Source organism: Loxodonta africana, chromosome 12 (assembly GCF_030014295.1).
Source record: "Loxodonta africana isolate mLoxAfr1 chromosome 12, mLoxAfr1.hap2, whole genome shotgun sequence".
Taxonomy (NCBI): Eukaryota; Metazoa; Chordata; class Mammalia; order Proboscidea; family Elephantidae; genus Loxodonta; species Loxodonta africana.
The window spans coordinates 62,243,769-62,315,857 of NC_087353.1; positions in this window are offsets into that span (position 1 = coordinate 62,243,769).

The window sequence follows — 72,089 nt, forward strand, 5'->3', positions numbered from 1 at the left end:
ATATTTCAGAATCTTAGTCAAAACCTCCCCCACACTCTGTGTTCCAAACATTCTGAAGGTTTTTCAGTTCCCGCAAAATTCTGATTTATTGGTTGGATGGCTGGCTGGGTGAATGGATAGCTGGCTGGCTGGCTGGCTGGGGGAATGGATGGATGAATGGATGAAGGTTAGATGGTTGGGTGGGTAGATGAGATGGATGAATGGAAGGGTAGATGCATGAATGGATGAATGGAAGGGTAGATCGATTAATGAATAAACTCCTCTTCCCTTTTCTAAGAGGTCTTTAGCTTTAATCCCTAAAGGATACCATATTAGTCTTAACTCATTCATCTCCCTTCTATATGTCAGACCTTCCAGTGTGTCTGAATCATATTTATTAACCCGTGTGGAGGTGGTTATGCCCTTTGGTGAAGTTCAGCTATACTCGGAGTTCTAATCCGGCATCTTGGGTTAGTCTCTGGGGTGCCTTGAGGTCCTAGTGGTGGGCATCATCTCCCTGATTCATGTCACACCTAATTATCTCCCTCTGAAAACAAGGCATAGAGCCCCTAGCTTTTTCCATTCCTTTACCTCCGTTTCCTCAGGAGTGACTACTCACACTGACCTCTTAACAGGCGAGATGGCTCTAGCTTTTGGCTCACATGTAGGGTCAAATGAGTTTTAAGAGAAATCATTCAATAGTTTTTGAATTTCTAACACAAGACTTTTCCGCAGCTTCCCTTTGAGGGTGATGTTTGGGATTAGTTTTTCCCAAACCTTGCATTAAAAAAAAATTTGCAATAATAAAAATGCCTTACACACACACACACACACAAAGTTAATAATGTTTGAGGCTGTATAATAGATACAATGGGTTCATTATTCTATTCCATTTGCATGGAATCATGGAATTTATTCTTTTATCTGATTGATTTCTATATATTAAAATGAGCAACAGATGTGAAACGCATGATACCTAAAATCTATGTGTGTGTTTATGTCTATTACTGAAAGGAAGATATAATAGCTCAATTTTTTTTCAATACAGAAATATTACCCAAAACACGATTATTTTCATTTCTACATGCCCTACCCCAGTCCATGACCACAGATCCATATTTTTATAGAATGACATTAATATTGCACAGGTCATTTTGTGTTCTGCTTTGTTCATTTTACAGTTGATCAAAAACATTTTCCATATTTCACACAGTTTCCATAATGATAATTTTTAATACCTGCATAATACCCTATCATGTTGATAGGACATCATTTAGTCCATCATTCCCCTATGGGTGGACGTTTTTATTATTTCTATTTTTTGCTGCTGTTGTTGTCACTGGAGATAATGCTGCAAAGACTAACAAAAGATGTTGAATATAGAAAGTCTGATTAAAATTTCTCATCAATTTTTTTTTTTTTTTTCATTCTTCAGAGAGTACCTGATTACCTCAGGGCTCACTGTGTACATACTTTCTGTTTTCACTTTCCTTTTTCATAGTTTGTATGCTTCTTGGTCATGTTTCTTAATTTTCTGTAAACTCCCCTCTTCTCTAGCTTTAACCTAAAGAAAAGTTATTACTAATAACATGGATTTGGAATCAAATCGACCTGAATTCAAATGCTCCATCTACCACTTACTAGTTGTGAGAACACAGAGAAGGGATTGAAGCTTTCTAGCCTTCAATTTTCCTACATGCAAAATGAAAATAAAAACCACAACATAGGTTTAATGTATAGAAAATGTTAAGGAAATAGTTATTGTCATTCTTAATATCTTACTATTTTTATTACTATTTTGTTTGAATAGCCTTAAAAAGTTGGGCTCAGAGAATGTTAGGACCAGATCTGAAAACTGTAATGGTAAATTTTTGTTTTGTTTTGTTTATTGGCTTGCTTGTTTTCTTTGCACTTTCTATTTAAGTAACCACAGAAAGCACTGTGCTGGCAATAGACCCATTTTTTTTTTTTTTTTAGGGTACCTACACTTAATTAGGAAACCCTGGTGGTGTAGTGGTTAAGTGCTACAGCTGCTAACCAAAGGGTGGGCAGTTCGAATCCTCCAGGTGCTTCTAGGAAACTCTGTGGGGCAGTTCTACTCTGTCCTATAGGGTCACTATGAGTCGGAATCGACTTGACGGCACTGGGTTTGGTTTTTTTTTTTTTTTACACTTAATTAATGAGGGCATTGGTGGTTCAGTGGTAGAATTCTTGCCTTCTACATGGGAGATCCAGGTTTGATTCCCAACCAGTGCACCTCATACACGGCCAGCACTTGACTGTCAGTGGAGGCTTGCACATTGCTATGATGCTGAACAGGTTTCAGTAGTTTCCAGATTAAGACAGACTAGGAAGAAAGGCCTGGTGATCTACTTCTGAAAATCAGCCAGTGAAAAAACCCCATTTTTTATCACAATGGTCCAATCCTGTTGTACACGAGGTTGCCTTGAGTCAGGGGCCAACTCAATGGCTGCTAACTACAACAAAAACATCACCTAACTAACCATAATAACCTTTCCCTGAGATTTCTTCCCCTGTTAATGTATAAGTTTCATTCAATAGCTTTTTTAATGAATGGCTGTGGTTTACGCCCACCAAATGGGTATTTCACATTTTTCATAACCATGGTGATTCATTGAGATGGTGCTGAAGTTTTCGCTATTGTAGATAATGCTGTGATCGATAACCTTGAGTGTAAAACATTCCCTTCAAATCAAGATTATTTCCTGAGGATAAATTCCTCCATTTGGAATTACTACATCAGACAACATAAACACTTTAAACTTGATCCATCTTGAAATTGTATTTTCCAAAATGTACCAATTTTTTTCTACAAACTAAACCTTCTTAGGTTCAATAACATGACGCTAGATGATATAAAACTGCAGAGAAACTAACTCTGCTATTCAATAATACAAGAGTCATTTTCTGAGAAATACATGTGAATATGTTCACTTTTACATTTTATGATATCAGACTATGTTTGTATATCAAGTAAACAAATAAATATTGCTTTAGTAGTAAGAATATTATAGCTTATAAATGGCAATGCATAAGCAAACACTTGGAGATTAACCTGGCAAATAATATTAAGACAGAAAAAAAAAAATCAAAAAGGACATTTGCTTTCCTAAGAACTCCACAAACTGGGCTAAAATACAATAAATCTGGATCAGCTTCAGTACAATTTTTGTCTTTCTTTATTTCACAAATGTAAGCTAAACATTGAATTGCTTAAAATGATATTCTTTGTTTAATCTTTTTGGTTCATGAAAATGTTTGCTCGTTGCTGTAGTTATTAAGAAATATTGCTCTTCCTTTACTCTTAGTTATAAAGTTGGTCTAGACTAGCATATCGAAGTGTTGCATTGTCTAAGCTTACCACCACCCCCCCAAGCACACACTCACACGCATATACATGCAAATACATGCATGGGCACACACACTCACACATCCACACACTCACATGCATGCACACACATACACACAGGCACACACACACATATGCACACCAGATGTGCACATGCATACTCATATGTGCACACACAGAGTCACATATGCATATGCACATTCACACATGCCTACATAAATACAGACATGCACATGCATGCTCACAAGTGCAGACAGAATGACACATACGCACTCACACATACACACACATGCTTACACAGACACATGTGCACATGCCCATTCACACACATGCATGCATAAATACACACATGTGCACACCGACACGCACATGCACAGACGCACTTACATACGTACATAGGACACACACGTGCACACACAAGAGCATACACACACACACTTTACCCTGCCCAGGCAGATCTCTCCTATTCTATCACAGGTTCGCCTTTGCTAATGAATAGTTAATGGACTTTGGCATCACTGAGGCACGGGAATAGAGATGGCCGTTGGATCAAGGGATGGCCTGTTATGCTGAAAGCGTGCATATGGGCTCCTCAAATCCAGCCCCCTGGCCATCTCCTAGTTTCCCCATAGTTTCCTGGAGCATATACTGTTTAGAAATATAGCTCCATTTTAAAATCGCAGATCTGCTCCTTTCTCTGGCTGCATCCTCTCCTCTTGGAATTGATAGCATGTTGACTCTGAGTCATAATGGTAACTTCCTCATGAACATCTGATGTTGTGAAATTAACAAAGATGAGAACTCCCCAACAGTTGAAGCCAAGAAATGAATTATAAAAATGTACTACAGTCACAATACCAGAGAGAATCCAGTTATGAATTAGTAACAGATGGGAAAATACTATTCACTTCCAGTTTTACATAAACGTCTATAATGCTTGTTCTGATCGTAAGTTTTTATTTCTTCCAATGGTTCATTATGGTTCTAGCAAGATTCAGCATTTTAAAAAAATAATAAAAAGCTGAAGCTGGGTAGATGTTATTTCTCTCTCTTCCCTCTCTGCTTGTTAAGTAAAAAAGTAAACAGTAATTCAGGTGAAAGATATACACTTATCATTTCATTGCTCACCTTTTTTTTTCTTTTTGGCAAAACCAATCATCAAATATACCTCTAAATCATTTGCTGTTGTTGGGTGCCGCTGAGTTGATTTCGACTCACAGCAACCCCACATGACAGAGCAGAACTGCCCCATAGGATATTCTAGGCTGCAATCTTTACAGTAGGTCACCAAGGCTCTCTCCTTGGTAGCCACTGAGTGGGTTCGAAATGCCAAATTTTCAGTTAGCAGCTGAGCAATTAACCGTCTGTGCCACCAGCACTCCTTCCTAAACCATTTAGTCAAGGATATTTGCTATTTTTTTAGATTAGCATCTATGCTATGAGAGGGAAATGTTAGTTAATGGATTTCTATTCTCCATTTCCTCTCCATACCACTACTGTCCTCTCTATAACTTTAGAAAGTGAAAAGTCTTTAGTGTTTACAACAAACTTTTGATCTAAAGACTGTCTCCAATAACACTGTGCCTTGATACTTGTATCAGGCACAAACAGAAGCCTTCTTAGAGTTCCCTAGACAGTCAAAACCGCTACCCACCTTCATCTGGGTCATTGGCTTCCATATTTGCCTGTGCCCTCGTCAAACTTCCTGAGTTGGCTGGGGTCAAGGTTGAAACCCTGGGCCAACATGGCCCTCATTTTCAATATGCCGAGTCCTGTCCACATCCAGTCACCCCTCCACTCTGATCTTGGATGAAATGCCACATCACAGGGTATGGGGTCCAACTTCTTGGGTGACGCCCATGGGCAGATGATGCAAACTTGAAATGCGGGAGAGTCAGTTCCCTATGGGGTAACTTTATCAAAGGGAAGCAGGTAATGGGAGGAGCTGATCAGAAAAAGCATCCCTCCTTTCTCCTTTATGGAGACTACTCCCAGATGTAGTTCCTACTTGCAACGCTTCCTGAGAAAAATCCATGCTACAGACTCAGCATGCATGCTGAGCAGGCCATAAGTGTCTCTTTGCAGCTTATGATGGAGTGGTGGCCACCAAGGAAATACAATGCATGGCACTGCTCATATCTTTCCTGGCCTCACTGTCATCTTGCCCTCACTCTCGCTGTCCTGGACTTTCAAGTCCTAAATAAAATACCAGCACTTTAACCTTTGCCTCAAGCTCTGCTTTCCAGATATGCCCCATCTACCTTGCACAGCATAATTACTAGTACTGTTCCTTTTTACTCTTAAAAGTTATAGTGTCACAGCAATTTCACTCCTAGTTATATCCCAAGAGACTTTAAAGCAACGACGCAAACAGACACATGTACACCAGTGTTCATTGCAACACTATCCACAATATCCCGAAGGTAGAAACAACCCAAGTCTCCATCAACAGACGAATGGCTAAGCAAATGTGCTTTCTCACTCATAAGGACAAATGACATATTATGACATGGATGATCCTGAAAAACATTATTCTGAGTGAAGTAAGTCAACGGCAAAAGAACAAATATTGTATGATCCTACTAATATAAAATATCTAGAACAGGCAAATATAGAGAGGCCAAAGCCTATTAGTGGTTACCAGGGGGAAGAGGGAGAGGAGAGGGGTGAGACATTGTTTAGGAAGCATGGATTTTCTGTTTATGGTGATGAAAAACTTGGCAAATGAGTCCTGGTGATGGTTGTAGAACATGATTAGTGTAATTGCTCACTGAATTGTACGTGTAAACAATGTAGGATTGGAAAATGTTGTGTTAGATATGCTTTTTACAACAATAAAAGAAGTTATAGGGTCAGCCTCTCTTTAGAAGATTTAAGCTAAGAAAACTTTGGAAAAAATGGAATATCAGGAAAGATGAAAACATTTAATTGGTTTTTCCTTTTTCTGAGGGGAGAGGGACTGGGCTTGAAATGACTTGTAATTCCCACTCGGATTTGAGAAAACATACACTATTCAAATAAAAAAAAAATGCCCCCAAATTCCTCTTTCAGATACGTATTTCTTATAAGCAACACTCTGCTTAATTCACAGACCAAGAAAGAAGATTAAGGCTCTTTCTCCTGCAGGACATTTTGTATTTGCCTGGCCACATGCGCTCTTCTTTAGCTTAAGGCCAACTTCACTTCTTTCTAGCTGTCCTCTAAGAGTTTGACAGACATCTGCTTTCCAAGTAGGTGTTCTCCAACCCGGTGAACTCCTACGGATCCTTCAAGTGCTAACTCAAATGTAACCTCTTCTATGATGTCTTCCTGGATTTCCCAAACACCGGGCACTCCCTCCTCTGTGCTCCTGAAGTATCTGATATGTTCTTTCTTATAACACCTTTCTCACTTTGCTGCCATTTTCAGTGTGGCTTTCTGTCTCTCCAATTAAACTGACATGCATTTTAGAGATCAAGGTGAGCGTGTGGGATCCGAGATCTAGATGTAACCTGTGTGAAATAAATGGTGGATCTTGTTTGCATGGCAGGACTCTTGGAACAGTGTCTAAAGACAATTCCCAGTTCACAAATTATGTTCCACTCACATTTTTTTTTCCTTCTAACTAAGCTGCTTACTCCCCATAGCCAATCTTCCTTCCTAAAGGCAACGCTTTATTTGTGAAAGTGCCTTTTTGAAAAAGGGAAATCGGCATTATTTTAGAGAGACTTTTCTAAAGAACCAGAGCAAGTCTCTTTGAATCTTTTATTTGGTATTAACTAGATATTTTATCATAAGTGAGCAGGGAGTTTCTGGTTGACTAGTCTTTATTGCTTTCTTGAATGCATTTCAACCCTTTCCATAGTTCAAGTCCATATAATCCCCAGTCCTTTTTTCCTGCACATTTTAACTCCTTCTCTATGTTCCTCATAACTCCTCATGTTAATGTCTCTCGAAATTCACCAGGAAGTAGTCAGCTTGAATCGGGGTATGCTTTGAACTCATGGTGAACTTTGCCTTTTAAGCAGGGCAGTGAGGACAGGAGGACCGGTCCTTTAAGCAGCACAGAGTTTCTGTGGAGGGTGATGAAAAAAACTGGAAAAGGCTGGTGGTGATGATTGCACGGCGTGGCGAATGCACTGAATGTCACCAAATTAAAAACCAAACCCACTGCCGCCAAGTCGATTCCGGCCCGCAGCGACCCTCTAGGACAGAGTAGAACTGCCCCGTAGAGTTTCCAAAGAGTGCCTGGCGGATTTGAACCGCCAGCCTCTTGGTTAGCAGCCATGGCACTTAACCACTATGCCACCAGGGTTTCTGTCACCAAATTAAGCACTTAAAAATGATCCAAATGTTCAGTTACATATATTCAATGCAATAAGAATTTTTTTTAATTAAAAAGATAATAATAATATGAGTACTTCAGTTTGCTTTACTGTTACCCAAAAATATTTGTTCCAAGGAATTTTATTTGTTTTGGTTCTAAGTGATGTCAGGGAGCCCTGTCTTGCAGCGGTGATTTCTGTTTTAGGTTTATGTTCAAAGGAATCTTCATCTCTGGTCCTGGCATAATTAAGTAACTGGTCTTTTTTTTTTTTTTCCCCTTCATTTTTAAAAATTTTATTTTGTTGTTGTTGTTGAGAATATATACAGCAAAACATATACCAATCCAACCATTTCTACCTGTACGATTCAGTGACACTGATTACATTCTTCAAGCAGAGCAACCATTCTCGCCCTCCTTTTCTGAGTTGTTCCTCCTCCATTATCATTAACATAAACTCACAACCCCTAAGGTTCCTGTCTAATCTTTCAAATTGCTGTTGTCAGTTTGATCCCATATAGATAGTTCTTAAAAGAGCATAGTGCTCAAGGCTGATAGTTTTTACTAAAAAAAAAAAAAAATAGTTAAGGTAAACTACTGTTTGGTTTAAAGAAGACTTCAGGGGATATTTTTTGTTTAAGGTTTAAAGATTACCTCAGGGCCATAGTTTCAGGGCTTCAGTCAGCCCCCATGGCTTCAGAAAGTCTGGAATCCATGAGAATTTCAAATTCTGTTCTGCATTTTTACCCCTTTTGATCAGGATTCTTCTATAAAATCTTTGATCAAAATGTTTAGTAATGGTAGCCAGCTACCATCCAGTTCTTCTGGTCTCATGGCAAAAGAGGCTGTTATTCATGGAGGCAATTAATCACACATTCCATATCCTCCTCCCATTCCTGACTCTCCTTCTTCTTCTGCTCCTCCAGGTGAATAGAGACCAACTGTCAAGACTTGGATGGCTGCCTGCAAGCTTTTTTTTTTTAAGACCCTAGGCACTATACAATGAACTAGGAGGTAGAACAGAAGCACTAAACATGTTATTAGGCCAATTAATTGGGCTGCCCCATGAAACCATGACCCTGAACCTCCAAATCAAGGAACCAGACCCTATGAGGTTTTTGATTGTACATAAGCAGACTCAGCAGCTAGTCTTTTTGACCTCCCCCTGAAGGATGCAGTAAATTTTCACCATGGTCTCCTAGCTGATCTTCTCACCTCCTTTCTCAGTCCCCTTTCTTCTGGTTGTTCATATCAGGTGCACATTTCTTCTCCAGCCTTATCTCCTGTTATACATTCTATGCTTTAACCATGGAGAACTTTGTCAAAACTGTCTCTGTGTGTTTCCATATGCTATTCTTTCTGATTGCGATGACTTTTCTCCCCTCTGTACCAGGCAAGCTCACCCATCAATATTCAGAGGGCAGCCCCACTTTACTGTTGAAGGTGGAGAAGAAACAGTAACAGAAGGTGGGTGGACATGAGCTGGAGTAGAGGAGGTAGGAAGGCAGGTGAGAAGACAAGAAACTGAGTTAAAGATGAGAGAGGTGGGCAGGACAGATCCATCTGTAGAGTTTCTGAGGTCTGAGTCAAAATCTATGTCTGCTTGGTGACACAAATAACTTTCTTTAGATCTACAAAGCAGTGGACCAGAAATTGTCATTTTCTGTGTGTTTGATCTGTGCCCAGCACAATGTTAGGTAATTCAACTACATTACTTCACTTAAACACCAAATAACCAAACAAAGGATGCATTATTATCTACATTTCTTAGAAAAGGATGCCAGCACTCAGAGATAGCATTACAGAATCAAATCCAGAGTTCAGTATCAGTGTGTCTAACTATAAAGACAGCTTTCAGGTCTACTGGGTGATCTCTTCTTTTGGGGCCAGGGCTCTGGGCCTCTCATCTGATCGTATCTGGTCTCATGGGGACACTGCCCCAGTGAAGTCAGCTTCCACCCATGAGAGAAAGAACCAAGAACAAACTAAGCCCATCTTTCCATTCGAGGCACCAACAGGTGATTCATTGTGATCTACCAGTTCTATAATGTCAAGTCCAGACTCAGCCCCTAATGAGTTTCCCTCATTACCAAGGAAGGCAGGGAAGTAGTTACAAACCACTGTCAACCTAGGAGTTCTCTAAGCCCTTCTACACGTATCAGTCATTTGTTTTGCCCTACAATGGGCAGTAAAGTCCATTGGCATGCATAGGGAGAAGATGCCCACCTCCCTAAAAAACACAAAAACCAAACGTGTTGCCATCGAGTTGAATCCGACTCATAGTGACTCTATAGGACAGAGTAGTACTGCTCCATAGGGTTTCCAAGGAGTGGCTGGTGGATTCGAACTGCTGACATTTTGGTTAGCAACCGAGCTCTTAACCACTGTGCCACCAGGGCTTTTTCCACCTCCCTAGTGGGCCATAATTGTTGGCTAACCTTGTCGAGCCTCTTCTGTCATCATTATTGGTCTCCTTAAGGGCCCCACTGGAGCCTAAGACTCATTGTGAGAATCAGCCAAGTCAGAGGGTTCCACTGGGGACCATTGGAGTTTTATGGAAACTTTTCCATCTGCTGAATAACCTTGTGAAAAGAGTTTAGTTATCAACTTCCTGACTCATCCTTCCACTGTGCCAGCCAATCCTTGGGGTTGGAGTTTCTGTTCCCTGACGTCAACCGTATCCTGAGACTCTTGCACCATTGTTCACAAAAGGATTCATTTAATGATGGATTAAACTGACCTGGAATTTCTGACTGGCTTTCTTATTTCCTTCTTGATTAAATATGCCCAAGTCTGAAGCTGCTGCCCCAACTCTGCCTCTTATGCAGCTTCTCCCCACTCATATATGCTCAGGCTTAGATGACACCCTATACTTGCTTTCTTTTAGAGGCTGAGAAAGAGATACATGGTTCTAAGGTCTAGCCCTTAAAACCCTCATCATCCATTAAGCTCCTCTCATTTACTCCGTGAATTACTATGGTTTAAGGACTAAAAAAACCCAGTGCCCTCGAGTCGATTCCAACTCATAGTGACCCTATAGGATGGAGTATAACTGCCAGACACCATGCTTTAAAAATAGAATGATAAAGATGTAGATTTAAAGACTTTTCCAGACTTTGTGATGTTCTACAGGAGAGGCCACAGGGGAAACTCCAAGTATGAATCTTCACTCACCTATGGATGTCTTTAGAACCTGTGAGTGAAAGGACATTGGACCATAAAACCACCGTTTTCAAATCAGAAGAGTCGGACTTGTGAGAAAGCTCGGTTTATGAGGAGTGGCTGCAAGAAACCAAGGGAGTAACTGAAGTGGGACAAAGATCATGCTGAATTTGGCAGGATTGTGGTGACATGAAACAGCAACACGAATCAAAGCAAATATCCAAAATGTAGTATAATTCCTGTACTAATAGACACCACGCCACATGCTGTACATATGTTATACCATGTATTTCTTACAATCGCTCCATAAATGGATTATACCCATTTTACAGATGCCAAAACTGAATCTCATACAGTTTTATGTGTCTTTGATTTTTTTAACCCTAAGCGTGAGGCTTGACTTTTTTACTTGCTAGATACAGAGGTTGGTTTGAGACTAGAGTTCAAATTTCTTGAGACAACTTTGAGTGGTGGTTTGCTATTGAGACTATTGGTTATTTTTATATAAACCCACTGAGCATCAAGAGCCTAAAGTAAATAGGAACAGGAGCTTATGGATCTGAAACTGAATCCTGGCTCTGCCACTTTCAATGTGGTTCTCCTTGTCTAGAAAATGAGTCCTATGGTATGTAGTTTCTAGGGTTTTATGGGAAATTAAGTGAGCAAATATTTGTGAACCCCATGCCTGTCTGTTAGTTTGTTGTACTGTGGTAGCTTTCATGTTGCTGTGATGCTAGAAGCTATGCCACTGGTATTTCAAATACCAGCAGAGTCACTCATGGGGGACAGTTTTTGGCAGAGCTTCCAGACTAAGACAGACTAGGAAGAAAGGCCTGGCAATCTACTTCTGAAAATTAGCCAACAAAAACCCTGTGGACGTAGAAGCCCCAGACTTCTTACTCTGGAGGTATCACCAGGAGTGATTTGGTCATGGGAGAAGGATATCATGTTTGGTAAAGTGGGGGTCCAACATGAGTGAGGATGAGATGAATTGACGTGGGGTTGACACGACTCAGAATCAACTTGATGGCAACTAGCAACAATAGAAACAATAGGTATATATAACAGATATAACCCTCAGTGAGATGGACTAACACAGTGGTAGCAACTATGGACTCAAACATAGCAATGATTGTGAAGATGGTGCAGGACTGGGCAACAGTTTGTTCTGTTATACGTGAGGTCACCATGAGTAGTCAGAGCTGACTCAACAGCAACCAACAACAACAAAAATATTTGTAAAACAGGTGCTCCATAAATACTGGAATCCCCTCCTCACAGTTTAATGTAAATGTCCATGGCCCTTCATTAAGCAAACAGTCTTTCATCGCCCTCTGACTCCCACAGCGGTCTACTCACCCCTGTGTTAGGAAGCCTGGCAATTTCTATCTTGCCTTATGCACAGAACTACACTTAGTGTCACGAACATAGTAGGAACTCCATCACTGAATAAGTGAGCTTCTGCAAACCGGCCCCATCAACTCCTTCTCTAAAAACAGGATTCTCTTTCTCCTGGAGTCCCTAGGTGGAGCAAATGTTAAGCACTAAGCTGCTAACTGAAAAGTTGGAGGTTTGAATCCACCCAGAGGCACCTCAAAAGAAAAGCCTGGCTACTTCCAAAAAATCAGCCATCGAAAACCCTATTCTGACACACTTGGGGCTGCCATGAGTGGAGTCAACTCAGCTGCAACCAGCTGAGTTTTTTATTACCTTTCTCCCTTCTGTGTGCCTCCCAGGCCACATTGATTATTCCTGGCTGTGACTGCAGTGGTTTCTGAGCTGGTACTTAGAGTACAGGCATTAAAGATTTTAACAGCACCTTCCTGTTACTCACACGAAGCCTTAGCAGCCCCTAGTGCTTCCTGGGTTTCCCGGCCAGCCTCTCTGCACTTGCTCAAGTCTCCTCCGGCCATCTGGCTCTCAGACTGGGCATTTGATCTTGGCCCCTTCTCCTTCCTCTCTTTTCTAGGGAGCGTCCAAAACCCTCATGTTTGCTGCTTAATGTTTTCCTCAGAGCAGGTCAGGGTTTTAAAGATGCAGCTCAGGATGGGAGGCTTTTCAAGTTGCAACAATCTGATGACCTCATCTCCCTCCATCTACCCTTCCCACCTCTGCACTATTCCACGGCAACCTGGGGACTTCGCCAGGGTCTGTTTCTACTGCTTTTTCCTTAGGCAAAATCCAGGAAGCATAATGCAGTTTATAATAGTGGGTTCCAAAATATGTATAGTGGTTGTTTATTTCTGAGTACAATATTGTGTATATAATATTTTTGTAGCATTATATATATATACTTATATATTATATATGTATATGTAGTCCCCCACCTCTCATCCGTCTGTCCTTCTGTGGTGGCCTGCATGTTGCTATGATGCTGGATGCTATGCCACTGCTATTTCAAATACCAGAAGAGTCATCTTTGGTGGACAGGTTTCACTGGAGCTTCCAGGCTAAGACAGACTAGGAAGAAGGACTTGGCAGTCTACTTCTGAAAAAAATGGCCAGTGAAAACCTTATGAATAGCAGCAGAACACTGTCTGATATAGAGCTGGGAGATGAGACCCCCAGGTTGGAAGGCACTCAAAATAGAACAGAGAAAGAGCTGCCTTTCAAGTAGAGTCAACATTAATGATGTGGATGGAGTCAAGCTTTCAGGACCTTCATTGTTGAAGTGGCATGACTGAAAATGAGAAAAAACAGCTGCAAACATTCATTAATAATCAGAATGTGGAATTTATGAAATATGAATCAGGGAAAATTGGAAGTCATCGAAAATGAAATGGAATGTATGAAGACTGATATCCTAGGCATTAGTGATCTGAAATGGCGTGGTATTGGCCATTCTAAATTGGACAATCATATGATCTACTATGCCAGAAATGACAAATTGAAGAGGAATTTATCCTCAAAAAGAACATTTCAAAATTTATCCTCAGGTTCAAAGCTGTCAATGATAGGATAATATCCATACTCCTACAAGGAAGACCAGTTACTATGAATATTATTCAAATTTATGCACCAACCACTAATGCCAAAGATGAAGAAATCGAAGATTTTTACCAACTTCTGCCATCTGAAATTGACCGAATATGCAATCAAGATGCATTGATAAGGCAGGATGAGAAGGCAGAAAAGGATAGAAGCTGGTTGAATGGACACAGGAAACTGGGTAGAAAGAGGGAATGTGCTGTCACATTATAGGGATTGCAACTAGGGTCACATAAAAATATGTGTATACATTTTTGTATGAGAAATTAACTCGAGCTATAAACTTTCACCTAAAGCACAATAATAAAAAATTTTTAAAAGATGCATTGGTAATTACTGGGTGATTGGAATGCAAAAGTTGTAAATAAAGAAGAAAAAGGATCAGGAGCTGGAAAATATGTCCCTGGTAACTGAAACATCGACCGGAGACCACATCACAGAATTTTGCAAGATCAATGACATCTTCACTGAAAAAACCTTTTTTCAACAACATAGACAGTGACTATACACACGGACCTCACCAGATGGAATGCACAAGAATCAAATCAACTACATCTGTGGAAAGAGACAATAGCAAAGCTCAATATCATCAGTCAGAACAAGGCCGGCGACTAACTGAGGAACAGATCATCAACTGTTCATATGCAAGTTCAAGTTGAAGCTGGAGAAAATTAAAACAAGACCAAAAACAAGACCACCAGAGCCAAAATAGGACCTTAAATATATCCCACCTGAATTTAGAGACCATCTCAAGAATAGGTTTGATACATTGAACACTAATGATGAAGACCAGACAAGTTGTGAAATGACATCAAGGACATCGTACATGAAGACAGCAAGAGGTCATTAAAAAGACGGGAAAGAAATAAAAGACCAAAATGGATGTCAAAAGAGACTCTGAAACTTTCTCTTGAATATAAAGTAGCTAAAGTGAACTGAAGTGAACTGAAGAAATGATGAAGTAAAAAAGCTGAACAGAATATTTCAAAGAGCCGCTCGAGAAGAAAAAGTGAAGTATTATAATGAAATGTGTAAAGATCTGGAGTTAGAAAACCAAAAGGGAAGATGACGCTCCGCAAGCATATCTCAAGCTGAAAGAACTGAGGAAAAAACTCAAGCCTCCAGTTGTAATATTGAAGGATTCTACTGGGAAAATATTGAATGATGCAAGAAGCATCAAAAGAAAATGGAAGGAATACACAGAGGTACTGTACCAAAAAGAATTGGTCAACATTCGATCATTTCAGAAGTTAGCATATGATCAAGAACTGATGTTACTGAAGGAAAAAGTCCAAGCTGCACTGAAGGCATTGTCAAAAAACAAGGCTCCAGGAACCAACAGAATACCAACTAAGATGTTTCAACAAACCTATGCAGCGCTGGAGGTGCTCACTAGTAGTATTCCAAGAAATTTGGAAAACAGCTAACTGGTCATCTGACTGAAAGAGATCCATATTCGTGCCCATCCCAAAGAAAGGTGACCCAAAAGAATATGTAAGTTATCGAACAATATCATTAATATCACACACAAGTAAAATTATGCTGAAGATGATTCAAAAATGGTTGCAGCAGTACATCGACAGGGAACTATGACAAATTCAAGTCCGATTCAGAAGAGGATGTGAAACAAGGAATATCATTGCTGATGTCATATGGATCTTGGCTGAAAGCAGAAAATATCAGAAAGATGTTTATCTGTGTTTTATTGACTGTGCAAAGGCATTCGACTGTGTGGGTAATAACAAATTATGGCTAATATTGTGAAGAATAGGAATTCCAGAACACTTAATTGTGCTCATGAGGAACCTAAGTGTAGACCAAGAAGTAGGCGTTTGAACACAATAAGGGGGTACTGCATGGCTTAAAGTCAGGAAAGGTGTGTGTCAGGGTTGTATCCTTTCACCATACTTATTCATCTGTATGCTGAACAAATAATCCAAGAAGGTGGACTATATGAAGAATAACTCGGCAACAGCATTGGAGGGAGACTCATTAACAACCTGCGAGATGCAGATGACACAGCCTTACTTACTAAAAGTGAAGAGAACTTGAAGCACTTACTGATGAAGATCAAAGACTTTAGTATGGATTATGCCTCAACATAAAGAAAACAAAAATCCTCACACCTGGACCAGTAAGCAACACCAAGATAAATGGAGAAAAGATTGAGGTTGTTAAGGATTTCATTTTACTTGGATCCACAATAAATGCCCATGGAAGCAACAATAAAGAAATCAGACGATATATTGCATTGGGCAAACCTGCTGTAAAAAAGGCCTCTTTAAAGCATTAAAAAGCAAAGATATCAGTCTGAGGACTAAGGTATGCCTGACCCAAGCCATGGTATTTTCAATCACTTTATATGCATGCAAAGGCTGGAGAATGAATAAGGAAAACTGAAAAAGAATTGATGCCTTTGAATTATGGTGTTGGCGAAGAATATTGAACACACCATGGATTGCCAGAAGAATGAACAAATCTGTCTCTGAAGAGGTACAGCCAGAATCCTCCTTAGAAGAGAGAATGGCAAGACTTCATCTCACATACTCTGGATGTGTTATTAGGAGGAATCTGTCCCTGGAGGGGGACATCATGCTTGGTAAAGTAGAAGGTCATTGAAAAATAGAAACCCTCAACAAGATGGACTAACACAGTGGCTGCAACAATAGGCTCAAGCATAACAACGATTGTGAGGATGGTGCGGGACCGGACAGTGTTTCATTCTGTTGTACGTAGTGTCGCTCTGAGTTGGAAGTAACACCAGGACACCTAACAACAACAGTGTAGTGCCTGGAGTTTTTATTTTTCAACCCTAAGTGTAAGGTTTGACTTTTTAGTTGTTAGATACAGAGATTGGCTTGAGATATATATAGAGAGAGAGATAGACAGACAAACAGGTAGGTAGGTAGACGGACAGACAACAGATAGATAATTAACCATTAACCAATTAATTAACCATTTGCATTCCTCAGAGACTCTCTTTCTCTATCCCTCTCTAATTAAGAGCTTGGCTGCTAACTGAAAAGGCAGCAGTTCAAATCCAACAGCCACTCCTTGGAAACCCTATGGGGCTGTTCTACTCTGTCCTATAGGGTCACTATGAGTCAGAACCGACTTGACAGCACCTAACAACAACAACCATGTATATTAATATCTATCTATCTCTCTCTATCTACCTGTATTTGTAAAATATTAAAAATATTTTAGTATATAAAAATATTGTCCCTGGGGTGTGTACAAATGGTTAATTAAGCGCTAAATTACTATCTGAACGTTTGTCCCACCCAGAGGTTCCTCAGGAGACCTGATGGTCTACTTTCGTAAAGATTACAGCCAAGAAAACCCTATGAAGTAGTTCTGCTCTGCACACATGGGGTCACCATCAGTTGGAATCAACTTGATGGCAACTAACAACAACAATATATAACATATGTATCCATATGTTATACATATATGTTATACATATAACATATATGTTATACATATATATGTTATACATATAACATATGTATCCATATATGTCACTTACTCAATTTCCAGTCCTGTTCTGAGTGTTTTTCAAATATCAGCTCATTTAATCCTCAAAACAATTGTGTAAAATAAGCAGTATTGTTGACTCCATTTTCCAGGTGAGAAACTGAGGCACAGAGAACACACATCAATTGGCCAAGCTAACAGCAGCTTCTAAGGAGCAGGGTTGGGGTTCACGCCAGGTAGTTTGGACCCAGTCTGTGCACACAAACAGTACGCTATGCCTACACTGAATGGGATACCTATGCAAATGAGCCAACACAGCAGTAAGGGTTTAATAAATAGTTTGCATTAAATGGACCACCGCTCTAACAAAGCACCTTTGTAAGAGTAACTGATGTTTATAAAGTTGAAAGACAATGTGAAAACAGTGACAGCAAAAAAATAAACAAGCAAATAAGTAAACACATCAAGAGCATGCTGTAGAATCAATGTCAGCATGATTGACATTTTGGGCCAGGTAATTCCTTATGGTGGGGGCTGTCCTGTGCATTGCAGGATGTTTAGCAGCATCCCTGAGCTCTACTCACTGGATACCAGTAGCAGCCCCTCCCCCTCTCAAGCTGTGACAATCAAAAGTGTCTCCAGACGTGGTCAAGTGTCTCCCCGCGGTGCAACATCACCCCAGCATGAGAATTCCTGCTGCCAGTCTCAGGAAGAAGCAGAAGGCAAGAGCACTATGCAGATCGTATCACCTGCTCTGTAGGACCTACCGTGCCATGTGCCTTACATACGGTGCCCCATATTTAATTCTCACTAGATGCAAAAAAAAAAAAATTTTTTTTTTTTAGATGCAGCAAGCAGCACAAATGGTTAATGTGCTTGGTTAATAACCAAAAGGTTGGAAGTTGGAGTTCACCCAAAGGCACCTCGGAAGAAAGGCCTGGGAATCTACTCCCAAAATATTAAGCCATTGAAAACCCTGTGGAGCACAGTTCTCCTCTAACACACACAGGGTTGTCATGAGTTGGAACTGACTTGACAGCAACTTGTTAGATGCAGCAAAGAGACCGAGACTCAGGCATGGGCAGCATCTTCGTGTGGGCCACCCAGCTAACAGACAGTGGAGCCAGGATTAGGATACCTTGTGTTTCCTTCACTCTTCTGGACACTGGAGAAGCCAGTAATAGAAGGTCAAGGGATCCACCAAAGAAAAGAAGGAGGTAAGGGTCAGAATGAGACAAGGACCTCCTTGGTTAAGGCAGCAAAGGGGAAGAGGTACATTATTTTGGGGGGGGTTATTATTATTATTATTATGAGTAGTAATATACAAAGGAGTCCTAGTGGCACAGTGGTTAAGCACTCTGCTGCTATTCAAAAGATTGGTGGTTCTAATCCACATACTGCTTCCCAGGAGAAAGATGTGGCAATCAGCTTCCATAATTACAGCCATGCTTTCAGGGGATATCTAGGTCAATTGGCATATCAAAATGTATTAAAAAAAAAAAAAAACCTTCTGCTTCCCACTTTGGTGAGTGGCATCTGGAGTCTTATATGCTAGCAAGTGGCCATCTAAGATGCATCAATTGGTCTCAACCCACCTGGAGCAAGGGAGAATGAAGAACACCAAAGACACAAGGTAAATATGAGCCCAAGAGACAGAAAGGGCCACATAAACCAGAGACTACATCAATGTCAGACTGGAAGAACTAGGTGGTGCCTGGCTACCACCAATGGTAGTAGAATGACAGGGAACACAACAGCGAATCTCTGATGAAGCAGAATAGTAGGATGCAGACCTCAAATTCTCATAAAAAGACCAGACTTAATGGTCTGACTGAGACTGGAGGGACCCCAGAGGTCATGGCCCTGGACCCTCTGTGAGTCCAAGACTGGAACCATTCCCGAAGCTAACTCTTCAGACAGGGATTGGACTGGACTATAAGACAGAAAATGATACTGGTGAGGAGTTAGCTTCTTGGCTCAAGTAGACACGTGAGACTATGTGGGCAGCTCCTGTCTGGAGGCGAGATGAGAAGGCAGAGTGGGACAGGAGCTCGTTGAATGGACATGGGTAAGACAGGATAGAGGAGAGGAGTGTGCTCTCTCATTAGGGGGAGAGCAGCTAGGAGTACATAACAAGGTGTGTGTAAGTTTTTGTATGAGAGACTGACTTGATTTGTAAACTTTCACTTAAAGCACAATTAAATTAAAAAAGATTACAGCCATGGAAACCCTGTGGGGCAGTTCTACTCTGTCCTATGGGGTCATTATGAGTAAGAAGCGACTGGACAGCAATGGGTTAGGCTTGGTTGTGATAATACGCACACAAAAGCTGGATAATGAAAAAGGAAGACTAAAGAACTGATGCGTTTGAATTATAGTATTGGCAAAGCATATTAAACATACCATGGACTACCAGAAGAATGAACAGATCTGTCTTGGAGGAAGTACAGCCAGAATGCTCCTTAGAATCAAGAATGGTGAGACTTTAGCTCCCTTACTTTGGATATGTTATCAAGAGGGACCAATCCCTGGAGAAGGATATCATGCTTGGTAAAGTAGAGGGTCAGTGAAAAAGAGGAAGACCCTCAAAGAGATGGATTGACACAGTGGCTGCAACAATGGGCTCAAGCATAACAATGATTGTGAGGATGGTGCAGGAATGGGCAGTGTTTCCTTCTCTTATACATAAGGTTACCATGAATCAGAGCCAACTCGACAGCACCTAACAGTAGTGATAGTGTATTTTTAAACAATCACGAAGTCACTGGGTGTAGCTGTTACATCAAGAAAGGCAGCTCCCTGCGGATTTTGAGCCTCTACAAGATCAAACCTTTCCATGCCCATTCAGCCAGGTGTGCCTGGGTTCTGCCAGTATTGCCAAGCATGACAGCTAAATCTGCATCCCCCTCCTGGCCCTCATTGCTGATTTTATGGAACCAACCACAGTGACAAATGGCCCTGCATTTGGACAGCTTTGCCAGCTCTGGTCACAGCTGAAGCTTTTTGTCACCATTGACGTATGTGCACTCTGAGAGCTACAGTGCAATTGGCCATCTGTCCAGGAGTCCGGCGCCATCCCTAGCATGAAAATTAGCAATCGCAAGAGCTAGCTTGCCTCCAAAAGGCACCTGGAGCCACAGGCTCACAGACACAGCCCCACAACTGCCAAACAAGTCTGGGAAGGTCTGCAATTCAGCAGCAGGTAAAGGAGGGAAGGTTCCTCCAGGCAGGTTCTTCATCAATCTTGCAAAATTGATGGGGCTCACAGTCATCAGGTCCCTACGTGGCCCAAATGATTTGCGCTAGACTACTGATGGAGCGATGCCACGGAAGAAAGGCCTGGCAATCTGCTATCATAAAGATTACAGCCAAGAAAGCCCTACGGAACACAGTACTACTCTGCACGCATGGAGTCACCATGAGTCAGAACCAACTGGACAACAACAGGCTTCTTTTTTTGTTGTTGTTGTTGTTGAGTATAAATGTGGCAGTGGGGAAGGAGTTTTATGCATTCAGTCAAATTTGAGTTTGTGTCTTCAGTCTTCTTGCCTCTACCACCTACAAGATGTTTGACCGTGAATGCATTGGTTTTCCTAGAGCCTCAGTTTATCAGCTGGAAAACAGCCACTGGCATGGAAATTGGCTTTGCCAGTTAGAGAGTGGTCTGTTGTGGTTATGTTTCATCGGCGCAGTCAGCTATGCCCATCTGCAAAACACAGACCTTATTATTTATGAAGGGACATGAAACATGAGCGGGAAGGACCAGATGGTGCAGCTTAAGCTCACTTTAGAGGAGAGGCAAAAACAGTCATTAGGAGCCCCCGATATGTTGATTGAGGCAAGCATGAAAAAGTTTTGTGCCAATGGCCCTAACTTCTCACTGAAAATGGAAAGTGTCACCAGGAAAAATGTAAACATAATTAAAGGATACATAATAATAAATAAATCCCCCTTCTTCCTCCTTAGCCTGCCAGGTCTCCCTCTTGAAAGAAACCACTGTTGTTGGTTTCTTGCGTATCCTTCAAAATCAATGTATATACAAGGGGGAAAAATAAACATTTGGCATTGATTTGATTCTGACTCATGATGGTCCCCTGTGTGTCAGAGAACCAAGGTACCTCTGGGTAGAATCAAACCACCAACCTCTCAATTAGTAGCCAAGCGCTTAGCCATTTGCACCACCCAGGGACTTCTGTATACAAGGAGAATATTCTATAAACTGGCTTTTACTTTGCTTTTTATCACTTAATATACTTCACCATCAGAACTTATAGATCCATCTCTTCCTTTCGATGACTATGCAATATTTCTTTGTATGGATGTCCCTCTTCCCAGCCAGTATTTTGATATTATAAATAATGCTGCAAAAACAAGAAATCACAAAAATTTGTTGATGCTGAACAGCTTTTAGAGGAGCTTCCAGACCCCCCTGGAAGTTGTGCACACCTCTGTGTGCATGGAGATAAATTATTAGACAGAGCTTGGCTGAGTCATGGGGTTGTTGTTGTTAGGTGGCAGGGAGGATGCAAATAGAATGAAATAATATGTAATGTCCCAACGCAGGGTAGCCCCATGCACAACAGGGCCAGATCACTGCTACCCATAGTGTTTTCACTGGCTGATTTTTGGAAGTAGATCACCAGACTTTTCTTCCTAGTCTGACTTAGTCTGGAAGCTCAACCGAAATCTGTTCAGCATCACAGCAATAGACCAGGTTAATATAGGTTTGTGTGGCATACAAATTAATAAAGATCTTTCCCACCTGACTCCCTATACCTGCCAGGAATATTTCTCCTAAACAATTGAGTTATTTACACAACAAATATCATGGAGCCTATTACGTGCTGTCACCATGCTTGGCACTAGGGATGCAGAAGTAAATAAAACCGAAAAAGTGTCTATAAGTCGTGAGCTAACTGCTTAGGATGATGTTGTTGTTAGTTGACATGGAGCCAGCCCCTGACTCACGGCAACTCCATGCTCAAGGGAACAAAATACTGCCCGGCCTTGCACCATCCCCATGATCAGCTCCGAATTGGGCAGCTTTGATCAGCAGGGTTTTCACTGGCTGGTTTTCAGAAGTTAATTGCCAGATCTTTCTTTTAGTTTGTCTGAGTCTGGAAACTGCTGAAGTCTGCTCAGTAACCAGCAAGCCTCCAACGACAGGCGGACGACGGCTGGGGGAGGTGCACGGGCCTGGTCTCCGAGTGGTGGTGTGTTCTGTTGAGTCAATGCTGACACAGAGAGAACCCCTGTGACAGAGTAGAACTGCCCCATGCGGTTTCTTAGGCTGTGTTCTTTTTTTTTTATATAATAGCTTTATTGAGGTGTAATTCACATACTGTAAAATTCATCCATTCAAAGGGTACAATTCAGTAGTTTTTAGTATATTAAGAATTGTGCAACCATTCTCACTATCAAACTCCAGAATATTTCCATCGTCCCAAAGGATGATGAAACCCATTAGCAGGCATTCCTTCCCCCCTCCTGACAGCCCCTGGAAAACGCTAACCTACTTTCTGTCCCTACAGATTTGTCTATTTGGTCATCTCACAGGATAAACAAAATGTGGCGTATCCACACACGATAATGCTATTCAGCCATAAAAAGGAATGAAATACCGATATATGTGAATGAGCCTTGAAAACATTGTGCTAAGTGAAAGAAGCCAGACACAAAAGACCACATACTGTATGGTTCTTAGGCTGTATCCTTTACTCAAGCAGCTTGCCAGGTCTTTTCTCCCACGAGGACTCTGGTGGGGTTCAAACCACCAACCTTTCGGTTAGCAGCCGAGCATTTAACCATTATGCCACCATACGTTCAACTTCAGTTGTATTTGCTAGGCCATCAGCCCTCCTGCCAACACTGCAGAAGCATGTCTTTCTGCACACAGCAGCCCCGTACAACACACACACAGACTCCGCTTTGCCCTTTGAGAGCCCTAGCATGGCAGGATGTATGTTTGTATTCATTTACTTTTTTTTAGGTGATGTCGAGAGAAATGAAGCATGGAACCCAATTTAGGAAAGAGCTGCTCCGAACTGGGGCCAAAGAAGGCTGCAATCATGTTGCCCCCAACTCAAATGCACCCCTGAAGCATCGGCCCCCCAGAGCCCACACAGGCATCTGGCTCCTGCAGGAGGCCTCCTGCATGTTCATTTTGGGGAAAAATCAGCAGGGAGGGAGGGAGGACCTCTGCTCTCTCAGCTCTCTTCCAGGAGAAAGGAGGACAGAAAGGGGAGCAGAAGGTGGAAACAGCAGAGGCGGCTTCAGCTCACACACCTAAAGCGTCCACACTCTGAAGTTGCCCCAGCAATAATCCAAAGGCCCACCGCCAGCCATAGACGCCAGGCCTCACAGAAAGCCCACTCGAGCTGAGAGGGGGAAGGTGTTCACTGAAGATGCTCAAGCAAAAACGAGATAAACAGGGGACTCTTCTGAGGTAATTTATCTACCCCTCGCTCCCTGCCTTCCAGATACTCAGACAAGCTGGAGTTTGCCACAAGCAGAGAAGAAAGGCGAGATAGGTAGCAATCCCTTCGAGGCAGCCCCAGGTCAACTTTATCAAAATGACAAAATGTTTTGGGTCTTGGCGGCCCCCTGGGCTGGCTCTGGGTTGGGCTTCCCAGGGTATTAAGGGGGAAAGAGGTGAGCACACCGCTCTCCCTGGTGTGTACCAGTGGCATCTCCTGTGTAGCCACTGATAGCAGTTTTATCAAGATAAATCTAGTGCAGCTCGGGAAGGATATTAATAAATTATCTAGTAATGAAAAATGTGAGAGCAACCATACTCTTACATCAGGCTTGTGATGATTACTTTGATAGATGCACTGGCAAGATTTCCCCGACAAGGCAGAAATGAGAAACATGACACAGAGACCTTTAAGGATGACCTCGGAGGAAAACAGAAGTTGCTGAGTGATACAGAAGCAGAATAGGGAAACGCAGAGCTCCGAGGCTCAGCATGTCAACTGCCAGATGGATGGCTTGGCTGATCAACTGATCATTGAGTTTGGTGTCACGTGCAGAGAGGGGAGGAGGAGAAAAGAGAAATGGGAGGGGAGACGACACAAAAGACTTGAGCGTAGTCATAAGGGGTTGAAGTCTATCTAGATGGGCACAGGCTGGGTGGGAATGCTGGCCCTTCCTGGCAAGTGGCTGAAACATCCTGAGCCTCAGTTTCCTCATTTGTAAAAGAAGACTATGGTGATAGAACTAAAATTGCAGGGTTGTGGGAGATTAAATGCAATATAATTGGATCAAAAACAGAAATGAAAATAGACACTTTTATACCGATGATCACTACAGCACTATTCACAACAGCTGAAGGGTGGAAACACCAGCAATGTTCATCAACAGACGAATGGATAAACAAAATGTGGCATATATACATACAACCAAGTATTGCGGAGTCATAGAGAGAAGTAAAGTCCTGATATATGCTGGTACAACATAGATAAACCTTGAAAACTTTATGCTGAGTGAAATCATTCAGTCACAAAGGACAAACGTTGTGTGATCCCCCTTACATGAAATGAAATGTCTAGAACAGTTAAATGCATAGAAACCAAAGTTATCAGTGGTTACCAGAAGTAGGTGGGAGGGAGGGAGGAAGGAGGACTCAATGATTAGGGGACACTGAGTTTCTGTCAAAAGTGATGGCATAATTTGGGAACAGATAAGGGTGACATTTGAACAACATGATGAGCATAGTTAATGTCACTGAACTGTACATGTGAAAATTGTTGAAATGTCAAATGTTTTGTTACACATATATTTATCACAATTAAAAATAATAATTGAAAAGTTCCATTGCTGAACCCAAGAAGGTGGGTCCTTCTCTGGAACGCTCCGACTTGCCAATGATCAGGATACCAGCCTTTGAGAAAGAGAAAGTAACTTTATTGCAGTGCGCAGAGCCAGAAGCCAGGAGGAAGTCCCTCAGACCCGACTCCCCAAGCTATGGGGAAGCAGGGCTAATATGTGATTTAGGCAGCAAGATGGTGGCCGTGCAGACGTAGTGGAGAGGGAAAATTCTAGAAGGCAGCCAGGACACAGGAGGTGATGCAATTCTTGTTGGACCTTTTGCTTTGGAATAGGGTCGCAGTGATGATTTTCCTTCTGATTTGTTCCACCTGTTGCTGCAGCCTCTGTCGAGGTCAATTAGTGGTCACAGTGGCACTTCTGCACGTGCAGGGTGCGTCAAATCTGACTTGGGCTAGTTAAGGACTAATGGAAATTTACTGGCATTCATAGGGTCAGGTTATAGTTGTAAAACCAGTCAGCACGCAGTATGGCCATTGAGAGAAGTAGGGTCTACTCGAAGAGAAAATAAGTGCAGTTATGATTACTGCAAAGGAAGCAGAAGCTAAGATAAGGCTGCTAAAGAGAGAGACAAGAGAGCTGTCACTCAACATCAACAACACAAGTTATTGAGCTCCTGGTGCTCTGTAGATTCTGGGGATGCAAGCTGAAACTGGACATGGCCTCACCCCACGAGGAACACAAAGTCTGGTGTTGGAGACAAGTGTGTGCACAAATAATCAAAATAAAATGTCCTAAGGGCTATGAGGACAGTGAGCATACAAGAACTCACGCGGTGGTCTTTTAAATCAGGATGGGGAAGCTTGCTTGGGGAAGTGAACTTGAAACAGAATTTTGCAGGATAAAGAGGGATCAATGGAGTGATGAAAGAGAAATGTTAAAGGTGTCTCTTGAAGAGCGAGTAAAAAGTCCTGGGAATTGCATGTGATTTAGTACAGCTGGAGTGCAGGGTGGAAACTTGGGAGTAGAGGAAAAAGAAGCTAGAGAAGTAAGCCTAGGCCGGGTTGATTGAAGTCAGCTTGTTAACATGTATGGAGTACAGTAACAATGTAGTGAGAAATCATTGGCTTTTTAGCAGCTCTTTCTCCCCTCTATTAGCAATCACTTCTCAATTCTTTTTGAGAGACCTGCGTCAACAGTATTTCCAATGATTTTGTGAGCCACAAAGCTGCCCACAGAAGACTGAAGGGCAGAAAGTGCTCAGAGACACACCCGCCTGCTCATTCTTTCTACCTGAGCCTTCGCTGAGTGTATGACAACAGCTCACTGACGGCTAGGGCCAAAAGGACTGAGAGACACCATGCAAAAGCTGAAAATTCCAAGATGGGCTGGAGAGCAGAGAAAGATCTCCAAAGTTCCAAAGAGCTGGAGCCTGGGTAGCAAAGCAGAAAAAGATCTGATAAATCTTGCTGGTGTTCAGACCTCAAAACCTGCTTAAAGGACAATCTTGATTTTGCCTTCAAAACATTTGAAATAAGGATGCACTGGAGCTACCTGAATCTGCAACCCAACCCAAACCCAGTAAAAGTCGGAGCAAGGTTAAAGACGATGAAAATTTCACCCTACTGGATGGAATATTAATTTAGTCTTCACTTTTTTTTATACACATTGACTCTTATACACAATAACAGGATATTTGTAAAAACAAAAGTGTGACCCATACGTGAGAGAAGGTACCTGCGTGTCACAAATGGCTAAGAGCTCGACTACTAGCAGAAAGATTGGAGGTTCAGACTCACCCAGAAGCATTTCAGGAGACAGATCTGGTGTTTTGCTTCTGAAAGCCTGCAGCCTTGATAAAACCTTATGGAGTACTCTGTATACATGGGGTCACCATGAGTCAGAATGGACTTGATGGCAACTAAAAATAAAAACAACAAAGTGAGAGAAAGAACAAGTCAAGAAACTCACAGGTAACCAAGATGTTAGAATTAGCAGAAAAAAACAAACCAAACCCATTTCTGTCGAGTCGATTCTAACTCACAGTGACCCTATAGAACAGAGTAGAACTGCCCCATAGCACGTCCAAAGAGCAGCTGGTGGATTCAAACTGCTGACCTTTTGGTTAATAGCCATAGCTCAATGTACCTCTTAACCACCGCACCAAGAGGGCTCCAGAATTAGCAGAAGAGAACTTCAAAATAACTACCAGCACTATATTAAAGTATCTAGTAGAAAAAGTTGAAAACATGCAACAATAGAAAGGAATTTTCAATGAGAAATTGAAATCCTACAGAAGAAACAAATGGAAATGTTAGAACTGAAAAACACAGTATCTGAAAGGAAGATTCCACCAACAGCCTTAATTGTTGGCTGTACATGTCAGACAAAATATCAGAGAAAAATACAAGTCAGTAAATTATCCAAACTGACTCGTCAAGAGAAAAAGACGCATTGATACCCGTGAGATGATATCAAACCGTTTAACACACATGTAATTGGAGTTCCTGAAGGAAATGAAAGAGAAAATAGTGTGGAAGAAATATTTGAAGAGATAATAGCTGAGTAATTATCAAATTTGATATAAGGTATCAATCCATGGAATCAGGAGGCTTAACAAAGCCGCCAAAACAAAAACCAAACCCACTGCCATTAAGTTGATTCCTATTCATAACGATTCTATAGGACAGAGTAGAGCTGCCCCATACGGTTTCCAAGGCTGTAAGTCTTTACAGAAGCAGACTGCCACATTTTTCTCCCAAAGAGCAGCTGCTGGGTTCAAATTGCCAACCTTTTGGTTAGTAGCCAAGCAGATACCCACTGCGTCATCAGGGCCCCTTTAACAAACTCTACCTAATATAAATACGTGGAAAATAATACCTAGATACATCATCATCAGATTACTAAAACAGAATGAGAAAACCTTAAAGGTAGCTAGAGGAAAAAGACGTTTTATATACAAGGGGACAATAATAAGAACTGGCTAATACTTAATCAGAGATCTTAAGCCAAATACCCAGGAAGGACATCTTCCAAGTTGTGGAATTAAGAAAAAAAAGAAAGTAAGAAATTTGTCAACCTTGAATTTTCAACACTGTGAAAATATCCTTCAAAATGAAGGCAAAGGAGTTGATAAAGAAAATGTTCTACATTCTACTTTGGTGAGTAGCGTCTGGGGTCTTAAAAGCATGTGAGCCACCATCTAGGATACTCACTGGTCTCACCCCTACAGGACCAAGGAAGAATAAAGAAAACTAAAGATACAAGGGAAAGATTAGTCTGAAGGACTAATGGACCACATCTACCATGGCCTCCACCAGACTGAGTCCAGTACAGCTAGATGGTTCCCGGCTACCACCACTGACAGCTTTGACAGGGATCACGATAGAAGGTCCTGGACAGAGCTGGAGAAAAATGTAGAACAAAATTCTAACTCAAAAAGAAAGACCAGACTGGCTGGCCTGACAGAGACTGGAGAAACTCTGATAGTCCGGCCCCCGGACACCCTTTCAACTCAGTAATAAAGTCACTCCTGAGATTCACCCTTCAGCCAAAGATTAGACAGGCCCATAAAACAAAATGAGACTAGAGGGACACACCAGCCCTGGGGCAAGGACTAGAAGGCAGGAGGGAACAGGAAAGCTGGCAATAGGGAATGCAGGGTTGAGAAGGGACAGTGTTGACATGTCATGGGGTTGTTAACCAATGTCATAAAACAATATGTATACTAACTGTTCCATGAGAAAAAAAGTACAAAAAAAAAAAAATGAAGGCATAGTAAGAGTATTTTCAAAATAATTGAAGGTGCAAGTGTTGGCTGCAACAAACCCACATTTTAAAAAGCTAAAAGCTGAAGAGAAATAACAGCAGACAAAAGCTCAGATCTGTAGGAAGGAATGAACAGTGTTCAAAATGCAAATATGTTAGTAAATATAAACTATTATTTTTATATTTTTAATTTAATTAACTTCATAGTGACTATACAAAGCAAACACAATCACAATGTGCTATGGGATAGACACGTTTAGACAAAATATAAGCAAAAACAATAGCACAAGAGCAAGTGGGTAAATGGAGTGGTGTGACTGGAAAGTTCTTACAGTGTTTGTGCAGTAGTGTAACAGCAATTAAAGGTGGACAGTGATAAGTTAAAGATGCACATTATAAACTCTAGAGAATCACTAAACTAATTGATACAGCTAGTAAATAAAGGACCTGAGGAGAACAATTTCTAAAACTCTTAATTAATGCAAAATAAGGCAAGAAAGCCAACAAAGAAACAAACATCAGATGCAATATGTGGGAAGTAAATAGCAAGACGGTAGACCTAAAACCATCCAAGTCACTAATTACAGTAAATGTAAATGAATTAAAAATTTCAAGTAAAACACATAAATCATCAGACAGAATGAGGAAATAAGACCTAATTATAGTCTTTAGAAAATATACATTTTAAACAAAGACAGAGATATATAAAATAATTAAAATATACGCACTATGAGACCAGTTAACAGCAGAAAGCCAGTATGTTTTTATTAATAGCAGATTTGTTGTTAGGTGCTGTCAAGTCGACTCCGACCCTATGTACATAGTGACTCTATGTACAGTGGAATGAAACACTGCCCAGTCCTGCCCCACCCTCACAATCGTTGTTATGCTTGAGCCCATTGTCACAGCCACAGTGTCAATTCATCTCGTTGTGGGTCTTCCTCTTTTTCTCTGACCTTCTACTTTAACAAGCATGATGGCCTTCTCCAGTGAATGTTTCCTCCTGATAACATGTTCAAAGTATGTGAGATGAAGTCTTGCCATTCTTACTTCTAAAGGAGCATTCTGGCTGTACTTCTGCCAAGACAGATTGGTTCCCTCTTCTGGCAACCCCTGGTATACTTAATATTCTTCATCAACACTATAATTCAAACACGTCAATTCTTCTCCTTCTTCATTGTCCAATTTTCGCATGCATATGAGGCGATCAAAAATACGCTGGCTGGGGTCAGGCACATCTTAGTCTTCAAAGTGACATCGTTGCTTTTTAGCGCTTCGTAGAGGTCTTCTGCAGCAGATTTGCCCAATCCAATACACGGTTTGATTTCTTGACTGTTGGTTCCATAGGCGTTGGTTGTGGATCCAAGTAAAATAAAATTCTTGATAACTTCAATCTTTTTCTGTTTATCATGATGTTGCTTATTGGTCTAGTTGTGAGGAGTTTTATTTTCTTTATGTTAAGGTGTAATCTATACCAAAGGTCATAGTCTTTGATCTTCACCAATAAGTGCTTCAAGTTCTCTTCACTGTCAGCAAGCAAGGTTGTGTCATCTGTACATTGCAGGTTGTCAATGAGTCTTCTCCAATCCTGATGCCCCGTTCTTCTTCATGTAATCCAGCTTCTCAGATTATTTGCTCAGCATACAGATTAAGTAAGTATGGCGAAAGGATGCAATCCTGACGCACACCCTTTCTGATTTTAAACCACACACTATCCCCTTATTCTGTTTGAACGACTGCCTCTTGTTGTATTTAACAGGTTTTTCATGAGCACAATTAAGTGTTCTGGAATTCCTATTCTTCACAATATTATCCATAATTCGTTACGATCCACACAGTCAAATGCCTTTGCATAGTCAGTAAAACACAGGTAAGCATCTTTCTGGTATTTTCTGCTTTCAGCCAAGATCCATCTGACATCAGCAATGATACCCCTCATTCCAAGTTCTCTTCTGAACCCAAATTGAATTTCAGGCAGTTCCCAGTCCATGTACTGCCACAACCATTTTTGAATGATCTTCAGCATAATTTTACTTGCATGTGATATTAATTATATTGCTCTATAGTTTCCACATTCCATTGGATCACCTTTATTTGGAATATGCACTTGTATGGATCTCACTCAGTCAGTTGGCCAGGTAGCTGTCTTCCAAATTTCTTGGCACAGACAAGTGAGTGCTTCCAGCACTGTATTTGTTTGTAGAAACACCTCAGTTGGTATTTCGTCAATTCCTAGAGCCTTGTTTTTTGCCAATGCCTTTAGTGCAGCTTGGACTTCTTCCTTCAGTACCATCAGTTCCTGATCATATGCTACCTCTTGAAATGGTTGAACATCAACCAATTCTTTTTGGTACAGTGACTCTGTGTACTCCTACCATCTTCTTTTGATGTTTCTTGAGTCATTCAATTTTTTGCCCATAGAATCCTTCAATATTGCAATTCGGTGGTTGAATTTTTTCTTCAGTACTTTCAGCTTGAGAAATGCTGAGCACGTTCTTTTTGGTTTTCTAACTTCAGATCTTTGAATATTCCATTATAATATTTTGTCTTCTTGAGCTGCCCTTTGAAATCTTCTGTTCAGTTCCTTTACTTCAACATTTCTTCCTTTTGTTTTAGCTACTCTATGTTCAAGAGCAAATTTCATCCATTTTGTTCTTCTTTTTTTTTTTTTTTTCCTATCTCTTTAATGACCTTTTGCCTTCTTTATGTATGATGTCCTTGATGTCTTTCCACAACTCATCTGGTCTTTGTTCATTAGTGTTCAACATGTCAAATCTATTCTTGAGATGGTCTCTAAATTCAGAGGGGAAATACTCAAGGTTGTACCATAGCTCTTTTGGACTTGTTTTAATTTTGTTAAGCGTCAACTTGAACTTGCATATGAGCAATTGATAGTCTGTTCCACAGTTGGTCCCTGGCCTTGTTCTGACTGATGATATTGAGCTTTTCCATCAACTCTTTGCACAGATGTAACCGATTTGATTCCTGTGTATTCTATCTGGTGAGGTCCATGTGTATAGTCACCATTTATGTTGTTCAAAAAAGATACTTGCAATGAAGAAGTCGTTGGCCTTGCAAAATTTTATCATGGATATCCAGGGTCATTTCTACTACCAAGGCCATATTTTCCAACTATCAATCCTTCTTCTTTGCTTCCAACTTTTGCATCCCAATCACTAGTAGTTATCAATGCATCTTGATTGCATATTTGATAAATTTTAGATTGCAGAAGTTGGTAAACATTTTCAATTTCTTCATCTTTGACATTAGCGTTTGGTGCATAAATTTGAATAGTATTTGTATTAACTGGTCTTCTTTGTAGGCATATGGATATTATCCTATCACTGACAGCGCCATACTTCAGAATAGATCTTGAAATGTTCTTTTTGATGATAAATGCAATGCCTGTTCTCTTCAATTTGTCATTTCCAGTATAGTAGACCATACGATTGTCCAATTCAAAATGGCCAATACCAGTCCATTTCAGCTCACTAATGCCCAGGATATCAATCTCCAAGCTTTCCATTTTTGACAACTTCCAATTTTCCTTGATACATACTTCATATATTCCAAGCTGATTATTAATGGATATTTGCAGCTTTTTCTTCTCATTTTGAGTCATGCCACATCAGCAAATGAAAAACCTGAAAGTTTTACTCCATCCATGTCATTAAGGGGAGCCTTGGTGGTGTAGTGGTTAAGAACTCATCTACTAACCAAAAGGTCGGCAGTTCAAGTTCATCAGCCACTCCTTAAAACCCCTAGGGGGTAGTTCTACTCTGTCTTGTAGGGTAGCTATGAGTTAGAATTGACTCATTGGCAACAGGTTTGATTCTGGTTTTTTACTTTGAGGAGGCAACTCTTCCACAGTCATATTTTGAGTGTCTTCCAATCTGAGGGGCTCATCTTCCAGCATTATTTAAGACAATATTTTGCTCCTACCCGTAAGGTCTTCACTGGCCGATTTTTTCAGAAATAGATTGCCAGGTCCTTCTTTCCAGTCTGTCTCAGTCTAGAAGCTTCACTGAAACCTGTCCACCATGGGTGACCCTACTGGTACTTGAAATACTGGTAACGTAGCTTCCACCATCACATCAATAAGCACGCCACCACAACATCTGACAGACAAGTGGTGTGAAACAATCTTAGAAAGGCCTATTCTAGAAAAACAGCTGAATCTCAGTAAGAACATCAAGTGTTGTGGTGTTTTAACTTGCTCCGTTCCCATTTCCACTCTCCAGCTCTGAGGTAGCATTGATATGCAACAGCCACATAACCACACTGAAAACCAGCAGCCTAGCCGCCACTGGGGAAACCCTGGTGGCATAGTGGTTAAGGGCTAAAGCTACTAACCAAAAGGCTGGCCGTTTGAATCCACCAGGTGCTCCTTGGAAACCCTACAGAGCAGCTCTACTCTGTGCTATAGGGTCACTATGAGTCAGAATCGACTCGATGGCACCAGGTTTGGTTTTGGTTTGGTAGCAGCCACTGGAAGGAGCCCTGGTGGTACAATGGCTAGCTGCTCACTTGCTGACTGGAAGGTTGGCAGTTTGAACCCACTCAGTGGCTCCAGAGGAAAAAGTCCTGGAGATCTGCTCCCATAAAGATTACAGCCTAGAAAATCCCTATGGGGCAATTCTACTTTGTCACATGAGGTCACTATAAGTCGAAATCAACTCAACAGCACCCACCGCAGAGGGTCAGAATAGGCTCATCTCCTCAAAAGCACCATTCTCAAAGGATTGTCATTATTTGACCTATTGGACAGTTCTCTGGGAACCCTCACTCGTAGGGCTTATCTTTATTTGAACAGGCCCGGACTTGCTCAGTGTCAAGAACCTTTTCCATGGGGGTGGAAATAAATGAAATAGAGAATAGAAAGACAATAGAGACAATCAACAAAACCAAAAAGTTGGTTCTTTGATAAGCTTTAAAAACAAAAACAAAAAACTGATAAACATTTAGCTAGGCCAAGAAAAAAAGAGAGAAAACTCAAATAACTAAAGGAAGGAAAGAGGAAACATTACTACCGACATTCCAGATGTTAAAAGGATTATAAGAGAACACGATGAACAATTGTGGCCAACAGGTTAGATAAACTAGAGGAAACGGACAACTTCTAGAAGACACAACAAGTAAAATTTTTCAAAAAATTGAAAATCTGAACAGAATTAAAACAAGAGGATGGAACACTTACCAGCTGAATCTAGTAGGCCAGTATTACCCTGCTACCAAAACTAGATAAGAATTTCATAAGAAAACTACAGACTGATATCCTTATGAATATAAATGCAAAACCCCCCCCCCAAAAAGTATGTCAAGCAACATACAACCCAAATGTCCATCAGCTGCTGAGTGGCTAAGCAAATTTCAGTATGTCCATACAATGTGTATTATTCAGCCATAAAAAGAAACGAAGTACTGATACATGCTACGATTCAGGTGAACCTTAAAATTGTTACGTTCAGTGGAAGAAGCTAACACAAAAGGCCACATATTGTATGGTCCCATTCTCCCTTCCCCCAACATGGAGATCAGATTTACAAAACATATATCACGCAAAGGTCTTGATTTTAAATATATAAAGTACTCCTACAAGGCAGTAAAAAAAAAAAAAATTTTTTATTATGTTTAAAGCCTTGAATTGGTGAGACATTTCACCAAAGAAGATGTACAAATGACAAATAAGCACATAAAAAGCAAGAAAGGCATCAAGATTCATCAGGGAAATGTAAATTAATACTACAGTGAGATAGTACTTTACACCTATCACAATGGCTGACACTGAAAGGACTGACAACCCTGAATACTAGCAGGGATGTGGGGCAGTTTGAACTCCGTAGAGTGTAAAAAAACCCACTGCCGTCAATTCGATTCTGACTCATAGCAAGGGACCAGTCCCTGGAGGACATCTTGCTTGGTAAAGTAGAGGGTCAGTGAAAAGGAGGAAGACCCTCAACAAGATGGATTGACACAGTGGCTGCAACAATGGGCTCAAACATAACAGCGATTGTGAGGATGGTGCAGGGCTGAGCAGTGTTTCGTTTTGTTGTACATAGGTTTGCTATGAGTCGGAACTGACTCAAGGACACCTAACAACACCAACAGAGTGTAAGATGGTGCAACTTGTTGGGTAATTATTTCACAATTTCTTATAAAGTCAAACATGCACTTACTATGTGACCCAGCAATTCCATTTCTAGTCATTTATCCATGAGAAATGAAAACATATGAACGTGTAAGGATGTCCATAAAGGCTTTATTCATAATTGCTCCAAACTGGAAACAGTCCTAATGCCCCACAGCATAAGGTACACATTGTGCATAGTCATGTAGTGAATACTACCAAGTAATGAAATGAACAAACTTGTGAGACACACAGATGCTATGTTGAATGAAAGAAAAATCAAACCACACCATTTGCCATCAAGTCGATTCTGACTCATTGAGACCCCATGTGTGTCAGAATAGAACTCTGCTCCGTGGGGTCATGGTCTCGTTCTCTCCCCTCCTCCAAGCTCGAACTTATGGATACTGAGCCTTTGCTGGTTAACTATAACCGGGGATTTTGGCTGGAGCAGAGGGCCAGGGCAGAAACAGATGTAAAGCAAACATCGTAGAATTTTAGGGTCATCCACAGGTAACAGACAGCCTTTGAAGGTTAGACAGCCTTAGAGGTTAGTGTCCCTGGTGATAAAGATAACTCTTTGTTCTTTAAATGGACTTAATTATTACTCTATTAATCAATTTCTACATGGTGAACTATGCCTGGGCAGGTGACTCTGACAAAGGCCTGTAGCAATTGATTTTTAATGCTAAACCAACTTGTGTTCTGAGATAAACTCTATTTTCACCTGACTGATTGGTTAACTTCGCTTCCTGGACCTCTGTCTTGGGCTGCTCCGTTCACCTGGTGTGCCTTCCCCCATTCTATTGGGAGAATGGTCTCAATTCTATCTCAGAGAGGTTGTCCCTTGCCTGAGGCTACCCAGATAATAATCAACCGAGCCAGGATTTAAATCTACTTTACTTCAATTCCAGACCCAAGCTGTATAGTGACACAGAGAGGAACGGAGCCCAAGGGCAGAGATTCCCTCAGACATTTCCACATCCCTCCAGAACAACTCTGATAATCACTGCAGTGAAAACCCAGGGTGGTGTGAGGAGCCACAGGTACCGAAGATGCCACCTTGCTTCATGAACATCACTACACATTTCCCTCCAAGCCGTGTGATGGACAAAAATAAATTTTCCCTTGGCCCACCACTACCTAATTAGGTTGTACTCAAATATCGTCAGACTTCAAACCGACAGTGGAAGCAGATTAAAGCCGTTTGCAACCAACAGGAAGGGGCAGGATTGCTGCTGGCAATATTTCCTCCTTGCTCAGTAACCCAAGTCTGGCCCTAAATCTATATTATTCTTCCAGGAGGACAGTCATGATTAAAGGATTCCTTCTGCAGCTGAGACTTGGTGATAAGAGTTTTCTGTTCAGACCCTTCTAAAATACAAAAAGGAAATAAATCATAATTTTGCATCACGTTAAGTTCTGTACTTTATTCTGTTTTTACTGGAGGTGAGAGAAAAGTAAGCTTAGAAAACTGAGTTTGATCAAAGAACAAGGTACATAATTTGGTCAATGAGTTTTTGATGGAGGGGGTCAATTATACGTTATTATTAATTAGGCCCTCTTGTTTTTATGACATACCAACCAAATTGCAGGGAAGAGACTGTGAATTTATCAAGCCCCACTGTGTGTCACAAATACTGCAATGTGGCTTATGTATTATCTCTTATCTGCACAAAAATCTGTGAAGGCGTGAAGGGCACATCATCATACATTCCTTGCCATCAAGTCAATTCCGACTTTTAGTGACCCTATAGCACCATGGACTAGAAAATGGACCTGTAGATAATGGAGATATAACCTAGCTCCATGGGAGACACAGCCTGTGCATTCTGCTTTATTGTACAACAGGCCCCGTCTTCAGACTCAATCAAATACTTTGTACATACACATATATTTTTGTACTTTGACAATGAGAACATACTCATATTCTTAAATGGTATTAAGTTTACAGTGTTGGAGGTTTCATTTGCATAATAAAATGTTATGCAAGAGGAGATGAGGGTTAATCAAAGGGTTTTATCACTCTTTTTAATTATCTTCATTATGCTGGAACAAGATGTAAATTTTAATTCTACCTTGTTAGCTAACAGATTCCACCAATCTTTGGATATCCTAATCATCTGTCATTTTTAATAGGCACAGATGCCACTGATTTTAGTAAACTAAATGCCTTAAATATTGTAAGCTTTATTAATTTGATTGATATATCATTTAATACCATTTAGCAATCATTAATGTTAAGCATAACATCAATGTGAGCACTCCAGACGGAGGCTCCTGTGAAACTCAAATGTGTCCCACTTGTTTTTTCTTTTCCGTTCTGTTCCTTATCAACCAACGTTTGAAATTTCCCCTATTCGCGCAGCCCCTTTCCTCCCCCATTCTTCTCCTTCAATTCTGTAGCCACAGCTTGTAATTCATGTGCAGTTATGTTTCAGTGGCCCACAAACTCTCTAGGTTAATGAAAGGACACAGTAATGTGTTCTTAGCCCACCGACGTAAGACTTTCAAGGGATGGGAGGTGGGAGACGTCTATGTAGGTGTTGGATTTATCTGCTAATCTTATCATGTTGTTGCTGTTGTTATTGTTAAAACAAAACCAAAAACCAAACCCAGTGCTGTCGAGTCAATTCCGACTCATAGCAACCCTATAGGACAGAGTAGAACTGCCCCATAGAGTTTCCAAGGAGTGCCTGGCAGATTCGAACTGCTGACCCTTTGGTTAGCAACCGTAGCACTTAACCACTACACCACCAGGGTTTCCTGTTAGGTACCTTCAAGTACGCTGTGTATAACAGAAGTAAACACTGCCAGGTCCTGCACCATTCTCACAATCGTTGCAATATTTGAGCCCATTGTTGCAGTCATTGTGTCAATCCATCTCACTAAGGGTCTTCCTCTTTTTTGCTGACCCTCTACCAAACATGATGTCCTTCTCCAGGGACTGGTCTCTTCTGATAATATGTCCAAAATACATGAGAAGAAGTCTTGCTATCCTCACTTCTAAGAAGCATTCCAGCTATACTTCTTCCAAGACAAATTTGTTTGTCCTTCTTGTGTTGGTGTTGTTAGGTGCCATTGAGTCAGTTCTGACTCATTGTGACCCTATGTACAACAGAGCAAAACACTGCCTGAATCTGTGCCTTCCTTGCAATCATTGTTATGCTTAAGCCCATTGTTGCAGCCACTGTATCTTCCTCTTTTTCCCTGACCCTCTACCAAGCATGATGTCCTTTTCCAGGGAGTGATTCCTCCTGATAACATGTTCAAAGTATGTGAGACGAAGTCTCGCCATCCTTGCTTCTATGGAGTATTCTCATTGTACTTCTTCCAAGACAGGTTTGTTCATTCTTTTGGCAGTCCATGCTATATTCAGTATTCTTTGCCAACACCACAATTCATAAGAGTCAATTCTTCTAAGGTCTTCCACATTCATCGTCCAGCTTTCACATGCATATGAGGCGACTGAAAACACCATGGCTTGGGTCAGGTTCACCTTAGTCTTCCAGGTGACATCTTTGCTTTTCAACAGTTTAAAGAGGTCTTTTATGGCACATTTGCCCGATGCAATGTGTCTTTTGATTTCTTGACTGCTGCTTCTGTGGGTGTTGATAGTGGATGCAAATAAAATGAAATCTTTGACAACTTCGATCTTTTCTCCATTTATTTTTATTTTTTTTTTATTAACTTTTATTAAGTTTCAAGTGAACGTTTACAAATCCAATCAGTCTGTCACATATAAGTTTACATACATCTCACTCCCTACTCCCACTTCCTCTCCCCCTCTTGAGTCAGCCCTTTCAGTCTCTCCTTTCTTGACAATTTTGCCGGCTTCCCTCTCTCTCTATCCTCCCATCCCCCCTCCAGACAAGAGTTGCCAACACAATCTCAAGTGTCCACCTGATATAATTAGCTCACTCTTCATCAGCGTCTCTCTCCCACCCGCTGACCAGTCCCTTTCATGTCTGATGAGTTGTCTTCGGGGATGGTTCCTGTCCTGTGCCAACAGAAGGTCTGGGGACCATGGCCGCCGGGATTCCTCTAATCTCAGTCAGACCATTAAGTTTGGTCATTTTATGGGAATTTGGGGTCTGTATCCCACTGATCTCCTGCTCCCTCAGGGGTCCTCTGCTGTGCTCCCTGTCAGGGCAGTCACCTATTGTGGCCGGGCACCAACTAGTTCTTCTGGTCTCAGGATGATGTAGGTCTCTGGTTCATGTGGCCCTTTCTGTCTCTTGGGCTCTTAGTTGTCGTGTGGCCTTGGTGTTCTTCATTTTCCTTTGCTCCAGGTGGGTTGAGACCAATTGATACATCTTAGACGGCCGCTTGTAAGCATTTAAGACCCCAGACGCCACATTTCAAAGTGGGATGCAGAATGATTTCATAATAGAATGATTTTGCCAATTGACTTAGAAGTCCCCGCAAACCATGTTCCCCAGACCCCCGCCCTTGCTCCGCTGACCTTTGAAGCATTCATTTTATCCCGGAAACTTCTTTGCTTTTGGTCCAGTCCAACTGAGCTGACCTTCCATGTATTGAGTGTTGTCTTTCCCTTCACCTAAAGCAGTTCTTATCTACTGATTAATCAATAAAAAACCCTCACCCACCCTCCCTCTCTCCCCCCCTCGTAACCACAAAAGTATGTGTTCTTCTCAGGTTTACTGTTTCTCAAGATCTCATACTAGTGGTCTTATACAATATTTGTCCTTTTGCCTCTGACTCATTTCGCTCAGCATATTGCCTTCCAGGTTCCTCCATGTTATGAAATGTTTCACAGATTCGTCACTGTTCTTTATCGATGTGTAGTATTCCGTTGTGTGAATATACCACAATTTATTTACCCATTCATCCGTTGATGGACACCTTGGTTGCTTCCAACTTTTTGCTATTGTAAACAGAGCTGCAATAAACATGGGTGTGCATATATCTGTTTGTATGAAGGCTCTTGTATCTCTAGGGTATATTCCCAGGAGTGGGATTTCTGGGTTGTATGGTAGTTCTATTTCTAACTGTTTAAGATAACGCCAGATAGATTTCCAAAGTGGTTGTACCATTTTACATTCCCACCAGCAGTGTATGAGAGTTCCAATCTCTCCGCAGCCTCTCCAACATTTATTATTTTGTGTTTTTTGGATTAATGCCAGCCTTGCTGGTGTGAGATGGAATCTCATTGTAGTTTTAATTTGCATTTCTCTAATGGCTGATGATCGAGAGAGCATTTTCTCATGTATCTGTTGGCTGCCTGAATATCTTCTTGAGTGAAATGTGTGTTCATATCCTTTGCCCACTTTTTGATTGGGTTGTTTGTCTTTTTGTGGTTGAGTTTTGACAGAATCATGTAGATTTTAGAGATCAGGCGCTGGTCGGAGATGTCATAGCTGAAAATTCTTTCCCAGTCTGTAGGTGGTCTTTTTACTCTTTTGGTGAAGTCTTTAGATGAGCATAGGTGTTTGATTTTTAGGAGCTCCCAGTTATCGGGTTTCTCTTCGTCATTTTTGGTAATGTTTTGTATTCTGTTTATGCCTTGTATTAGGGCTCCTAGGGTTGTCCCTATTTTTTCTTCCATGATCTTTATCGTTTTAGTCTTTATGTTTAGGTCTTTGATCCACTTGGAGTTAGTTTTTGTGCATGGTGTAAGGTATGGGTCCTGTTTCATTTTTTTGCAAATGGATATCCAGTTATGCCAGCACCACTTGTTAAAAAGGCTATCTTTACCCCAATTAATTGACACTGGTCCTTTGTCAAATATCAGCTGCTCATACGTGGATGGATCTATGTCTGGGTTCTCAATTCTGTTCCATTGGTCTATGTGTCTGTTGTTGTACCAGTACCAGGCTGTTTTGACTACTGTGGCTGTATAATAGGTTCTGAAATCAGGTAGAGTGAGGCCTCCCACTTTCTTCTTCTTTTTCAGTAGTGCTTTGCTTATCCAGGGCTTCTTTCCCTTCCATATGAAATTGGTGATTTGTTTCTCTATCCCCTTAAAATATGACATTGGAATTTGGATCGGAAGTGCATTAAATGTATAGATGGCTTTTGGTAGAATAGATATTTTTACTATGTTAAGTCTTCCTATCCATGAGCAAGGTATGTTTTTCCACTTAAGTATGTCCTTTAGAATTTCTTGTAGTAGAGCTTTGTAGTTTTCTTTGTATAGGTCTTTTACATCCTTGGTAAGATTTATTCCTAAGTATCTTATCTTCTTGGGGACTACTGTGAATGGTATTGATTTGGTTATTTCCTCTTCGGTGTTCTTTTTGTTGATGCAGAGGAATCCAAGTGATTTTTGTATGTTTATTTTATAACCTGAGACTCTGCCAAACTCTTCTATTAGTTTCAGTAGTTTTCTGCAGGATTCCTTAAGGTTTTCTGTGTATATAATCATGTCATCTGCAAATAGTGATAACTTTACTTCCTCCTTGCCAATCCGGATACCTTTTATTTCTTTGTCTAGCCTAATTGCCCTGGCTAGGACTTCCAGCACTATGTTGAATAAGAGCAGTGATAAAGGGCATCCTTGTCTGGTTCCCGTTCTCAAGGGAAATGATTTCAGGTTCTCTCCATTTAGAGTGATATTGGCTGTTGGCTTTGCATAGATGCCCTTTATTATGTTGAGGAATTTTCCTTCAGTTCCTATTTTGGTAAGAGTTTTTATCATAAATGGGTGTTGGACTTTGTCAAATGCCTTTTCTGCATCAATTGATAAGATCATGTGGTTTTTGTCTTTTGTTTTATTTATGTGATGGATTACATTAATGGTTTTTCTGATATTAAACCAGCCTTGCATACCTGGTATAAATCCCACTTGATCAGGGTGAATTATTTTTTTGATGTGTTGTTGGATTCTATTGGCTAGAATTTTGTTGAGGATTTTTGCATCTATGTTCGTGAGGGATATAGGTCTATAATTTTCTTTTTTTGTAATGTCTTTACCTGGTTTTGGTATCAGGGAGATGGTGGCTTCATAGAATGAGTTGGGTAGTATTCCGTCATTTTCTATGCTTTGGAATACCTTCAGAAGTAGTGGTGTTAACTCTTCTCTGAAAGTTTGGTAGAACTCTGCAGTGAAGCCGTCCGGGCCAGGGCTTTTTTTTGTTGGGAGTTTTTTGATTACCGTTTCAATCTCTTTTTTTGTTATGGGTCTATTTAGATGTTCTACTTCTGAATGTGTTAGTTTAGGTAGGTAGTGTTTTTCCAGGAATTCATTCATTTCTTCTAGGTTTTCAAATTTGTTAGAGTACAAGTTTTCATAATAATCTGAAATGATTCTTTTGATTTCATTTGGTTCTGTTGTGATGTGGTCCTTCTCGTTTCTTATTCGGGTTATTTGTTTCCTTTCCTGTATTTCTTTAGTCAGTCTAGCCAGTGGTTTATCAATTTTGTTAATTTTTTCAAAGAACCAGCTTTTGGCTTTGTTAATCCTTTCAATTGTTTTTCTGTTCTCTAATTCATTTAGTTCAGCTCTAATTTTTATTATTTGTTTTCTTCTGGTGCCTGATGGATTCTTTTGTTGCTCACTTTCTATTTGTTCAAGTTGTAGGGACAGTTCTCTGATTTTGGCTCTTTCTTCTTTTTGTATGTGTGCATTTATCGATATAAATTGGCCTCTGAGCACGGCTTTTGCTGTGTCCCAGAGGTTTTGATAGGAAGTATTTTCATTCTCGTTGCTTTCTATGAATTTCCTTATTCCCTCCTTGATGTCTTCTATAACCCAGTCTTTTTTCAGGAGGGTATTGTTCATTTTCCAAGTATTTGATTTCTTTTCCCTAGTTTTTCTGTTATTGATCTCTAGTTTTATTGCCTTGTGGTCTGAGAAGATGCTTTGTAATATTTCAATGTTTTGGACCCTGCAAAGGTTTGTTTTATGACCTAATATGTGGTCTATTCTAAAGAATGTCCCATGTGCACTAGAAAAAAAAGTATATTTTGCAGCAGTTGGGTGGAAAGTTCTGTATAAGTCAAGGAGGTCAAGTTGGTTGATTGTTGTAATTAGATCTTCCGTGTCTCTGTTGAGCTTCTTACTGGATGTCCTGTCCTTCTCCGAAAGTGGAGTGTTGAAGTCTCCTACTATAATTGTGGAGGTATCTATCTCACTTTTCAATTCTGTTAAAATTTGATTTATGTATCTTGCAGCCCTGTCATTGGGTGCATAAAGATTTAATATGGTTATGTCTTCCTGATCAATTGTCCCTTTTATCATTATATAGTGTCCTTCTTTATCCTTTGTGGTGGATTTAAGTCTAAAGTCTATTTTGTCAGAAATTAATATTGCTACTCCTCTTCTTTTTTGCTTATTGTTTGCTTGATATATTTTTTTCCATCCTTTGAGTTTTAGTTTGTTTGTGTGTCTAAGTCTAAGATGTGTCTCTTGTAGGCAGCATATAGATGGATCGTGTTTCTTTATCCAGTCTGTGACTCTCTGTCTCTTTATTGGTGCATTTAGTCCATTTACATTCAGCGTAATTATAGATAAATAAGTTTTTAGTGCTGTCATTTTGATGCCTTTTTATGTGTGTTGTTGTCAGTTTCATTTTTCCACATATTTTTTTGTGCTGAGGCGTTTTTCTTAGTAAATTGTGAGATCCTCATTTTCATAGTGTTTGACTTTATGTTAGTTGAGTCGTTACGTTTTTCTTGGCTTTTATCTTGAGTTATAGAGTTGTTATACCTTTTTGTGGTTACCTTATTATTTACCCCTATTTTTCTAAGTAAAAACCTAACTTGTATTGATCTATATCGCCTTGTATCACTCTCCATATGGCAGTTCAGTGCCTCCTGTATTTAGTCCCTCTTTTTGATTATTGTGATCTTTTACTTATTGACTTCCATGATTCCCTGTTATGTGTATTTTTTTTTTCAGTTAATCTTAATTTGTTTGTTTTTGTGATTTCCCTATTTGAGTTGATATCAGGACGTTCTGTTTTGTGACCTTGTGTTGTGCTGATATCTGATATTATTGGTTCTCTGACCAAACAATATCCTTTAGTATTTCTTGTAGCTTTGGTTTGGTTTTTGCAAATTCTCTAAACTTGTGTTTATCTGTAAATATCTTAACTTCGCCTTCATATTTCAGAGAGAGTTTTGCTGGATATATGATCCTTGGCTGGCAGTTTTTCTCCTTCAGTGTTCTGTATATGTCGTCCCATTCCCTTCTTGCCTGCATGGTTTCTGCTGAGTAGTCTGAACTTATTCTTATTGATTCTCCCTTGAAAGAAACCTTTCTTTTCTCCCTGGCTGCTTTTAAAATTTTCTGTTTATCTTTGGTTTTGGTGAGTTTGATGATAATATGTCTTGGTGTTTTTCTTTTTGGATCAATCTTAAATGGGGTTCGATGAGCGTCTTGGATAGATATCCTTTCGTCTTTCATGATGTCAGGGAAGTTTTGTGTCAGGAGTTCTTCAACTATTTTCTCTGTGTTTTCTGTCCCCCCTCCCTGTTCTGGGACTCCAATCACCCGCAGGTTATCCTTCGTGATAGAGTCCCACATGATTCTTAGGGTTTCTTCATTTTTTTTAATTCTTTTATCTGATTTTTTTTCAGCTATGTTGGTGTTGATTCCCTGGTCCTCCAGATGTCCCAGTCTGCATTCTAATTGCTCGAGTCTGTTCCTCTGACTTCCTATTGAGTTGTCTAATTCTGTTATTTTATTGTTAATCTTTTGGATTTCTACATGCTGTCCCTCTATGGATTCTTGCAACTTATTAATTTTTCCACTATGTTCTTGAATAATCTTTTTGAGTTCTTCAACGGTTTTATCAGTGTGTTCCTTGGCTGTTTCTGCAGTTTGCCTTATTTCATTTGTGATGTCTTTAAGCATTCTGTAAATTAGTTTTTTATATTCTGTATCTGATAATTCCAGGATTGTATCTTCATTTGGGAAAGATTTTGATTCTTTTGTTTGGGGGGTTGGAGAAGCTGTCATGGTCTGCTTCTTTAAGTGGTTTGATATGGATTGTTGTCTCCGAGCCATCACTGGGAAACTAGTTTTTCCAGAAAATCCGCTAAAAAAAAAATGCAGTCAGATCCCTATCAGAGTTCTCCCTCTGGCTCAGGCTACTCGGATGTTAATGAAGCCGCCTGGGGAGAGTGGGGGAGGGAACAGAGAGATAGGAGAGTAGTACCTCAGAATATAGCCAGAGTTGCTTGTCTTGCTTGGGATGACTATTATATCTGAGATTCCCGTGGGGAGTGTCGCCTATGTGTGCTGGCTGTGTGGAGATTGCCCCTGGGGGGTCTGGCCCGCTGGAGTCACGGTCAGATCATCCGCTCCCAGCCCCACGCCCAGCATCAAGGCTCCCCTGCTGGGACGGTGCACTCTTGACTCCAAAATCAGTCGCTGCCTCCCGGGGACTTCTCGTCCCTCCAGCCGTGTTGTCGTGCCGCCTCCGCGAACCGGTTGGGCCCCCTCCCGGGGTTAGTTCAGGTGGGTGGAGCAGCTCCCCGTGCTTGTGCCGTGACCGAATGTCCCGGCTGGGACGCTGTTCTCCCTGCTCCAATACCAGTCGCTGCCTCCCGGGGACTTCTCCTACCGGCTGCGTCCCACGCCGCCCGCGCCAACTGGCTGGGCCCTCTCCCGGGGTTAGTTCAGGGGGGTGGAGCAGCTCTCCGTGTTTATGCCGTACCTGCGTCCAGTCCAAATCCCGGCGGGACGGTTCCCCGGCTGGGACGCTGCTCTCCCCGTTCCAAGACCAGTCACTGCCTCCCAGGGACTTCTCCTACCAGCTGCTTCCCACGTCGCCTGTGGAACCGGCTGGTCCCCCTCCCGGGGTTAGTTCAGGGGGGTGGAGCAGCTCTCTGTGCTTGTGCCGTACCTGACTGGTACGCTGGCTCCAGGCTCTGGAAACAATCGCTGCTTCCCCATATTAGTTCTTTCTCCGTCTCTAAATCTGTGTTTGTTGTTCAGGGTTCGTAGATTGTTATGTATGTGATCGATTCACTTGTTTTTCCGTGTCTTTGTTGTAAGAGGGATCCGAGGTAGCGTCTGCCTAGTCCGCCATCTTGGCTCCGCCCTTGCCCAAAACTACAATTTGAATCTTTTCTCCATTTATTATGACATTGCTTATTGGTCCAGTTGTGAGAATTTTTGTTTTATGTTGAGGTGTAATCCTTACTGAAGGCTGTGATCTCTGATCTTCATCACTAAGTGCTTCAAGTCTTCTTCACTTTCAGCAAGCAAAGTTGTATCATCTGCATAAGGCAAGTTGTTAATGAGTCCTCCTCCAATTCTGTTGCCCCATTCTTCTTCATATAGCCTAGCTTCTCAGATTATTAGCTCAGCATACAGATTGAATAGGTATGTTGAATGCATACAGCCCTGACATGGTACACCTTTCTTGACTCTAAACCATGCAGTATTCCCTTATTCTGTTTGAACGACTGCCTCTTGATCTATGTGCAGGTTCCTCATGAGCACAGTTAAGTGTTCTGGAATTCCCATTCTTCGCAATGTTATCCATAATTTGTTAAGATCCACACAGTCAAATGCCTTTGCATAGTTAATAAAACACGGGTAAACATCTTTCTAATATTCCCTGCTTTTAGCCAGAATCCATCTGATATCAGCAATGATATCCCTGGTTCCACATCCTCTTCCAAATCCTTCTGGTAGTCCATGGTGAATTCAAGTCTTCGCCAACACCATAATTCAAAGGCATCAACTCTTCTCTGGTCTTCCTTATTCATTGCCCTGCTTTCACATGCGTATGAGGTGATTGACCCACGGCTTGGGTCAGGCGCACCCTAGTCCTCAATGTGACATCTTTGTTTTTTTAACACTTTGAAGAGGTCTGTTGCAGCAGATTTGCCCAATGCAATGTGTCATTTGATTTCTTGACTGATGCTTCCATGGATGTTGACTGTGGTTCCAATTAAAATGAAATCCTTGACAATTCCAAGCTTTTCTCCAACTATCACGATGTTGCTCGTTGGTTCAGTTGTGAGGATTTTTGTTTTCTTTATGTTGAGGTGTAATCCATACTGAAGGCTGTGGTCTTTGATCTTCATCAGTAAGTGCTTCAAGTCCTCTTCACTTTCAGCAAGGAAGATTGTGTCATCTATATATCACAGGTTGTTAATGAGTCTCCCTTCAATCCTGTGCCATGTTCTTCTTCATATAGTCCAGCTTCTCAGATTATTTGCTCAGTATACAGTTTGTATAAGTGTGGTGAAAGGATACAGCCCTGACATACAGCTTTCCTGACTTTAAACCACGAACTATCCCCTCGTTCAGTTTTAATGTCTGCCTCTTGGTCTATGTACAGGTTCCTCACGAGCACATTGTCAATAAAACACATGTAAACAACTTTCTGGTTTTCTCTGCTTTCAGCCAAGATCCATTTTGGCATCAGCAATAATATTCCTCATTCCATACCCTCTTCTGAATCCAGCTTGTATTTCTGACATTTCCCTGTCAATATAGTGCTTATCATAGAGAAGCAAAATGAAATCTAGTATCAACCTGGGTAAGTAAAGGCAAAGCCTTCAGATTGCGTTTAAATGCGTATATCAAAAAAAAAAAAAGTTGCCATCAAGTCAATTCCTACTCACATGACTCCATGTGTTTCAGAACAGAAATGTGCTCCACAGGGTTTTTGATGGCTGATTTTTTGGAAGTAGATGGCCAGGGCTTTGTTCTGGGGTGCCTCTGGGTGGACAGGAATTTTCAGCCTTTGTGTTAGCATACACTCAGGGACTTCAGTCTCATCACAGAGAAGCCAAATAAAGTCCAGTCTCACCTAGGCAATTAAAGGCAGAGCCTTGAGACTGCATTTAAATGAGTCCCTTAGGAGTAAACACCAAAAAGGGCTTGCTCTGGGCACCAGGAGATAAGCAGTAATGCAGAAAGAGGTGACTGCCTTTGTTTACTGCTTCCGAGTAATGAGCTGGTAGGGACGTGGGGACATGAAGTAAGAGGAGTCAGGATCACAGAGGCTCTCTTATTTCCATCACCAGGGAATGGAACCTGATTGGCACAAAGCAAACACGGCAACCCCATCCACATATGTTAGGGATTGTTCTAGAGGTGAGCATGTGACTCTGTTCTGGCCAGTGATATGCAAGAAGTTTTCTGGGTCCTTTTATTTTTTGATGCTACAGTCCTTGATTCTGCTTTGAGGATGTGATGGTTAGAGATGGGGCAGCAAGTTTGTGGCTATGAGGAAAGGCTCCACTGATAGGATGGGAGAAAAAGGTATGTGAAGAAGCCTGGATCCCTGATGGCATTACTCAAGTACTAGATATGACCTGGTCCACTCACCTCCAGACTTTGTTCTAAGAAAACTATAAATATACTTATGATTTGAACTGTTGTTATTCAAGAACATTATCATCAAAAGGTATCTTAACAGATATTCCGCTAAGATAATCTGCTCTCTGTACTTTTGAGGGTCAACTTCTTTTAAAATTCAGGTCAATCTTGACAAAGCCTTTTTTCTTTTCTTAATATCCAGGCAGACAGACCTATGAAGTGTGGTTTTACTTGACTGAGGTTTGGAAATATCTCAGAGAAGGAGCTGGACCAAAAGTGGAGGCAAAAACCAGGAAACATGGAATGAATAAGTCCTAAGCTGCTATTATTTAGACCATGTAAGGGGACGCTGCTTTCAAAATGGATCATGGTAGCTACTAGTCACATGTGGTTACTGGGCACTTGAAATGTGGCTTGTGCAACAGAGGAACTGAATTTTGAGTAACTTAACTTTAATTTTAAAAGAGCTACACATGGCTAGTGTCTACCAGATTGGACAGTGCCATCCTGTGTTCATCCCAGCCTATAGCCAAAGCTCTCAGAGAGTTCTTACCCTATGGAAAAAGTAAGCTTTTTCACTTCTGGGGCTCAGCGATTTGCTAAGCTGTTCCCAAGGTCTAGGAGACTGGGGCATCAATCACATTTTTCCATCATTTCCTTCACTTGTGCATCATTGAGTGAGCGTCTATTATGCACCTAGTCTTGTGAAATCAAACACAGTGATAGCCCCAGGAGCTCACAGATTGGTGGGAAAGACAGGCAGGGAAAGAGGCAATGACAACACAGGAGTTCCATGATAGATGTGGAGAACCAAACAGGGAGAAAGATATAATGAGGGTCTCCTAACTCAACCTAGAAAGGGGAAGCGAGAGAAGGCTACTGGGATAAGGAAGATGGGAATGACGCAGCCATGATAGGAGGAGGTGATTCTTGCTAGAAGGATGAGCCTGTGCAAGAGAACGACAGCGTAAGAAAACATGGCATTGTGCCAAGTTTGCACTTACAACTCCCAAACATGGGTGCAAGGAAAGCTATTACTTGAAAAACAAAAAAAGTTTTAAAGTAATTTACCCTGGGTGGTGCAAACGGTTAAATGCTTGGCCACTAACCATAAGGTTGGCAATTCAAGCCCACTCAGAGGCGACTGCGAAGAAAGGGCTGGCAATCTGCTTCTAAAAGGTCACAGGCATGAAAACCCTATGGAGAGCAGTTCTACTCTCCACACAGGGGGTCACCATGAGTCAGAATTGACACTATGGTAACTGGGTTTTCTTATTTAGTTTTACCTAAGTCTAAATATACCACCCCCTCCCCCCATACTGCCAGGCTAGTAGGGAATTTAATCTCAGTCATTATTCATGCCTCTTCTTCCAATGTCACCCAAGGTCAAATAAAGATCTGAGGTTCAACATGGTCTATTATAGAAACTTTGGCAAAGGTGGTCCAGCCCATGAGCTACACTGGTTATCATTAATATGCACATCTGTCCTGCAACTTCCTCGAGGCCTCCAGACTGGAAGCCCCAGGGCCAGGAGTCTAGTTTCCCTCATTCCCCTATGAAGACATCCTCCTCTAGGGATCATGTGCCCTTAGACTGTCATTGTTATTGTTATTAGGTGTCTTGTCAATTTTTGACTCATGGCAACCCCACGGGACAGAGTAGAGGTGTTCCATAGGCTGTAACCTTACCGGAGCATATTGTCAGCTCTTTATTCCATGCAGCTGCTGGGTGGGTTCAAAGTGCCAACCTCCCTATTAGCAGCTGAGCACTTAACCGTTGCACCACCAGGGCTCCTTCACTGACACTAACCCAGGAAACCCAGTGCTGTCGAGTCAATTACACTGCAGAGGTGATAATGCCTTGTCCCCTTGCACTTGCTAATCTTGAGGAAGCTTGTTCTCATCTTCCTCGGGTGTCAATGCTTTCTCTCTTGGCCAAGGATGATGTGCGTTATCAGCGGACCCTTAAACAGCTGAAGTCAGTCCTAAAAATGGGGGGATAATCAAATGCTCAAATTAGTAGATTTTTCTTTTAACAACTAAGCTGTCACAAAACATCCAGGAAATGGTAGGTAGTTTAGTATAACAGGCAGGCAAGTGTAGCAGAATATGAGGAGGGAAAAAGAAAGGGCCAGGTCAACGGGAAGACCTTTAAATGCCATGGAATTTGAGTATTGTGCTCTTTTAAAGAACTGTCTATATGGGATCAAATTGACAGCAGCAACTCAAAAGATGAAATAAGAAGTTTAGGGGGCAGTGCGTTTATGTTAATGAGGGAAGAACAATTCAGAAAAGGAGGGTGAGAATGAAGCACAACTTGAAGAATATAATAATGTCACTGAATTGTACATGGAGAAGTTGTTGACAGTTTCCAAGTTGGTGCATGCCCTATTGTGTATATTTTCAACAACAGTAAAAAATAAATTATAACAAAAAAAAAGAAGAAACTGGAGCAGTGGCACCTTAGAGTGATGGCAAGTAGGTATTTTCATACTTTTTGTTAGCATGTTTTGACTGACTGCATCTGAACCCCTTTGTATGTACAAAGGTTTCACCCTGTATATAAGTCTTAGTAGCCATCACAGTCTGCCTCCTACCAAATAAACTGCAAAGGCCAGTTACCAGCTTTCTCCTCCTTCCTTACAGCGATAATAGGGGCATGTGACCGAGGTTTAGCCAACCAGGCGCACCCAGTCAAAACTGAACTGGGCAAAAGGGACACAGCAGTGTGACCCATCCTCAAGGCCAGAATTGTGCTCACCAGCTCACCAGTGCACCAAGTGGTCAGCAGTGCCCTCACTGGGTGGTGCTGAATTTGCCAGCAGGTGGTGCAATGTTTTGTGCTCAACTACTAACCCAAAGTTTGGCAGTTTGAACCCACCCAGTGGCACTGCAGAAGAAAGGTGTGGCAATCTGCTGCCATGAAGATTACAGCCTATTGTTGTCAGGTGCTGTCAAGTTGGTTCCAACTTATAGTGACCCTGTGTATGGCAGAACGAAACACTGCCCAATCATGGCCCATCCTCACATTCTTTGTTATGCTTGAGCCATTATTGTAGCCACTGTGTCAATCCATCTCACTGAAGGTCTTCCTCGTTTCCACTGACCCTCTATGCTACCAAGTACAATGTCCTTCTCCAGGGACTGGTCCCTCCTGAAAACATGTCTAAAGTATGGGAGACAAAGTCTTGCCATCATTACTTGTAATGAGCACTCTGGCTGTACTTCTTTCAAGACAGATCTGTTTGCTCTTCTGGCAGTTCATGGTATATTCAATATTCTTCACCAAACACCATAATTCAAAGGCATCAATTCTTCTGCAGTCTTTCTTATTCACTGTCCAGCTTTCACATGCATACGAGGTGACTGAAAATACCATGGTCAGGTGCATGGTCAGGTGCACCTTAGTCCTCACGGTGACATCTTTGCTTTTTAACTCATTAAAGAGATCTTTTTGCAGCAGATATGCCCAATGTAATGCATCCTTTGCTTGACTGCTGCTTCCATGGATGTTAATTATGGATTCAAATAAAATGAAATCCTTGATAACTGCAATCTTTTCTCCATTTATCATGATGTTGCTTATTGGTCTAGTTGTGAGGATTTTTTTTTTTTTTCTTTATGTGGAGGTAACCCTATATCTACTCTGTAACACGTGCAGCCACCGTGAGTCACAATTGAGTTCGGTTCTTTTGTTTTCCTTGCTTTGTTCCTGTCTGTTTCCTGAGGCTGGCCACTCTGCATGCTGAGAGCCTTCAATGCATCCCTGTGCTGCTTAAATCAGCACGCAGCAGTTTCTTTCACTTGCAACTGATGGCCCTGCCTGAAACAAATGAAGCCAGGGATGGGCTTTACTGCTACACTTGTAAGGGTGGACTGGGGCAAGTGTCTCGGGCTGGGGTGAGAGGATCAGGCCCCAGGTGAGGGTGAATGGATGTGCACTGAGTAAAGTGTGTGCGTGAGAATGTGGGCGAAGGTTCATTTGCATTTGCACTTTTTTAGCCACAGACCCTCCAAAGAGAGAACAGCCGAATGTGCCCATAAGGGTGAACTTGGTTCACCTGACAGAGCTCACTAAACAGTGCATTCAGGCTTCACCGGCGCCGAGCAGGACAAACGACAGTTTCCAAGTTTGAAAAATGAGCTGATTCATTCGCGTGGTGCTAATGCCTTTTTCGAAGGAACTTACGTCTTGGAAATGTCATGACACATTGCAATCACAGAGAACACAGCCACAGTAATTGGGAGTGTTTCTTCAAGAGCAGAGCGTGTCCGAGAAGATACATGGCTCGCAGCATAATTTCCCGCAACAATGGCAGGGTTGGGGGTGCGGCAGGGCTGCCTTTCACATAAATCCTGAGCTTTGGCAGCAGGAGCTGTTCTGTGAAGTGGAACTGCACTGGGAGTCGGGAGGACTTGGTGCTGGGACTGGCCCATGGCAAACCGGTTGTGTGATTTGGCCATGCCAATAAATTGCTTTATGACTCATTTTCTCCACCTTTCAGGTAAGAACAGTATCACATGCATTGCAGCCCTTGTCGTATTGTGTGGCAATCAAATTCCAATGAACTAATAATCGTTCACAGTTATGAGGCACATACTATGTGCCAGGCCCATCACTTATCTCTCAGTTTGTCATACTGTGGTGGCTTGTGTGTTGCTAGGATGTTGGAAGCTACGCCATCAGTATCTCAAATACCAGAGGGTCACCCGTAATGGACAGGTTTCAGCGAAGCTTTCAGACTAAGACAGACTAGGAAGACAGGCCTGGTGATCTACTTACAGAAATGAGCCAGTGAAAACCCTGTGGATCACAACAGAGTATTGTCTGATATAGTGCTGGGAGATAAGCCCCCTAGGTTTGAAGGAACTTGAAATACACAGTGGCCACAACAATGGGCGTGAGCACACCAATGATTGTGGAGAAGCAACGTTTCATTCTGTTGTCCATGAGGTCGCCATGAGTTGGAGCCAACTTGACAACAGTTAACAACATGTGCCAGGCACATACCACCCATTCTACATGTATTAACTCACTTAAGATGCACAAGAACCCACAAAGTAGGTCAGTAGAGGAAGAGGTACAGAAATGCTAAATGTCCTTCTCTGGGTCACAAAGCTATAATGTGACAATGACAAAATTAATTAAACTCAGACAGTCCACTCTGGTGCCTGAGCTCATGACTACCACTTGATTCTCACAATGGCTGCCATGTTGTTCTGAAAAGTATGAAGTGCTAACACGTATACCAAAAAAATAAAACCTATTGCCATCAAGTGGATTCTGACTCACAGAGACCCTATAAGACAGAGCAGAACTGCCCCATAAGGCTTCTAAGGAGTGGGTGGTGCATTCAAACCGCCGACCTTCTGGTTAGTAGCCGACCTCTTAACCACTGTGCCACCAGGACTCCAAATATATTATGTGTTAATATCAACAATGTTGAGACTTCTCTAGGAGAGGGAGGGAACAAAACCAAAGAGGATTCAATTCTGCTTGTGGTAATTTTGGATAAGTTGTGAAAACAACAACAAAAATAACTATAATAGTATATACCCAAGAGACTTGAAAGCAGCAAAACAAACAGATACATGCACACCAGTGTTGGTTGCAGCACTATTCACAACAGTCAAAAAGTAGAAGCAACCTAAATATTCATTAACAGATCAGTGGATTTTAAAAAAAAAAAGTGCCATACACATACAATGGAAAATTACTCAGCCATAAAGAGAAATGAAGTCCTGATGCATACCCCAACGTGGATGAACCTTGAAAACATCATGCTGAGCGAAGGAGGTCGGTCACAAAAGGACAAATGTTGTATGATCTCACTCATATGAAATAGCTGGAAGAGGCAAATGTATAGAGAACAAAGTTTATTAGTGGTCACCAGGGGCAGGAGGGAGGGGAAAGCGGATGCCATTGTTTAGGAAGCACTCAGTTTCTGTTTATGGTGATGGAAATTTGGCAATGGATAATGGTGATGGCTGCACAACATGATTGATGTAACTGAGGTCACCAAACCGTAAACGTGAAAAACATTAAATTGGCAAATATTGTGCTATATATATTTTATAACAATAAAAAAGAATGCACTCAAAAGAATTTATTTTTAAATGACCCTTAAAAAATAATAATAATAACTATAATAGTTCCCGTATTATTGAGCACCTACTATGTGCCAGACAGTAGATAGTCTTAATAAATGATCCCAATCAATCCTTCCAATAACTGCATAAACAGGGGGATTTGTTTCCCATTTCAGATGAAAGACTTGAGACCCAGAACATCCAGCAAAATACATGGTCATGATGGGAAGTCAACATCAGATAGATTATAGTCTCTGTTCTTTCCTATATGTTGTTGTTGGGTGTCATTGAGTTGATTTCAACTCATAGCGACCACAGGTTACAGAGTGGAAGAACTGCCCCTTGGGATTTCCTAGGCTGTAAGCTTTGTGGGAGCGGTTCGCCAGGTCTTTTCTCCCGCAGAGCCACGAGGCAGGTTCGAACCACCAACCTTTCAGTTAGCAGCTGAAAATTTAACCGTCACACCACCAGGGCTCCTTTCTTTCTTCTCTAAAATGCTGCAATAGACCAGGGTCCCTCAAAGGAACATCAGTTTAAAATATTTGTACCTTCGGGCTCATATCTCAGAGAGGGAGGAAAGCACCGAGATGTTAACAAGATAATGTAAATATTAACATTCACTTTAAGAGGTTAAATTACCTGGAAACCCTCATTTCTAAAGGCCAGTCTTCTCTGGTTTTCATCCTCCAAAAGCGCTATAACCTTTTCCATGAGGAAATTATGCAACCGATACCTGCTTTGCAGGGACCTCAGGAGTTCTGGCCTGTCATCTGGGGAAGGAACAGAAAGGAAAAAGCCTGCTTCCTCCTGCTAATCACTTGCCCGTGGACATTAGATCCTTTTAGGTCAAGCCCTGGGATGCCAGGGTGCCCAGCCTTTCTGCTCCCATTAGCACACCACTCACATATGATGAAGGGTCTTCTGAACAAGTGAGGACTTGGAACTCCAAGACTCTTTAGTAGAAACAGAGTTTTATCAGGAAGAAAACATAATGTGTGACAGAACAGGAGTCTTTCAGAGGCCCTGCTTTAAATAATTACCAGCATTTTAAGAAAATGATCAGTGCTTGTTCATAAACCTGAAAAATTGCCAGCATGCTCAGAAATACGTGGGCTTTCTTTAGAATTTTTTGCTGTAATCCTAGCAGCACTCCTGTCTCCTGTTTTTCAGAGGGAAAAGTAGATAGCAGTAATATAACCCACCAGTTCCCATCCAGCCCACTCCGAGTCGTGGTGACCCCATGCGTGTCAGAGTAGAACTGCACCTCACAGAGTTTTCAGTGGCTCATTTTTTTCAGAATTAGATCACCAGGCCTTTCTTCCAAGGTACCTCTAGGTGGACTCAAACCTCCAATCTTTCGATTTAGCAGCCAAGCAATTAACTGTTTGCACCACCCAGGAATTCCACCTGGCACATCCAAAAAAAGAAAAAAACATTGCTGTTGAGTCGAGTCGGACTCATGGTGACCCCTTGTGTTACAGAGTAGAATCGCTCCAAAGGGTTTTCTTGGCAGTAATCTTTATGAGTTGGAGTCGGCTGGATAGCAACAGGTTTAGGGAAGCCCTGGTGGCATAGTGGTTAAGTGCTACAGCTGTTAACCAAAAGGTCAGCAGTTCGAATCCACCAGGTGCTCCTTGGAAACTCTACGGGGCAGTTCTACTCTGTCCTATAGATAGGGTCGCTGTGAGTCGAAATTGACTCTATGGCAGTGCGTTTGGTTTGGTTTTTTTTGGAATCTTTATGGAAACTGATTGCCAGGCTGTTCTTCTGAGGTGCCTCCAGGTGGGCTGAAACCACCATCCTTTCTGTTAACAGCCAAATGCTTAACTGTTTGTGCCACCCAGGACCTCTTTTCTCATAATAGGGGAGTTTAAGTCATGGACACGTAACTAATCTTAACATTTGCTCTTACACACGTGATTTTACCTTTGCTTTCTGTTTATTTGGTTGTCATTGTTGTTTTGTTTGTAGTGCTTCCTTGAGACTTGTTTTTTGTTTTCTGACCCCAAGAGTTATGTCTGGTTACCACGTGTCTTCTCCAGTGATATGAAAAGCATACCATCTTATTTTTTACTCTATTATTGGCTAACATTTTCTCAAGCACATTATTTAGCTCTATTATCAGGTGCTGACTCACCCCTACAGCTGTATGTCTATACATCCAAGCACTTTGTCTCGTCCCCCTGTAACTCTGCACCCAGGAAAGAGCATGGTCCCCAACACACACTCAACATTTCTGAGTAAAAGAAGGTATTTCTCCATTCCCTCCCCCCTTTCTCCCTGTGCTCTGTAAATACGTTCTGAGACTCAAGCCTAGATGATGCTTACGTTATCATTTTCAGATCATATAGCTTCCCTTCTGACAATTCGCTTTGGCCTTTATATACAACCTTGTGGCTGTACTTACAATTATCCTCCCCCCACCTAGCAAACACCACCATTTATTTGACTCCAGAACTTACCTATAACCAAAAGGTTGGTGGTTCAAACACACCCAGTGGTGCTATGGAAGAAAGGCCTGGAGATCTGCTTCCAGAAAGACTACAGTCAAGAAAAACCTATGGAGTTCAATTCTACTCTGTAACATGCTGGGTCACCATGAGTTGGAATCCACTTGACAGCAACGGGCTGGCTGGTTTTTTTTGTTGTTGTTGTTTGCTTTTTAAATTCCACTTTTAGGTAGGAACTGGTGTTCTCCTTTCTGCAGGAAAAAGCCTAGTCTTAGAAGGCAGAGCCATCTCAGCCTCCATAAATCTATGCAAATGAGATACCACTTAACCCCCACTAGGATGGCTAAGATTAAAAAAAACAGAAAATAACAAATGTTGGCAGGGATAGGGAGATATCAGAACCCTCACCTATTACTGATGAGAATGCAAAATGGTACAGCCCCTCTGCAAAAACAGTTTGGTGGCTCCTCAAAGTTAAATATACAGCTACCATTGTTATTGTTGTTGTGTGCCATCAAGTCAGCAATTCCACTCTTAAGTATATACCCAAGAGGCTTGAGAGCAGAGATGCAAACAGACACACGTACACCAATGTGCATTGCAGCGTTATTCACAGTAACCAAAAGGTGTAAACAACCCATATGTCCATCAACAGATGAATGGATAAACAAAACGTGGTACATTTATACAATGGAATACTACTCAGCTATAAAGAGAAATGAAGTTCTGATACATGCCACCACATAGATGAACCTTGAAAACATTATGCTGAGTGAAACCAGTCCATCACAAAAGGACGAATATTGTGTGATATCACGAATACGAAATACCTAGACTAGGTAACGGTGCAGTGATTAGAGTTTAATGATGGTTACAAGGGGTGGGATAGCATTGAGTTTTTTAGGGGGATAGAAAATTTGGCAACGGATTTGGGTGACAGTTGCACAACATGACAGATGTGAGTGGTCTGACTGAATTGCGTGTGTGAAAAATGCTGAGTTGGGAAATGTTGTGTCCTTTATATTGCTACGACAATAAAAAAAAGATCTATGAGAAAAGAGGTATGGGGTGAAATTTTATTGAGGGGATTCTGGGCTGCAGGGAAGTGTTATGCATTACACCTTGAGTAGATACTCATTTAGCAGCTTTTAGGTGCTATTAAACCAGGAGCAGGTTTAATTTTTTTTAATTGTCGTTGAGTCAATTCTGACTTATAGTGACCCTATAGGACAGAGTAGAACTGCCCCCACAGGGTGTCCAGCGAGCGGCTGGTGAATTCAAACTGCTGACCTTTTGGTTAGCAGCTAAGCTGTTGACCACTGTGCAACCAGGACCCCCGGTTTAACACAGACGAATAAAACATTCACTCATTCAATAAGTACAGATGGAGTACTATATCATAAGCACTATGCTGGCCTCTGAGAACATAACAAAATCCATAGATCCACTTTCTGCCATAGGATGGATGCTTACAGACCCAATTGCACCCCATTTCCAACTGCCACTTAACAAAATCTGAACCCATGGTCTTCTTTCCTTCTTCTTCTTTCTTTAAAAGCATCTTTGGGGCAGTCGAAACCAAAACAAAACAATACCCAAAAGAAAGTTCCAGAAATTCCTAGGAGCCTTTTACCCAAAGCTGGGAAAGGGATATTCTGAGCCAAGTGCTCAGGTATATCATTGTGAAAGACAAATTACCAGTAATCTGGTTAAATTTTAAATAGCATTATCTAAATGAAAAATATCAAAGTGTGAGATATCCCAGCAAGAATAGCTCCAATTTCCTGCCTGGATGCTAAGTAAGGAATCGACTGTTTAATATCATCTTGATAACATTTTTATAGGCTCATGTTGGCCCATCAGATTGCAATTTGTCACCTGCTATCTAACAATTTTCTAATTCTTCATCACTTTACAATGTATAATAACAGGCACAGAATTGCAAGGCTTTTCTTCTCTTTTTTTTTTTTAACAATAGAGCAGCAGAGTGGGAGTGGGGGGCTTTATTTCTACCAAGTGATGTTTTTCTCCTGGTTAGAATGAGAATGGTTGTCAATAATTTCAACACAATATGGTATTCAGCTCATTTTTACTTTTTCCATTGAATTAATTCGCGAGTGGTAACAAAAAACAAATGAGAAAAATCCCCCAAAGCACTCTTCCTCGTCTCCCATCCTTCCCAAAAGGGCGGGGGGTTCTGAAAAGACACAAATATAGGTGCATAGCACAAGCGGTATGGGCTGGAATAGAGGGTCCTGGGTTAGAATGTAGGGATCCTTAGGAGGTACAAATGGTTTGCACTCAACTACTAGACAGAAGGTTGGCGGTTTGAATCCATCCAGTGGCACCAGGGAAGAAAGGTCTGACAATCTACCTTCATAAAGATTCCAACCAACCAGCCAAACCATCTGCTGTTGAGTCAATCCCAACTCATGGTGACCCCATGTGTATCAGAGTCGCATTGTGCTCCACAGGGTTTTCAATGGCTATGATGTTTTGGAAGATCTTCTTCCAAGGCGCCTCTAGATGAATTCAAACCACCAACCTTTCAGTTAGTAACTTAACCATTTGCACCACTCAAGGACTCTTCCATAAAGATTACAGCCATTGAAAACCATATGGAGCACAGCTCTCTACTCTGACACATACAGCGTTGCCATGAGTTGGAATCAACTCGAGAGCAACGGATTCTTTGCTTTTGGGGAGGGCTGAATCCAAATTGTGGCACTTAGATCAGTGTGAGCACCTAATTTCTCTGAGCTCTTTCCTTCATCAGTAAAATTCACAGGGTGCTTAGGATAATTGGGGCCATGTTATAGAGTCTACCACAGAATGTGGAATGTGTAGGCACTCAGTAAATTATGAATTTTCATGTTAAGCTTTTGCTCCATTTTTTAGCTACCCTTTTCAGCAAAACACCTTGAAAAGGTTGTCTCTAATTTTCCTCTTCCCCTCTCCTGCCCACCACCACTTGACTGAAGCTAGGAGGTAGAAAATGATGTCACCATTGCTAATGATAACGACCAACCCCTACTCCTCATCATGCACGTTCAATCAGCTGTACTTGGCACAATTGTTCCCTCCATCCTCCTAAATAATCTTTTCAACTTAGCTTCCAGGACATAGTACTCATGTTTTCCTCCTACCTCACTATACACACCATGGTCTCCTTTAATGGTTCTTCTGAATTCTTAGTGTTGGAGTACCCAAAGGCTCACTCATTGGTCCTCTTCGCTTCTCTCCTACATTTCCTTAAAGATCTCATATATGCTGATTATTCCCAATTTAGATCTCCGTCTCAAATTTAGGTCTCCCAAACCAGAACTCTTTCCTGTATGCAAGATTTACATGTCCATCTCCCTTCTCAACACCTCCACTTTGGAAGTCTAATTGATATCTAAAACTTAACATATCCCTTAGACCCTCTCTGCAAATTCTGCTCCATCCACATCCTTCCCCATCTCACCTGAGGGCAACCTTCAACTTTTAACTCAGCACAAAAACCTTGAAGTCATCCTCAACCTCTTTCTCATTCAAGCACCCCACAGCCAATCCAACTGAAAATCCTATAGGCGCCACTATCTTGCTAAACTACAACTTGATGGAATGAGGGTCATGTAGCTCTTTAAAGAAGCAAGGAATTCAAAATAAACTTGACATGATGTATTTGGTTGACAATCATATGACTTGTCTTTGGCACGCTGGTTTCAGTTGTGTGAACAATGCATCAGCCAGCTTGGGTTTTTGAGCTTCGCATGACTGTTTTGATGGTGGAAAGAAATGGGGCAACTGTTTCCCCTCCAATCTGCAGCAAGAAAGAGAACTTAGCTGGTGGTAGACTGCAAAGAAGTTGTAATTGGTTTGCTGTCTACTATGTCCCAGGGGTCATATCTCTGCTCCTTATCATCTTCTGAGACATCTTCTGATTGCTTTCGGTTAAGAACCAAGGATATTTCTCTAGTGCCAGATGATCATTTACCATGGGAAAGAGCAGGACAGATGTGCCTTTCTGAGTATTCCAAAAGCTAAATACACGTGTGTGTGCTTGTGTGGGTGATGCTTTTGAAAGAGGCCTTTCTAATCATTACAACTACTTCCTTTTACAAAATAATATATGAAACTCTTTAACTTGCATGATATCACTTGATTTTCAGAACAATCTTGAATGGAAGGCAGATCGGATATTACCATTTCCTAATCATGCCTGATTCACCTTACTCTGCTTTATATTTTCTTTTTTTTTCCTATAGCGTGTGTCACTTGTAACATAACATTTAAGGGCCTTGTTTATTACATGAATTATATATCCTGTCTCTTCTCCTGCTAGAATGAGAATTAAAATAAAATACAATTAAAAAAACTGTTGCCATCAAGTCAATTCCGACTCATAGCGACCCTATAGGACAGAGTAGAACTGCCCCATACGGTTTCCAAGGAGTGGCTAGTGGATTTGAACCGCCAACTTTTGGTTAGCAGCTGAGCTCTTAACCACTGCACCACCAGGGCACTCAATAAATACTTGCTGAATAAGTTTAAGTACGTCTACCAAATGCATATCAACATTCACATCATTACCACCCGAGACTCTAACTTCCTTGAGGGTCTCTATTCTGCTCTTTCCTCTGCATGCTGTTCTTTTCCAGAGCATGGCTGGTTCTTTCTCAATATCCAGGCCTCAGTTAAAACGTTTGATGTGTGTGAAAACCTGGGAAATTCTTAATCGGACAATAAAAGCTTTCAGTGCCTCATTTCCCTACTTTCTGTTGGCTATCAGGAAGCTCAGAGCTAGACGTATTGCTCAATCCAGTCTTGTTGTTGTTGTCAGGTGCCATGGAGTAGGTTCTGGCTCATAGTGACCCCACGTACAGCAGAAGAAAACACTGCCCGGGCCTCCACCATCCTCACAACTGGTGCTGTGTTTAAGCCCATTGTTGCAGCCACTGTGCCAATCCGTCTCATCGAGAGTCTTCTTCTATTTTGCCAACCTTCTACGTTACCAAGCGTGATGTCCTGCTCCAGGGACTGGTCCCTCCTGATAACATGTCCAAAGTAACAAAGAAACAACTCAAAATCAGACAAAGTCTCCCCATCCTTGCTTCTAAGTAGTATTTTGGCTGTTATTTCTTCCAAGACAGATTTGTTTGTTTTTCTAGCAGTCCACGGTATATTCGATATTCTTCGCCAACACCATAATCCAAAAGTATCAATTCTTCTTCAGTCTTCTTTAGTTACTGTCCAGCTTTTGTATGCATATGACCAAAAACCAAACCAAAACCAAGCCTGTTGCCGTGGAGTCGATTTCGACTCATAGCGACCCTATAGGACAGAGTAGAACTGCCCCCGTAAGGTTTCCAAGGAGCGTCTTGTAGATTCCAACTGCCCCTTTTGGTTAGCAGCTGTAGCTCTTAACCACTTCACCATGAGGCGACTAAAAATACCATGGCTTGGGTCAGGCGCCCCTTAGTCCTCAAAGTGACATCTTTATTTCTTAACATTTTAAAGAGACTTTTTGCAGCAGATTCGCCCAATGCAAACAAACACACAAGCCGCCACAGTATGACAAGCTGACAGGCAAGTGGTGGATCCAATCATTAGTTCGTCTCTTTCCTTTCTATGTTCCTTTCCTATGTGCCTGTGTGTTCTCATAATAAAATCTTTCATTTCCTTCCTTTAAAATAGGTATGGGTATTAACGATATATTAAATTTAGATTAAATACAAAGTAAATGATTCCCAAATTCTAATGTCCAAATTATAACCCCTCCCCCCAAAAAGGCTATAATTTACTGAATTCTTAATATGTGTCAGATATATCACCAGTCTCTCTTTTATAATACTCACCTGTTTCTCCAATTCATATGGCCTCCCTGGCCCCTAAAGGTAATGTAGTTTTAAGCTCCTGGCCTAGAATGTCAAATAGCATTTGGGACTTGATTGCATGGACTGGAAGGGGTGCGGTTATGCTGAAAGAGTCAAAAATAGGACAGACAGCTTACACCAGACCAAGCGCTGCAGAAGGAAATCATGTTTGGTGAAACAGAGTCAGCAACGATGCGGCAGGGGAGAAGGGGGAAACCCTCAGTGAGAGAGGTCTTGCCATAATAGCCTACAACAATGGGCTCAAATAATGATCATGAAGATGGCGCAGGACCAGGCAACGTTTCGTTCTGTTATACACAGGATTGCCATGAGTCTGAGCCAACTTGATGGCAACCGACGATGACACAATACCACCACCCATTTGTCAGTTTCTTTTCCTGTGGTGGTTTGTGTTGCTATGTTGCTGGAGCTATACCACCGGTATTTCAAATACCAGCAGAGTCACCAATGGTGAACAGGTTTCAGGGGAGCTTCCAGACTAATACAGACTAGGAAGAAAGAACTAGAGACCTACTTTCAAAAACCAGCCAGTGGAGCACAACAGAATATTGTCTGATACAGTGCTAGAAAATGAGGCCCCTAAGTTGGACGACACTCAAAATACACAGTGGCCACAACAATAGACTGGGCATACCAACAATCATGAAGATGGCATAGCACTGGGCCATGTTAAGTTCTGTTGTACGTGGGGTCACCATGAGTCGGAGCTGACACAAGGGCAACTAACAACAACAAGACCTTAAAAAGCCATCTAGCCCCTCCTCTCCATCCCCCCACCCCCACTACACACACACACACACACACACACACACACTCACTCCTACAGTGTTTACATCTTTGTGGGCATCCCTTTATCCAGCTTGCCAAAGCAGGCACTTACCTTCAAAGGATGCAGCTTATTGTATTGGGTTCACTTCCTAAGACTCCAGGGCTTGCTGAAAGCAAAGATCTGGTGGTGGCTGATGAGGCTAATGCAGTGTGTGCTTTAGCTCAGCCTTTGTTATGTAGATGAGCCTCCATTTTATTTTTGGTGTTTCCTTTGGATTCTGAGCACTTTGATAGTTGTAAAGCTTCACTGAACTCAACAAGAGCTTAAGATTTGAGATGTTAAATCGACTCGGCAATAATATCTAGCAGAAAATGAGGGTCTAATTCTTAGTCCTCCATTCCCTCCTTAATCATGAAGAAGCGATTTTTACCATTAATGGGGCTGTTACATAAGGAACTCCGCAGTGGTCCCGGGTAATTCATTATTAATTACTGTGCCATCTTTTCAACCTGTCCCCTTCTAATTATGAGAGCTGGCAAATATTTGAGCTAAGGAAGGGTGATGGTTGGAATAACAGAAGGGAAATATTACTTGCTAGCATTTCTCAAGGTAGAAATTATTTTTCCCTTGGAAAATTGGGAGTATGCAAAAAGTGGGTTCCATGGGATACCTATTACCTATACTCCCTCTCTGATCTCTGGCTTTTTAAAGACTTTCTCTCAAGCACCCTCACCAAAAAACAAGCTAAACCCGTTGTTGTTGAGTCAATTCTGACTCATAGTGACCTTATAGGGCAGAGTAGAACTGCCCTATAGTGTTGCCAAGGAACGCCTGGTGAATTCAAACTATTGACCTTTCAGTTAGCAGCCAGATTCTTAACCACTAAGCCACCAGGGTTTCCAAGCACCCCCAGGCTTCGTATTTGGGTTTCTTTTTCATGGGACCCTATGTAAACCACTTTTGAGCCCTATACACTAACCTCCCTCATTTTAGAGTTTAATATACGTTGAGCAGCATTGGAAAAGTCCATGATTTTGTATTCAGATCTGGGTTTGAATCCCTACTTTGTCACTTGTTAGCTCAGCAAGCTTTGGTGAGTTATTCAATCTCCCCAAGATTGATTTTTCCCATCTGCTAAATGGGCATGGTAATGCCTACCTCTTAGGGTTGCTGTAAAGATTATATGAAGTAAAGTGTTTAGCACATGGTTAGTGTTCATTAAATGATCGCTGTAGTTAAATCTACTCTGAGTTCTGCTTTCCTCGCCTGCATAATAGGGAAACTTGTTTCATTGTTGGCAACCCCATCACAACAGAACGGTGTCTCAGGCTGGCTTCTCTAGAGAAGCAAAACCAGTAATGCATATAAATATATAGAGAGAGATTTATATTAAGGAAACAGCTCACACGATTGTAGGGGTTGGAACATCCTGAGTCCTTGGATCAGGATAGAGTCCTTTCCCAATTCACAGAGCTGCAGAAGCTGGTGAACCCAAGATGAGCAGGTTGGAGAGCAGGGATCCCACTCACAAGTTGTGAGGCTAGAGGAATCCGCAAGGTCAGCAGGTAAGACCACAAGGTTTCTCTCAAGTCACTTAGCTGCACAGGCTGGCGAACCCAAGATAGGCAGGTCGGGGGGCAGGACTCTTGCTCACAGGCCATGAAGATCGGCACATCCCCAGATGGATAGGTAAGCTGCTAGCTCCAATCCCAAGAACCAGAGGTCAGACAAGAGACAGCTGCTGGATCCAGAACAAGCCAACAACCTTGGTGAGGCGAGCAGGAAGGTGGCAATGGAAGGCAGAGAGATGAAGCTGAGGGGGCAGTGAGCCACCACAGGCCCCACACCCACCAGTACCACTCAGCAGATTCCATCATGGGGGTGAGCACATATCAAATTTCAACAGGGAAGTGATCACAACATTATACAACTGCCAAAACACTGGGAGTCATGGCCCAGCCAAGTTGATACACAATCTTAACCATCACAAATGGATCGTTGCTGGGTCCTGCACCATCATTAGTATGCTTGAGTCTATTGATGCAATCACTGGGTATTCTGAGAGCCTTCCACTCTAAGAGGCTCTTCCTCCAGCACTACATCAGACAATATTCTGTATTAGTCCATATGGTTTTCATTAACTAATTTTTGAAAGTAGATTGCCAGGCCTTTCTTCCTAGTCTGGCTTAGTCCAGAAGCTCCACTGAAACCTATCCACCCTGGGTGACCCTGCTGGTATTTAAAATCTGTGGCATAGCTTCCAGCATCACAGCAACACGCAAGCCCCTACAATATGACAAAATGACAGGTGGGTGGTGGATGGGGAAACCAACATCATGTAAAACCTAGCTAACTTGTTAGTAAGGATGAGAAAAGAAAGAAAAGCAAAACATCTGGCAAAATGCTAGCTATAAAGATGGATGTGAGCCAAATTTGCATGGCTAATTTGAATAGTCGCTATGAGTATTTTCTTTAAATTTTAATTTTTAAATTTTTTTCACATGTATTGTACTTGTCTTTTACTGACCAGCCTCATGCACAGCTGACCACTGCGTCTCATCCCTAAGATTTACCAAAGCCCTCGTCCAGCCCCAACCCTCCTCATGCCTAATGGCAAGGACTGAAACTCACTTATGCCTTTTGTCCATATTACATGATAACAAAATGTTCTTACATTTTCTAGAGGCCACACAAGAAATGTTTTCCTTGATTGGCCAAATCAAAGTCTTCTTGTTAATCAAAAGACAAATGACAATACCATGTGCTGATGAAGATGCAGAGCACCTGGCCTCTTGTACGCTAAGCATGGGAATCAAAAAGTGCAGCCGCTGTGGAAGGCAATTTGGCAGTTTCCTATAGAACCCAACCTACATTTACTACATGGGCAAGCACTCCCACTCCTAGATAGCTACCCTAGAGAAATGAAAACACAATCACACAAAAACTTGTACACAAATATTACAAAAACAAACCAGTTGCCCCTAAGTCGATTAGGGTTCATGGTGGCCCTATGTGCATCAGAGTAGAACTGGGCTCCACAGAGTTTTCATGGCTGTGACCCTCCAGAAGTAGATTGCCAGACCCTTCTTCCAAGGCACCTCTGGGTGGATCTGTACCACAACTTTTCAGTTAGTAGCTAGTGCTTAATCATTTGTGCAGCTTTATTCATAATTGCCCCAAACTGGAAACAACCCAAATGTCCTTCAACTGGGACCAAATAAACAAACCATGGTCTATCCACACTATGGAATACTATTCAGCAATAAAAAGAAATGGCCCACTGGGGCAGGCGACAACATGGATCGTTTCAAATGCATTATGTTGAGGGAAAGATGTCAGATTCCAAAGGCTACAGACTTATTAATCCATTTATAATGATATTCTGGAGAAGGAAACCTACAGGGATGGAGAACAGGTCAATGGTTGCCAAGTGCTGGAGGGTGGGGGAAGGGGTATGAATTAAAAGGGGCATGAGGAAATTTGGGGGGTGATGGAACTGTTCTATATCTTGATATTGGCAGTGGTTACATGACTGTAGGCATTTTCATAACTTGCAGGACTGTCCACAACAAAGGATGAATTTTACTACAGCAAAACCTATGAAAGCCAGAACCTGTGTAAGGTGGAAACCTATCAGAGTAGGAAAACTCAAATATTTTCCACTAAAATGAGGGATAAAAAAAGTGGAAAGCCTGAACCCTGTCAAAGTGGAAAACTTGTGAGACCCGGAAAAACAAGGCGGTCCCGGCAAGTTCTGGCTCTAACAGATTTCACTGTATGTGTAAATCGCAGATGGAGAGATAGATACGTAGAGAGCTGTCATTGAGTCACCTCTGACTCATGGCCACCTGTGTTCAACAGGACAGGACTTCACCCAGTTCTGCCTCCTGGCCCTACCTTCACAGTCACTGGCACATTCAAGTCCATCCTTGTGGCCAATGTGCCAACCCATCTCAACAAGGGTCTCCCTCACCCTTGCTGGCCCTCTGCTTCACCAGACATGATGTCCTCCTCCTCCTGATGACGTGCCCCAAGCAAGGGAGTCAGACAATGTTCTGTTGTAATCCATAAAGTTTCCATTGGCTAATTTTTGGACATAGATCACCAGGCCTTTCTTCCTAGTCTATCTTAGTCTGGGAGCTCTGTTGAGACCTGTCCACCACAGGTGACCCTGCTAGTATTTGAAATACTGGTGGCATAGCTTCCAGCATCATAGCAACACGAAAGCTACCACAGTATGACAAATTAACAGACAAATGTAAATGATACCACAATTAAAACTTTTTCAAAAGATGAAAAAAATCTCTTGCTCACTACCAAGGAGTAAGTGTTCAAAATATGGAGTTCATCTGACATGTTACTCCTGACTATGTGCACTATCTCCATGTAGGCAGTGCCCTTTTGCACCAAATTCACAGTCGGCTCTTGAACTTTTGCTCCATGTCCTGTTGAACCTTTTGCTCCGTGCTACATAAGAACCGACTCCTGGGCGACCCAAATGATTTTCAGTCAGCTACTAACCTAAAGGTTGGCAGTTTGAACCCATCCAGCAATACCATGGAAGAAAGGGCCTGCAATTTGCTTCTGCAAAGATCACAGTCAAGAAAATCCTAGGGAGCAGTTCAACTCTAACACACAGGACTACGTAAGAACCAGTTCATATGATAAAATGGTACCTGTTTATCGCAGCACCAAGTATTTTAGATTTCTTTTGCCAAAGAAGGACTACCTAGCAACTATTTCACAGGTAAAGTGAATTTATTGAATGTGGTGACACAGGGCTGTGGCTGGGGGGGCTCCCCTGTGACCCACTACACAGACTTTCAGTCTATTCCGAAGGCGACCATTGGCCAGCTAAATTGGAATGTCAGGCAGTATAGAATTAGCCTGTTAAAGACAATACCTGTAAAAATTTTGGGAAAACTCCTGTGCATCAATGTTACATTCCTGCAGAAGGATTTTAGAGTCCACAATGGTTGCAAGATGCCAGGACTCAATATTTCATGAGGCAGAGTTTATTCAACAGTTGCCAGTCTTTTATGTCTGTGAACTCCAAAGTATGACCGATAACTCCAACAGTTACAATTTGTCAGCAACTGTTTCCAGTATCTTTACCTCATTTTAAGTGTTGCACGTTTCATTATAAATGGCATGATAAACACGATAATTCAATTCACTTTGTTAGTAATGGTTTCCCAAGCAGTAATACCATAACAATAACCATGCTAGGGATAAATATTTCATAGGGAATCCATTGTTATTTATTTATCATTTATAACATGTGCTCCAAAAGCATTACAGAATATTTATTAAACATTTATAGATAATTTTATGCTACTACTAGCGTGTGATATAAATGCATTATTAATTCTCGTGAATTGTTGATGGATTGAGCTCAAAATAAAGCAGTGCCAACTGGGGTTCTTGCCAATGAAGTAAAGAAGGAAACCGTCTTCTGCTTTTGAAACTTTCAGAGGCACGATGTTGTTCCCTCGTGAGGTTTGTTTGTTAATCATGGTCGTGGGTTCCAGTAAGCTGTTAGCCCTCTAGAACAAACACACGTCGATGAGGCGTGGATTAAAGAAATCTCAGTTCTTGAAGCAGCCACTTCTTAGTAGCTGCTGCTTTGAAAACTGCCTGCAGCTGCACACTGAGCTCAGCAGCTCAAATTCACATCAAGTGTTGCCGCAGTTCAGAAAGCAGACTTCCTCAAAGCAAAAGTTTGGATTCAGGACTGTTCTTCCTCTGCATTTCTTCTCTTTGACTTTGATTGTACCTCTGCTTCGGCTTCTGGAAATCCTACCCTGTTTTTTTGTTTTTTTGAATTAAGCAGGGTTGTTTGAAATGCTAAAGACAAAGGAAAGTCCCCTTCTCCTTAAGCAGCCATTTCCCTGAAGAAAGGATGTTCTGCCTAATTGATTCTGCATTCCTGCTGCCCCCTACTGGTTTGGAGGACCTGTACTTGGGTTATAGCGGAAAGGGAGTCTCCTGGTGATGCAAACAGTTAAACATGTTCAGCTGCCAGTGGAGGTTCAAGTCCACTTAGAGACGCCTCAGAAGAAAGCCCTGGCAATCCCCTGCCAACAAAATCAGCCATTGACAACCCTATGGAGCAAAGTGCTGCTCTGACAGACAAGGAGTCACCAGCGGTGGGAGTTGACTTGATGGCAACTGGTTTGGATCCTGGAAATAAACAATTACTCTTTTTTTTTTTTTTCCTTCCCTGCTGCCCCTTTTTCTGCTATTGTTTTAGGAAGTTCTGTCTTCTTTTTTTTCCCCGCTTTCTTAAACCTACTTTTTTTGTAACTGCGGCAGTTTGTTCTATAAAAAGAGAAGGGGAAAGTTAGTAACTATTTCAAGGTCTTAGGCCAGCACAAAACAACCATGTTTGGTGCAAATCCCCAATGAACAGAGAAAAGAGGTACCATTCTTCATTAACCGAATGTACCCTGACTTGAGTTTTACCCCGCCACCTGTAAGTACACTAGCTAGACTTGCTCTATGGGTTTGTTCAGGTTAATTTCTGACACTGGCTAATATTGACATTAGGTAGGCAATTAAAAAAACAAAAATCAATATGCCCAACAAAGGTCGAAATGGACAGGCGCGCTCTGACAGTGTTCACAGCCAAGTAGTCGGCAGTGGTCATGTGCATGCCAGACAGGAATCCTGCTGTTTGTGTTTAAGATTGCATTACCACTTTATAGAATTTAAACACTATGGAGGAAAGAGTCATGTCAATATGATTTTTCAGAGCAACATATAAAGATGAAATCAAAATTAGAGAGTTTCTAAGGATTCTAAAAATGTGACATTTTCTAGAGGTTTTCATAAAAGCGATCCCCAAACTAACAGATCTCCAGCTTCATATAAACATACCAATTAGACTGGGCATCCTATGATTAGTGGACCAAGGTCAAAATTAACTTGACAAGGTGGATCTTTGATGCTAACGTCAAGAATACGGAAAGTTGATTAAATCGTGGTCGGTTTAACAAGTACTCGGTAAATGTCTACTATGTTGTTGAAAGTACTGCCACCGCTTGCCATCAAGTCAGCTTCAACCCATGGTGACCCCATGCATGTCAGAGTAGAGCTTCACTCCACAGGGTTCTCAATGGCTGGTTTTTTGGAAGTAGGTTGGCAGGCCTTTCTTCTGAGATGCCTCTGGGTGGGCTTGAGTCTCTAACCTTTAGGTTAGCAGAGCATGTTAACAATTTACACACCCCAGGATTCATGTTGTTGTTAGGTGTCATCAAGTCGGCTCCAATTCATAGCAACTGAATGAAACGTTGCCTCATCCTGCACCAGCCTCACAAGAACAGGTATGTTTGAGCCCATGTTTCGGCTGCCGTGTCATCCATCCCATTGAGGGTCTTTCTCTTTTTCAATTCTAGATGTTGAAAATACAAAGGCAAAGAAGAAAGTCCTTTCCTCCCAAGCCATCGCTATCTAATAGATTTGTTTAATCTCAGATATGCTATAGTAGTTCCGGGAATTCACAACTAAGATTTCAAAGTTGAATGGCAATGTTATATGCTGGGAAGGCCAGGCTAAGAAGAGAGCTGGGTAACTAACCAGCCATCTTTGATCTCTCCAAAGCTAATCCTTGTATTATTGTCCCCTTTATGGTTTAGTGATTTTTTTTTTTTATACGTATTGCTTATATGACATTTTATTTCAGGGCCTTGGTCACAGAGCCTCGAATTAATTAAGATTTGGTCCAGAAGCCACTTAATTGCTCGTACTTAGAATGTGGGAATTCAGGGAAGAGATGGAAATGAAGAAGCCAGTCATGCATAATACATCCTGCACCTCTCGCTGAGTGACCATTACACTGATGGGTGTTATTTCGTTTTTTTAAAAAAAACCATTGCACGGTGCCAAGGACCTGGCATTTTCAAATACTCATTAGAGCTATCCTCTGGGGCTTAAGATAGCAGTTATTAAAGAATGAAGTCTCGGGAGACAGAGTGAAACCACAGTGGCTAACAATGACAGAAGTTCAGGTGTATCAGTCTGCGTCAGTTACGAAGGCATCGCATGGCTAAATTAGCTTTCAAAGTCTTAAACCGAACATGTAAGGCCCACAGATGTCATGTGGTATATTCTCCGGAGGTTAAATTTAGGTTTTTCCTTGGCTCCCGCTGCCAATTTGAAAGAAAGGGAAATGTCAGTGGTGGTGGAGTTGAAGTTGAGGGTAGGAGGCTGCCAATGTGGGATCTACTGACATTGACATTAAACTGTCGCTGGAAACCCAAGCCATAGAGCTGTGTCAGCTGTCCCCAAGACTTCCTTGGGTTGCTCCTCAGGTCACCAGTTTGCTCAGGCGCAACACCAATTTGCTCCAGTTGACTTGTCTGGCCAGGGAGCTGTAGCCACACATTTTCCTTGATGATAATTAAGTGTATTTAAATACTGCTGACAATCTGCAAGGGGGAGGGCATTAGAGAGAGCAAGGGAAGAGGGAAATGCTATTCATCAAACCATAAGCATGGCAGTAGGGCAGACATACACACAGTGATTCCTCAGTCTAAGAATATTGGAAGGGAAGATAGGACATTAAGAAGATCCTTAACTTCCAACACTCCCGACCTGTGAAATCATCTCTAATGGCAAAACCAGCCTTAGGTTGGGAGCTGAACTGAAGAGAATGGTGAGAAAGACACCATCTTTACCATATGTAGGAGTTGAGAGGTCTTCACTGGGGA